This window comes from Cibotium barometz, chromosome 32 (assembly GCF_041138505.1).
Source record: "Cibotium barometz isolate CiBa-2024 chromosome 32, ASM4113850v1, whole genome shotgun sequence".
Classification (NCBI taxonomy): Eukaryota; Viridiplantae; Streptophyta; class Polypodiopsida; order Cyatheales; family Cibotiaceae; genus Cibotium; species Cibotium barometz.
The window spans coordinates 27,400,692-27,471,751 of NC_141077.1; the positions used below are offsets into that span (position 1 = coordinate 27,400,692).

Below are 71,060 nucleotides of genomic sequence, written 5' to 3' on the forward strand. Positions count from 1 at the left end.
AATGTGCTTGACGCTTGGAGGGGGGTCATCTCATGGCCATGTGTGCTTGGTGCCTGGGAGTAGGTTAGCAGTTTGCAAGCTAGCTGTGGGGTGATAGTTCACAAGCGAGCTGGGGCAAGGGAGGCCATCCGTCTAAAGCTTTTGGCCATGGGGCGAAAGGGGGCAACGCAAGGCGCAAGCAAGAATTGCATCAAGCCCTCTACTGTTCCTTGCTTGTTGTTAGCCTAATAGCCTTTCTTTCCTAGTTGAACCAAAAGCCTAGTGATGCGTCGATTGCCATAGCCAAGGATATCTTGAATGATGTTCTCAGCTATGCTACATATGGGGCTTGAGGGATGCAAAGAAGCATTTCATCCACACCATCAACGGCTCCATATACATTGCCCCGGCTCCCTTGTAGTCCGATTTTTGTGCTACCAAACCTGGTTGCCTGCACTATCAACCACCCACCATTGAGGCCTTGCACGATTCTAGAATCCCACTCCTTTTTCTACTATTTTTTTATTCAAGTTTTGCCAGTCACTTCTCTTTTCCTGTCTGGTGGATTCTAGAATCCATGATTAACTTTTAGCCATGGTTGTTTCTTTTTTGCAGGTCATGGCTTCTCAATCTCAAGTTTTTCATGCAATCAAGAAGTCTAAAACTTCAAGGCAAGCTTATGTGCAACTTCAACCCGATTCAAGCTCGTAGGGGACACGCGGGTGCATTGATGTCTTCTCAGTTGGTTCCCGTTGGTTCCTACATCATAGAGTCCAGGTTTTAAAGTAACGAGGCTTTTTGAAAGTCTATCTTATTCTTCTCGTCAAGAGCACTTGTTGTGCTAAACAATTCCCTCTTGCGAGCCAGTGAGTCAACACACCAAAGAGCATTGCCAAAAGGTTAGAAAGGAGAAAAGTCAAGACCTTGCAGTTGTGAGAGAGGCAGAAACCCTTCAAAGCTCTCAAGCAGCAAAAGACATATAGGATAAAGTTCCTACCAAAAGCAAGTATGAGCATGCTTGGACACTTAGCTTTGGGCATCATGGGGAGCGTAGAAAATTAATTGATTCAACAACCCCTTTTTTTATTGTCACAAAACACAAAGGACCTTCAAGTTATTCTAACAAGTACTCTTTTATTGGACGCATCGAGAAAGTGCAAGAGCACAAAGGTAAAAATAAGGTATATTTTCTTATTGAGTGTGATGACTCCACTCGCTTTGTTGTTCTTGTTTTATTGAACGACTTTGATATGGATGAAATAAATCCTCTGAGCATAAAAAACTTGATTATTGATGCAATGAAAACTCGAGGCTTGGTAGTAAGAACTAAACTTTTCTCATATTCTTTTCAACTTTTATCTTCTTCTTTTTTTGAAACATGTCATTGATTTCATTGTTTTTGGTTGTAGAAATTTGGGAGTGTGTATAGTGAGGTGATAGAGGGTTTTTTTTTAGCTTAGATAAGAACTCTTCAAGTGACTACATCGAAGAGGAAGGAGAGAAAGAATAAGAGTCAATTTCTTTGATGTAGTCACTCTTCAAGTGACTACATCAAAGAGGAAGGAGAGAAAGAATAAGAGTCAATTTCTTTGATGTGGTCACTCTTCAAGTGACCACATCAATTTCTTTGATGTAGTCACTCGTCAAGTGACTACATTGAAGAGAAAGGAGAGGAAGAAGAAGATTCAATTTCTTCAAGTGATGAGGAGGTTGAGAAAGAACACCCCCCTCTCCACTGATGCAAATCCCTATCATAGGCAAGAAACAAAGAAAAAATTCAGGTAAATCAAAGTACTCTACATTTCTTCTTGAATGAGAGATTGTTTCATCTGGTCCTACTGCCCCCTTACCTGACACAAGAGATTCAAGCTCTTTCAATGTTTTAAGAGAGAGGGTCAAGCAAAATAACATGTTGGATCCTTTGCCTATATTTTCACCCATAAGTGTGATTGAGCATCCACTAGTGGATCCCCAAACAGGAAGAAGACCCTTAGAGGTTCGCAGTGTTGTTGATCATCATGTTCATAATCTAAAGTACAAAACGAAAAACAAGCCGAATGCCATTGTGTTACCCTTTCTTGTTTTAGTGGATGGACAATAGTGTCCTAATAATAAGTACACTGTTGTTGATTATCATGTTCATAATCTAAAGTACAAAATGACAAACAAGCCGAATGCCATTGTGTTACCCTTACTTGTTTTAGTGGGTAGACAACAGTGTCCTAATAAAGAATCTTGGGTGAAGGCCAATGCTGAGTCTTACAGGATATTGGGTTCTTTGGGGCACTCATTATTTGCTTTGCTAAGAAAGATCTTGTTACCGAATATGAGCATGTTGACACTTACAAAATGGCTATGTGTTGGGTGTATGCTAGTTTAACAAATGAAAGAGGCAAAGGTACTTGCTCTTGACCATAATATTGACTCAGACTTTCGAACAGAAATGACTTTCATTCAAAAGATAAGGTTCTTTCATAATGAATGGATTGATTCCTTGAAGTGTGGACCGTGAGAAAATTGATGAGAAGTTTCGAGTTGCACTTCGAGTTGCACTTTGTGAAAAGTGTGGTCTTGAATTGACAAAGAAAGGTGGCCGTGGAGCAAGTTAGAAGCCCAATGTGAAAAAATATGATAACTATTTTCAACTTTCCTTTCATGATGGAGAAATTTGGGATCTACAAGAAGATATTTTTAAGCTACATGAGCAGGGAAAGTTAAAAGGTGAAAAGTTAAGCAAGTCGCTCTGCAACTTCGAAAGGCAAAGGTGCCTCAAGTGATGACACACCAAAGCTTATTCCCGAAGAAATAAAGATAATAGTGTGAAGACATTTCCAAGGAATTCATGAGAAATAATTGATCATTATAGTTCTCTCATGCATGAAGGGTGGAAGCATCTCTCTAGAGCAAATGGGAGAAGAATTTGAAAGGTTTGTTTGTTAAATTGACTCTTTTGTTTTTTGAAGTTTTACTTGTTTCATCAGCTCTAATTTCTTTAGTTGTCTATTAGGCAAAAAACCATGTTTCACATGCAGAGAATAATGATTGAAAAGTTCAATTGCTATCGTTGGGTTGAGGTAGTGCTCTACCATCTAGACTCAGGAAAACCCCAAGTGTTGGAGAAGCACATGTCACTGAGTTGTTCATCTTGCCTTCTCTTTCTCTTTTCTAGTAGCATGTCTGAAATTCAAGTGCATCCACCATGGTCTTTGAGGAAAAATGACTTGATGTCTTTTGGGTTGTGTCTTTAGCTTCTAGAACCCCACCATAACATTTTTTTTATTGTTTTCATGTGGCTTTGGTTTCTAGAATCCCAAGGGATGTTTTATTTATGGATTTAGTTTATAGAATCTTTAAAATGACCCCCCTTTTTTGAAGAATTAGGATTTTAATAACCAAATATCGGCTTGGTTTCTAGAACTTCTTTTTTTTTTTTGCTTTGGATTCTAGAATCCACTGATACCTTACTTTTTGAGATCTAACTGTGCTTAAGCTTTCATCTTTGTCTAATAAAACTTTTTTTTCACCTCTCACATCTTGCTTGGTTTTTTCAGAGATCCACGGGTTGCCATCAAGAAAATCCCTCTTGACTTTGAGCAATTTCTTTCCCGTTGTCATCTAGAAAGGAGGAGGAGACAACAGCCCCAAAGCATTGAAATCACTCATGGTCTCACATTTCATTCCTGATAATGTAGATGAGTCTCCAACTGATTGGTGTGTTCATGAAGGCAGAGTTAAAGACGAACACTTTTTTCACAACACATCCTTTTACTTTGGCCATTGCAGATGCTCCTTATGATTTTTGTGCTCCAAACTCAATCAATGAGACGATGTGAAGTACATAGTATCTGCCTACAAAAAAGTCATAGAGGCTTTTAGCAAGGTCGCTACTTGTCTCTTGGGCACTAGTATTTTTTCATGTCCATGATCAAATTACTGAAGCGCAAAAAGCCTTCAACTCAAACATGGCGTGTCAAATGATGACATTGTAAGTAAAACCTTTGAAAATTTTGATACTAGCATTAAGGCGTTATTATGTGTTTCTCTTTTCTTAGATGTTAACTTTTGTTTTGTAGGACAGAGCCAAGGCAGCATGGGTGTCCACGTGGCAGTCTGTGTGGACTGTACACTAGGACAGTCGGCCTTTGGTCGTTGCATGGGAATTGTACGGGCACTCATGTGTACGATATCTTTTTGGGGTGGGGACCCCTAATTTGGGGCACCATCCTCGATATGCGTGTCGAAGCGCCTAACAGTGTGATTTTTTTTTTACGAAAATGTTTGGGGTGTCTCCCCAGTCATAGGGGTGCTGACCGTTTGTTAATTGGACACCCGATCGTGCATTTATTAAGGTTTAAGTTTACTGTATTTTAATTGAGAATAACTAAAAATTTACATATTTTAATTGAGAATAACTTAAAATTTACGTATAGGCTTGATCCGGTGTCCGTTTTGGATGTTGTAAAATCCTATATTAGGGTAAAATTACGTGCAGATTCTGAATTTGGACTCATAATTCTAAGATTCTAAGTAGAAGCAGCCTGTTTATTAAAATTATTGATTTTTACATCACAAGAGACCATAAATTCATGGGCATGTAGTATATTAAACATGGGAATGTTACACCCAAAGATGAGTAAAAACCAATGGTATCAAACTCACAAGCCCAAGAACTATGATCAAGTTTATAACCATGCCTATACTTTTCTCATTCTGCCAGCGCTCGTACCGACAGGCTGCACCCGGCACTCTTTGCGGTACTGTACCCGACAGCCTTCTAGCAGGCAAGCCATTTTTTCCCATCTCCAAGTAAGCCCTTTGCAGAATATTTCTTGCCTCCTCTCACCCTTGAGGGTATAGTGTCCTTAGCCCCTCTCTCTCTCTCTCTCTCTCTCTCTCTCTCTCTCTCTCTCTCTCTCTCTCTCTCTCTCTCTCTCCCCCCCTGCGCGTGTGAATAGACTTAAGGGAGGACTCCCCCTCCTCTCCCTATAGGGAGAGGACTCCCCCTCCTCTCCCTAGAGCTGCAACCTTCTCCTTACAAATCCAATTTAAGGACACATTTTTCCTCCCCCCCATTAGCACAGTGACTTTAGTAAGGGCTTTTGCCTCTTAGAGGTAATTCAACCTAGGGATTTTTTGCTCATAACTTGAGCAAAGGAGCTCCAAATTGTGATCCGAGACTGAAGCATTGGATTCATGGCATCGCGGAGGACTACAAGACGGCGGGCAGAATGGGTCCTTCACAAAAGCACCAAAATATCGCCCCAAGAGACGCGCACATCAATGAGTCTCGAGCGACGAGAGATTGCTCTAGATGCCGCCCCATCTCTCCCCTTGGGAGCCCCATAAAGAAATAATGACCAGGTTAGCTTGGTCATCGTTTAAAACGAGATTTTTATTTATTTATTAATCTTTAATGTTAACTTTAAAGACATTAAGAAAGAGATGCTATTTTCTTTATACCAAAATTCTTGGTGAAATTGTTGTTTCCTCAAGGAAAGTGATGAAATCTGTCATATTCTAAAATTCAGTTTGTAAAGTGTTATCTTGATTGAGTTAAAAAGTATAGGTATATCTTCTCCATGCCTCGATGCTAACCCCATTTCCGTGCTTGTGTAGCCGGGCAGCTACACAAACGAGGACCGGAGTCTAGACCCAAGGTATCGCTCATACCATTGGCAGGATAAGATTTCGCCAATGGAGGCGAATAAGATGCATAAGAGAAATTCTTTTATTCTAAAAGTGTAATTCCTACTATCCAAAAAAATGCTTAAAGATATGGAGGAATAGACCAAGGCGATCCAAAAAAAATTTAAAGCTGCTAAAGATCGGCAAAAGCATTATGCTTATGCAAGGAGGTCTGAAAGGATCTTCTACAAGTGCGATGTTGAGATATCGAGCTCGTCTAGTGAGGCGGTGGACACTGATGACCCGCCTGGGGGATAGGCCCCACACTTACACCACTGGCATGGTTGGTGAGATCATGGGAGATATGCGGCCAGTGGGATGACAGGCTGTGTGACAGCCATTCTAGAGACTGGCATAGTTATAGCGCCAGCTCATTTAGTCGGGTTCACACTATAGAGAACCCGTGTATGTATTTGGTTGAGTACCTTTCATATTGTGTGTACTCTTATCTTGTATATGGTGTGTTGAGTGTTGAGTAGAGAAGAAGAAGATTTCAGCCTCTCACCTTGTGTGTTCTCTATTAGGGTTTTGTGAGTGAGTGTGTGTGTGCTTGCAAGAGCTCAAGCTCTCTTCCCCCCTACATCTTTTCATGGTATCAGAGCCTGGTTCGTGCTAAGGGCTGAGCTGCAAGCAAGAGAACCACAGGAAGCGATACGAGGGTAAGAGCTTCAACTACTCTTCCCTATTTGTATTGGTGACTACACCCTTGTCGGGAGCTCTACGGGAGGCACCGGCAACGATCTCTAATTGAGGAGCTTTCTTCGCGGGAGTAAAGCTATAGGGCAACTATATTGTCCTATCGGACTAAATTTCTGGGCCGAAAACGCATTTCGGGCGCGTCTGGACCTCCGTTTTTCAGAAAGCAGGCGATTTCGAGCACTGCGGGTAAGTCATCGATTCTCTGCAGAACTCTGTTTTAAGAACTGCAGGAAGACATATTGACTGTGCAGACACTGTGGGTGCTGCAAAGAGGTCTACAGTTGCCATTGGGTGTATGTATGCACATTGAGGTCACTGGTTGTGACATTTGAGTGGACTGCAGAATACAGCAGTTGTGCAAGATGTCTAATGATGGCATAACACAGATTGTGGCTGAGAAGCTGGATAAGAATAACTTCCATGCTTGGAGGTTCAGGTTGACGAATTTCTTGATGGGAAAAGGCTATTGGGACTACATAGAAGGTGAGCATGAAGAGGCACCAGAGATACCGGACATAAATCCGACTGCTCTGCAGATGTGAAAGAGTTTAAGGACTGGAACCAAGGAGCCAGGAAAGTAATGTATTGGCTTTCCATTAGTATACAGGACACCATGATTGGGCACATTCAGGATGCCAAGTCCCCCAAGGAGGCATGGGACACCTTGGTAAAGCTCTATGAAACAAATACCAAGGCACATAAGATACAGTTGAAGAATGAACTTCATACTGTGGAGAAAAAGAGCATGTCTGTGAATGACTATGCGCTGAAGATAAAGGGTATTGTGGAATCCCTTGCATCTATTGGTGTGTCAGTAGATGATGATGACAAGATGGAAGTCTATCTACGTGGTCTCGAGCCACAATACAAGGCGTTCAAGACGTCTATTCAGACTCAGGAAAACATTCCCAACTTTACAGATTTGGTATCTATGCTGATTATAGAAGAGAAGAGCTTGGGTGAAGACCAACAGTCTTCACAAACCAAAAACAGTTCAGAGCAACAGGCCTTCTACACAGGTTCAGGAAGAGGACGAGGTAGAGGAGGCCGTGGACGCGGTCAAGGAGGTGGCCGAACAGGTAATCAGAATTATGGCCAGCAGAGCAGCAACAACAACAGTCCCAGAATACACAACAACAACAACAACAACACACAGGTGGAAGAGGCAGATTCAGAGGCAGAGGGAGTCAAAGAGGGCGTGGAAATTGGCAAAGGCAATACAATGATGCACGTGAATGCTATTATTGTGGTAAGCCTGGACATGTGCAGGCAGAATGTTATAAGAAGCACGCTGACATGCAAAATGGGAAAGTGCAGCAAAACAACTATGCATCCTCAAGCAGAAATAATGAGGATAATGAAAGGTTGTTTGTTATGCAGCATGTAGTGAATGCCATGTCTGAAAATGTTGATGCAGCACAAAAAGATAATGTATGGTATGTGGATTCAGGCGCTTCGAACCACATGACGAGTCATGGGGAGTGGTTCAAGGAGATGAAAAACCCGGAAAGACCAGGTTTTGTGGAAACAGGGGATGACACTGCTCATCCAATTGCCCACGTAGGAGATGTGCCATTGTCTATGCAGGATAGCAAAGTGAAGTACCTTGCAGATGTACTTCATGTACCGAACATAACAAAGAATCTGGTTTCAGTTGGCCAGATGATTGAGCAGGGTTTGCAGGTTCAGTTTAACCCTGATGGGTGTTATGTTGAAGATTTCAAAGACAAGTGCAGGTTGGTTGCAAAAGGCAACAGAGTGGGCAAAATGTTTACGTTGAATGTAGACATGCCTGAAATGAGTGCTGCGATGTTTGCAAATGGTTGCAAACACAGACATTTGGCATAAAAGGATTGGACATGTAAATGTGCAGAGATTGAAGTCTATGCAAACAAAAGGAATTGTGACAGGGCTACCAAAATTCAAAGTGGAAGGTATGCAGAAAATATGTGAAGCATGCCAATTTGGGAAGCAAACAAAGCATGTGTTTCCACGTAACAAATATGTGAGCAGAAATGCACTAAATGTTGTGCATTCAGATGTATGGGGTCCTACAAAGACCATATCTATGGGAGGCTGCAGGTATTATGTGACTTTCATTGATGACCACACAAGGAAGTGTGGGTATATTTCATGAAAGAGAAGAGTGAGGTGTTCACTCACTTTCAAAATTTCAGAGTTTTGGTTGAAAAGCAAACAGGGAAATATGTCAAGTGCCTAAGGTCAAATGGAGGGAGAGAGTACTTCTCCAATGAGTTCTCTGAATTTTTGAAAAAGAATGGTATTCGGAGACAGTTCACATGCAGATACACTCCGCAGCAAAATGGAGTTGCTGAGCGGAAAAATAGGCACATTGCTGAGATTGCGCGAGCATTGATGGAAGAGAAGAATATGCTGCATTGCTATTGGGCTGAGGCTGTTTCTACAGTAGTATACATCATGAACAGGACTCCAACTGCAGCCATACATGATGTAACTCCAGAGGAGAGGTTTACTGGCAGAAAACCAGATTTGTCTCATCTGAAAGTCTTTGGATGCATTGCATATGTGCATGTGCCAGATGAGCTGAGAACTAAGCTGGATCCGAAAGCTGAAAAATGTGTGTTTATTGGATATTCCCTTGAGCAAAAGGGATACAGGTGTTATAACCCTGCTACACGTGAGTTGAGGGTAAGCAGGGATGTTGTCTTTGATGAGATGAGCAGCTGGTATGCTGCTGAAAAAGAAGCTATTGGGGCTGATGTGAGTGGAAGTGTGGTTGCACAGAATGCAGGTCAGCAATCACAGTCTTTGAGTGGACCAGGAGAGTCCTCATCTAGTGGGTCTGTTGATAGACCATGGAGTGGCACGCTGCGTCATAATACCAGTCCTGCAAATGTGATTAGTATATCACGTAAAGGAAAAGAGAAAGTGGTTGAGCCCCTTGGTATGCCTGACATTTCTGCAGGACATTCTCATGTTGATGGAGAATCTAGTGGCTCAGATATGAGCCTTGATAAGGAGCTTGGGATCCCAGCTATGAGAACACCTGGTGTAAAGAAGGCTATGGAAGCCATGAATGAGAAGCTGCGAAGATCTGGGAGAGTGAAAAATCATGTGCAGAGATTTACCTATGATGGTTATGTGGCACATCACTATGCATATATGGCAAAGGTTGTGCAAGTTGTTGAGCCCACATGCATTGATGAGGCTGTTGGAAATGTGTATTGGGAGAAAGCTATGGACGAGGAGATGGATGCACTATATGGAAATGAGACTTGGGATTTAGTGCAATTGCCTGAAGGCAAGAAAGCCATTGGATGCAAGTGGGTGTACAAAGTTAAACATAACAGTGATGGAAGCATAAACAGGTACAAGGCTAGATTAGTAGCCAAAGGATATGCGTAGACATATGGGATTGATTATGAGGAAACTTTCAGCCCAGTTGCCAAGATGGCAACGGTGAGAGTTGTGATAGCAGTGGCTGCGTCAAAGCAATGGTCTTTACATCAGATGGATGTAAAGAATGCATTCTTGCATGGGGATTTGCAAGAAGAGGTGTATATGTTGCAGCCACCTGCTGGTTATGAGGATGTGGGTCACCCCGAGCATGTTTGGAGGTTGAAGAAAGCCTTGTATGGCTTAAAGCAAGCACCAAGAGCATGGTCTGACAAGATTTCTGAATATCTTGTCACTATTGGCTTTCATGTAGCCAATGCAGATTTCTCGCTGTATATGTGAGACATGGTGATAGAGGGGTTGTGCTTGTTGTCATCTATGTAGATGACTTGATCATTACGGGGGATCATGATGTTGAGATCTTTGATGTAAAGATCTTACTTAGACAGAAGTTCGAGATGAAGGATCTGGGGGAGCTCAGATATTTCTTGGGCATTGAGGTGATTAGGTCGCCACATGGTATTGGATTACTGCAGAGATAGTATGGCTTGGACATGTTGTCCAAGTATGGTATGACAGGCTGTAAGCCTATTTCTGTGCCATTGGATCAGAATGGCAAGTTGAGTGCAGATTCAGGAGAGATCTTGGAGGATCCTACTATGTACAGGAGCATAGTAGGAAGTTTGATCTACATGACGATCACCAGACCAGATTTGAGCTATGCTGTTGGGTTGGTGAGTCAGTTTATGCAGGTTCCACGGAAACCGCATTTGGATGCAGTGAGACGCATACTGAGGTATGTGAAGTCTACTTTGCATTGTGGACTATTCTATGAGACTGGGACAGAGATATGTGTACATGGGTACACAGATGCTGATTGGGCTGATAGTATCTCAGATAGAAGATCTACCAGTGGATTCATGTTTTCTTTGGGGAGTGCTGCTGTGACTTGGAGCAGCAAGAAGCAGCCTACGGTTGCTCTATCGAGTACAGAGGCCGAGTACAGAGGAGATGCTATGGCAGCATGTGAGGTAGCTTGGTTGAGAAAGCTACTTGCAGATTTGGGTCTATCAGTGGATAGACAAGTTGTCATTTTCTGTGACAACATTAGCAATATACAGTTGGCCAGGAACCCAGTCTTTCATGCTCCTATGAAGCACATAGAGGTCCACTACCACTTCGTCAGAGAGAAGGTCTTAGCAGGAGACCTTGACCTTGTTTATGTCAGCACAGAGGATCAGGTAGCTGACATCTTCACCAAAGCATTGGGTACAGAGAAGCTCCGCAGATTCAGGGCTTCGCTTGGTGTACATGAGATGGAGTTGAGCTCGAGGGGGAGTGTTGAGATATCGAGCTCGTCTAGTGAGGCGGTGGACACTGATGACCCGCCTGGGGGATAGGCCCCACACTTACACCACTGGCATGGTTGGTGAGATCATGGGAGATATGTGGCCAGTGGGATGACAGGCTGTGTGACAGCCATTCTAGAGACTGGCATAGTTATAGCGCCAGCTCATTTAGTCGGGTTCACACTATAGAGAACCCGTGTATGTATTTGGTTGAGTACCTTTCATATTGTGTGTACTCTTATCTTGTATATGGTGTGTTGAGTATTGAGTAGAGAAGAAGAAGATTTCAGCCTCTCACCTTGTGTGTTCTCTATTAGGGTTTTGTGAGTGTGTGTGTGTGTGTGCTTGCAAGAGCTCAAGCTCTCTTCCCCCCTACATCTTTTCATGCGACCCAAGCATAGTTCTCTGTCACTTGGGAAATATAAGAAACTCAACCCAAGATATTGTGGAACCTATACAGTTTTCAATTGTTTGGGTAAAAGTGCCTAGAAGCTCCAACTCCTAGCCCATATCAAGGTCAACAATGTATTTCATGTAAGTTTGTTCCTAGCTATAGAAACATCAAAACCATGAAAGCTATTTTGCTAGAGTCACAAATTTGATTGAGGTTGAAAAGGCTCATTTTTTTGCTAAGTTTTGGAAACAGAGCTTTGTAGGTGGTGTCTATGTTGTTCTTTTGTTAGAAAAATAGCTTGTTTGTCAAGACAGAGAAACCATCAAGTAATGCTATAAAATTTTACTTGAAAAAATTAGCCTTTTTTAAAACAAAACTGCAACTCTTTGTTACAAATGGGTTTACATGTTCGAAAAAGTGGCCATTTTCTAAGTTGTTGATGAAATTTTGGTGGATGAGCCCTTGCAAATGACACGACTCGTGCTAATTTTTTATGACTTGGTGTTTGAGGAAAGCAAAAGGGGTGTCATAAAGAAGAGGATAAAACTCTACAAGGAGGAAACTCCATCCATCATCATTCCACAATTCTTAGAGCACCTTAAGACTTTCATAGCCCATAATTTTTGCACTTTCTGGTAGCGCTCTCAATTCAAAGAGTGCATCAATAACTTTCCTAATGATGTGGTGCTATGAGTTGTGGACTTTACTAAAAATTATACATTTAAAGTATAGAATGAAATCCAATCAATGCATTGGCATAATGACTAATGCAACATCTTGGCTTATATAAGCTACTGGAAGTAGATGATTACATCATTAATGATAGGACACATGACACCTTATTCATGCAACACTGTATTTTTCTCCATGACTAATGATTGGAGTCTCAAGGCTTGAAGTTTAAATGCCATTGGGTTTGGTTTAAAGGAGCAGTATCTCAATTCAAGGAAACACGCTTGTTTTACTTTGTTGCAAGGTATGGCTTTTTACTGATTTAAATTCTTGTGTTTCATCCATTCATGCACTTTTTTGTGACATGATGTATTTAAGTAATACTTATATTGGTAATCTCAACTTTTTGGGCAATGCCAGATACTACTCCCTTACCGACCTTGGGATTCTTTGGCTCCAATCATGGCAAAGGAGAACATGATGGTGTAGGCACTGCCATAAAGTGTGCTTTGACTGTTAAGCAACTGGATGTAAATGGTGCAAAGCTACAAAATGATCATGATGTCATAGAGTGGTTGAATTGGAAAATGGAGGAAGATTTAGTGAAGCCGAGGTGCTTTGTGGAGGTAAACGTGGGTGATGTTGACCGTTTAAAGGCCTGGGAACTGCCAAGCTATCAAGGGTACTCGTTCCTTGCACTCTGTCTTGGGTTTTAGTAAGAAAGGTCCTACACGTATTCTTAAGAAGCTTGTCATGTTTCTGTTCATTATGCATGGATAAAGAGTGGGTTTGTGGTCCTTGACCAAGTTAGAACCCATTAGTGGCCAAGATGGCACACCCATTGACCAAGATGATGTAATGTACTGGGAGGATAAGGAGTAACTCGTTGACATGGTTGAGATGGGGGACCACTTTGCTATTATCATTGCACCCACAAATGCACCTAATGGAGATTATTATGTGGTAATCTGCAAGAAACCAAAAACAGACCTATCAAAGGAGGTGAAAGATGGTTGGGGGTAATGTGTTCAACATTGGTAATGAAGTGCTATATGATGTCTATTATGAAAAACTCCTTTCAAGCACAAGAAGTTATGTCCTTTTAAAGGATGCACCAACTTCTATAGTGCATGATGATGCAATTGTGGCGATAAAATTTCCAATGCTACATGTAAAACACAAGGTGGAGGGCTACAAAACTATGTACCTTGTCCCCCCCCCCCCCCCCCCCCCCCCCCCCCGCGGAGGTGCACAATAGGATTTTGTAAAGAATTTACTTGTAAGTTTTGTGGTTGAGGATCTTGGAGGACATTTCATTTGCCCATTCAATCCCATGCTCAATAGCATGATTGCTTACTTAGATTTGAAGAAAGGAGAGAGTAAGGTTTTGAATATTGTTGCTAATATGATCAAGAAAGACATAGCTTTATGCTGATTTTGACTCACTAGTCGTAAATCTTTCACTTTTATGAATGTAACTTCTCTTCTTCATGTTTAAAAAACTTTAAAGAAATGTTCCTTTGCACAATGTTCCTTTTGAATAATAGATTACAAGCTTCCAAGCTTCATGGGGCTATTCAATTGAAGATTTACTCAAAGAAATTCTACTACTATTGTTTCTAAGAAGATAAACATAGTAACAAACAAAATTGCTTGATTGTATGGTCCAATGTAAAAACATGCCAACTATATATTTACCAACATAGCATACATATTGTTTACTGATGTCCCCCAGTACAATGTGCTTGTAACAATAATTTCAGATCTTCATATTTACATTCCAATTGTAACACTCATAAACATGGTACATATAAACATTATATTAAACACCTTTAATTGAATAAATAACATTTAAAAAAATAAAGCTGGTACAAAGATACATATTTAAACTTTGAGCAAAGGATATATCCTTCATTACAAATGGAACATGTACAACGCTTGATTATTACATCAGAGACTATATACTGGACACTTGAGATACCTATTGTGAAAATCCTTCAAGGCCTATGCCGCTAGGGATTAAGCTATGGATAGTTCTTGGCCTCAGGAATAGCTTTCATCATGAAGTTCTCCTTAATATTGGATGGTAGTGCTTGAAGTCTTGCAGAGACCTCTGCCCAGATGGTTAGCTTTGGACCTACAAAAACACGATTCATAGCATCTTGTAGATCTTGATGCTGGTACTCTAGGCTGCCCATCAAAGTTTCACCAAACAAATCAAATGGATACTTACTAGAATTTGCAGTAGCAACTTCAACCACATGCCACTCGTAGGTGAACATCTCAACAAAACTGGGCACAATGCCGTTGAAGTCTCCTAATGCCATCAAGTATGGCAGCAAAAAATCAACCAACTCTCTACCATCTGGATCTCCTTCATAAGAGGAAGGAGATATATGAGTGTTTGTGGCGGGTTCAAGACCACCTTCAAAGGAGCATCATCAACGGACGATCAGTGTTGTGTACATAGGACTGAAATCAATCCCATTACTAGCAAGTGAGTTATATGGCTTCAGAGATAGACTCTCATTTGGTTGCTTTGGGTGGTGGTAAATCTCCCTTTCACAACATTTTGACTGTGAAAAGTTAAATTTGAAATCTACACGTAGTTTTCCTGCCCATGCCATTCGATCCTCAAAGAACTTGATAAGATACCACAAGTTCTTCTCAGTGACACTTCTCCACAAAGCTGACTTGAAGCATTGATTCAAAGCACTCAAAAACTGTATTAGGCCAGCTCTCAAACAATGACACAACATGCTATCCTACTTTGATGCACTTTTCCTTTATGGAAATGTGGTGCCAACTTGTACTGGCGCTTCAACAACATGCCATTTAAGTCAAGGATTATTTACTTCTTCCTGGGCCTCCCCAGTTGTACAAGACTATAGACAAGGTCATACACAAGAATGTATTTGGTTACACACACAAGAATTTATTTGTACAAAATTAAAAAATGAACCACCAACGTATAAAGCAATTGTTTAAATGTGTGGGTGAGTATGGGGAGATTCCGAGTTCAAGCCTAGGTATGGGCTTGGGCGGGGCATTGCATGGTACCTTAAAACCCTTTACATTAAATTTTTTAAACAAAGTATAATATCAAAAAGGACCATCAAATTCTATTAATTTTGATATACCGGTCTGATATTTCAGAAAGTACAAGGTAAAATAAATCATTTTGCTTTAGGTGTGGGGTTTTTACAAGTCTCAGATATTGCGAAGCTAGCCGTGGTGGGGAAAAAATTACAAAATGAAATATCAAAAAAGGGTCACCAAATTCTATTAATTTTGAGATACTAGTATGATATTTCAGAAAGTATAAGGTGCAAGAAATGATAATGCTTTGGATCTTGTCCTCCATGCAGGTGTGGGAGTTTTACAAGTCTCAGATAATGTGGAGCTAGCCGAGGATGCTTTTATTGTGGTAAGCCTGGACATGTGCAGAGGCAGATTGTTATAAGAAGCAGGCTGACATGCAAAATGAAAAATTGCAGCAAAACAACTATGCATCCTCGAGCAGAAACAATGAGGATAATGAAAGGTTGTTTGTTATGCAGCATGTTGTTAATGCCATGTCTGAAAATGTTGAAGCAGCACATAAAGATAATGTATGGTGCATTGATTCCAGGTGCTTCGAACCACATGACAAGTCATGGGGAGTGGTTCAAGGAGATGAAAAACCTTGAAAGACCAGGTTTTGTAGAAACACGGGATGACATTGCTCATCCAATTGCCCATGTTGGAGACGTGCCATTATCTATGCAGGATGGCAAAGTGAAGTACCTTGCAGATGTACTTTATGTTCCAAACATAACAAAGAATCTGGTTTTAGTTGGCCAGATGATTGAGCAGGGTTTGCACGTTCGGTTTAACCCTGATGGTTGTTATGTTGAAGATTTTAAAGACAAGTGCAGGTTGGTTGCAAAAGGCAACAGAGTGGGCAGAATGTTTACTTTGAATGTAAACATGCCTGAAGTGAGTGCTGCGATGTTTGCAAATGGTTTAGGAATTGTTGCAGACACAGACATTTGGCATAAAAGAATTGGACATGTGAATGTGCAGAGAATAAAGTCTATGTAGACTAAAGAAATTGTGACAGGACTGCCAAAGTTTAAAGTTGAAGATATGCATAAAATATGTGAAGCATGCCAATTTGGAAAGCAAACAAAGCATGTATTTCCACGTAACAGAAATGTGAGCAGAAATGCACTAGATGTTGTGCATTCAGATGTATGGGGTCCTACGAAGGCCATGTCTATGGAAGGCTGCAAGTACTATGTGACATTTATTGATGAAAGTGTGGGTATATTTCATGAAGGAGAAGGGTGAGGTGTTCACTCACTTTTAGAATTTCAGAGTTATGGTTAAAAAGCAAACATGGAAATATGTAAAGTGCCTAAGGTCAGATGGAGGGGGAGAGTACTTCTCCAATGAGTTCTCAGAATTTTTGAAGAAGAATATGGTATTCGGAGACAGTTTACATGCAGATACACTCCGCAGCAAAATGGAGTTGCTGAGCAGAAAAACAGGCACATTGCTGAGATTGCGCGAGCATTGATGGAAGAGAAGAATATGCTGCATAGCTATTGGGCTGAGACTGTTTCTACAGTAGTTTACATCATGAACAAGACTCCAACTGTGCAGCCATACATGATGTAACTCCAGAGGAGAGGTTTACTGGCATAAAACCTGATTTGTCCCATCTGAAAGTCTTTGGATGCATTGCATATGTGCATGTGCTAGATGAGCTGAGAACTAAGCTGGATCCAAAAGCTGAAAAATGTGTGTTTATTGGATATTCCCTTGAGCAAAAGGGATACAGGTGTTATAACCCTGCTACACGTGAGTTGAGGGTAATCAAGGATGTTGTTTTTTATGAGATGAGAAGTTGGTATGCTGCTGAAAAAGAAGCTGTTGGGGCTGATGTGAGTGGAAATGTGGTTGCACAGAATGCAAGTCAACAATCACAGTCTTTGAGTGGACCAAGAGAGTCCTCATCTAGTGGTTCAGTAGACCATGGAGTGGCAAGCTGCGTCATAATACCACTCTTGCAAATGTGATTAGTACATCACATAAAGGTAAAGAGAAAGTGGTTGAGCCCCTTAGTATGCCTGACATTTCTGCAGGGCATTCTCATGTTGATGGAGAGTCTAGTGGCTCAGAGATGAGCCTTGATAAGGAGCTTGGAATACCAGCTATTATGAGAACACCTGGTGTAAAGAAGGCTATGGAAGCCATGAATGCAAAGCTGCGAAGATCTAGGAGAGTAAAGAATCTTGTGCAGAGGTTTACCTATGATGGTTATGTGATGGTTATGTGGCACATCACTATGCATACATGGCAAAAGTTGTGCAGGTTGCAGAGCCCACATGCATTGATGAGGCTATTAGAAATGTGTGGTGGGAGAAAGCTATGGGATGAGGAGATGGATGCACTATATGGAAATGAGACTTGGGATTTAGTGCAATTTCCTGAAGGCAAGAAAGCCATTGGATGCAAGTGGGTGTACAAAGTAAAACATAACAGTGATGGAAGCATAAGCAGGTACAAGGCTAAATTGGTAGCTAAAGGATATGCACAGACATATGGCATTGATTATGAGAAAACTTTCAGCCCAGTTGCCAAGATGGCAACAGCGAGAGTTGTGATAGCAGTGGCTGCGTCAAAGAAATGGTCTTTACATCAGATGGATGCAAAGAATGCATTCTTGCATGGGGATTTGCAGGAAGAGGTGTATATGTTGCAGCCACCTAGTTATGAGGATTTGAGCCACCCGAGCATGTTTGTAGGTTGAAGAAGGCCTTGTATGGCTTAAAACAAGCACCAAGAGCATGGTTTGACAAGATTTCTGAATATCTTGTCACTAATGGCTTTCATGTAGCTAATGCAGATTTCTCGCTATATGTGAGACACAGTGATAGAGGGGTTGTGCTTGTTGTCATCTATGTAGATGACTTGATCATTACGGGGGATCATGATGCAGAGATCTTTGATGTAAAGATCTTGCTTAGATAGAAGTTTGAGATGAAGGATCTGGGGAGCTCAGATATTTCTTGGGCATTGAGGTGATTAGGTCACCACATGATATTGGATTACTGCAAAGACAGTATGGCTTGGACATGTTGTCCAAATCTGGTATGACAGGCTGTAAGCCTATCTTAGTGTCATTGGATCAGAATGGCAAGTTGAGTGCAGATTCAGGAGAGATTTTGGAGGATCCTACTATGTATAGGCACATAGTAGGAAGCTTGATCTACATGACGATCACTTGGCCACATTTGAGCTATGCTGTTGGGTTGGTGAGTCAGTTTATGCAGGTTCCACGGAAGCCTCATTTGGATGCATTGAGATGCATATTGAGGTATGTGAGGTCTACTTTGCATTGTGGACTATTTTATGAAACTGGGACAAAGATATGTGTACAAGGGTACACAGATGCTGATTGGGCTGGTAGTATCTCAGATAGAAGATCTACTAGTGGATTCATGTTTTCTTTGGGGAGTGCTGCTGTGACTTGGAGCAGCAAGAAGCAGCCTACGGTTGCTCTATCCAGTACTACAGAGGCCGAGTCTTGGTTGAGATGGTTTGTAAGAATTGCAGGTTCACTAGATGAAGCTCTCTTTTCTTTCCATCTTCTCTTTTCTCCTCTAATGAACATGTATTGATTGTATCAAATAACTTTGTACCTTAATAAATCATCGAAAATACTCATATGTGAGACTGCGGGTCTCACATATGGGGGGCATATTGGACCCAATGCTTTGTCTTGTGTTGATAAATAATTTTTCGTTTAAGTTTTTTGTTTAATTCTTCTTCTAAAAGCAATTATAAAATTTGTTGAAAGTTTGTACTTGGAGAAACGGACCTTTAATAGTGGTATCAGAACTACAGGCCAAGTACAATATCATTTCACATACTTGGGGAAAGAAAATCAAAGATGTGGGTTATGGACTAACCTATTAATATTTGGACTTTAGTGCTTTTGCTATTTTGCAGAAACATATTAAAGTAGTTACGATTTTTAAATTCCCCTCCTTTTATCTACTCTTTTAATGGATAACAATTGTTTTCTCCCGAGGCACTGATCTAGTGTGTTTGATCACCCTCTGGGGTCATTGGGGACACCCATGGCTTAGAGAAAACTAGACTTGAGTATGGGTTAATACTCATGATTGTTGTCAGATGTTAGTAGTAGCTGTGAGCTGCTAACTGTGTGATGGTGGACAATTGGTATAGTTGGAGAGAGTGTGAGCATGTGTTGCTCATTAGCTAGGCTGAATATGGCATGAATATAAGTCAATGGATCGAGATGGTTGATATTTCAAAAACAATATCAGGCTTTTGGTATGACGAGTATGTTCTTACCAACTCTTTTTTTTTTTAAATTCACAACATGCATACCTTGTTGATGGTTTTGGTAGGACTTGCCAACCACATTTTATTGATAATTTTATATTCAATATCTCATTTTCCAATGTACCATGTGCACAACCCTGCTGGTTTGATGGACTTTTCTTTTGTCAAATTTCAAGACCAAGTTTGCAAGCTACGTAATTGAGGACAATTGCTTTCTCAATCAGGAGGATTGTTATGTGAGTGAACTTTCTTGAGAATTTAATTATATTTATTCAATAAAAGTTAAATTTAGAGATGAGAGTATATGAATATCTCTAAACAATTAGAAAAATTTAAAGAAAATAAATATGTGATAAAAATAGCATCTTAATGATAGAGATCCCCAAACATAGGTCGGCTTTTACATACGACCGAATTTAGCAAAACGACCTACTTAAAGTTGTAGACCAAACCTATTCCCATAATTTTAAGTACCAACTTAAATATATTCTGGCGAAAAACTAGAGAGTTACAGAGGCTTTAAGTTGTAGGCCTCTACCTGCATATACTGAAACAGACAAACCTCTACATAGAGTATGAGTTTCTCTTATTGTTTTCCTTATATGGTTTAATTATTTCATGAGTGTGTGTGAGAGAGAGATATATTAAACATGGTTTAATTATTTCATGAGTGTGTGTGTGTGAGAGAGATATATTAAACATGATTTGTAAGATTTGCAGGTTCCTTGGATGAAGCTCTCTTTTCTTTCCATCTTCTCTTTTCTCCTCTTGATGAGAAGATGTATTGATTGTATCAAATTACTTCATACCTTAATAAATCATCAAAATACTCATATGTGAGACCGCAGTTCTCACATATGAGGAGGCAGATTGGACCCAATGCTTTTATCTTGTGTTGATAAATGTTTTTCCATTTAAGTTTTTCGTTTAATTCTTCTTCTAAGGTTGATGTGTTATCTTGTAGTTAACTTATCTAAAGCAATTGTAAAATTTGTTAAAATCTTGTACTTGGAGAAAAGGTCATGTAATACTTTAACTAAATAAATATTGGCAACCTTTGAAATAAAATCAAATATCCATAAGATAACTTTCATATGTCTAAATAAAATCAAATGTCCATGAAAGAACTTTCATATGTCTAAATATATATATGTGCCAATAATATGGGTGTCGCCCAAAATGGAATAAATAGCAAGCATCTACAATGAATTAATAATTTACTGACACACAAAGTCAAGCATCTCAAAATCTTTTTGACTACCACAAGCTCATGTCCACATTATTTAACCTAAGGATCTACACTTACATCAACTATGCCAATCAATTAATAAGTTAATTGATTAATTTTCAATACAAATAGCCACATAGAATCCAACTAATTTGAGATGATGCAACCAATAGTAGCGTGTATATACAAAGTCACCCACATACATTCAAAGTAGGCTACAACTGCCCAAATTTAGAAAGGTGTCCCAATTTAAAACCATCTAGGAGAATTCATGATCAACGTGGGAATATAAATTCCATGATATAATCCTCATAACATGCCAGTAGCAATTATCCTAAGTTGTCTCACAAAAGAATTTGAATACCTTTTTATTTGAAATTAATTCTAAATCCTATAATAAAGTAATCCAACAATGATTACAAAGTATAGAATCATACTTAAAAATTATAAAATTTGGAAATCCATAGTGTGCAAATAATTTCTATTCATAATTTTCATTAGTTAGGGCCTTATCCTTTCTTCGTTGTTGCAACTTGACAATCCTACCATAGGCTTTCAGAGTTAAGAATTCTCTATATATGTCTTGGGTCTTCTCTCTCTAGATACATGTATTTTCTTTTTCTAGAAAACTAATTTCTAGCTCATATATTGATCAAAAATGACTTTAAATTTCTAACTTAACCTTGGTCATATTATGAACACATGTAACCCATGTAAGCAACTTTTCTCTTTATATTATTTCTTGAATAAATCTCTCTTCAATCATAATATTTTGTCCTTATTTCTCCTCTAAATTTGTGGGCTCTAATCTTACAATATCTATTTTATGACCTTAGCCTATCACTTAAGTGTATGCAATTTGTGCATATTGATGCACATATGTCTTTTCCTTCGAAATTTCCTAGAGAGAGAAAAATGTTTTTTTTTCTAAAAAAGAGACTTCTACTAAGTATGAAAAAGTTCACAAGAAGGGATATTTCAAATCAAGTACGGGGGAAATCTCAACCAATCTGGTGCCTTGTGTTGCCAACAAGGTCCCATACGAGAGAGGATGAAAAAGATGCCATGATCCCATTCTCTCATGATTTGGCCATGTTTTGTCTCTACAACACTCAAAGAATAGCAAAACGCTCGACAACCACTTAATAAAATTCATTGATGTGCTCTGCCTCTAGAAGAAGCAAGTCCTCCACATCAGATTAAGCATTAATTGGAAATGCCATTGGATAATCACACAAGAGTGAGAAAAAAGGCTTGAGCATAGAAAATGGAAGTTGTTCTAGGAGACCCAAAGAGGAACAACCACAAAATGTGACTACTTTGACTTGATGCCACAAATAGGCTAACAAGACAGATACGTGTGTGTAGGCAAAACCATGTCACACAGGGAAAATACATTGGCATGTAAGATGGAATGACACATGACATGAGGGTCTAATTGGTAACAAACAAGAACGGAAAAACTAAAGGATGACCTAGGAGGCAGTGAACAATCCACCCATGAAAGATGATCCACCCAAGACAAGTCCATGCAAAAGACTACATAATTCTCATAACATTAACCAGAGGATCTTCTTGAGTAATTAATCACAACAGGATCGCCAAAAAGTGTTGGTAAATAAACCAACATAGAGATTATGGATTAAACATTAAACATAATTTTATTTATTCAGACATTCAAGATTATGGATTAACCATTAAACATAATTGTATTTATTCAGATATAATCTATGTGTTGGTAAATAAACCTACACATAGATTATGGATTAAACATTAAACATAATTTTATTTATTCATACATTCAAGATTATGGATTAAACATTAAACATAATTGTATTTATTCAGACATTCAAGATTATGGATTAAACATTAAACATAATTTTATTTATTCATACATTCAAGATTATGGATTAAACCTACACATAGATTATGGATTAAACATTAAACATAATTTTATTTATTCATACATTCAAGATTATGGATTAAACATTAAACATAATTGTATTTATTTAGACATTCAAGATTATGTGATACACAGATTACTGAACATTACAACACTTACTATACAAGACTATATAGAATTGTGAAGATGAATCGCACATAGATTTGTATTTCTAGATATTCCTTCCTTCACTCTCTTTTTATCTTTTTTATCAACTCTTAGCACATTACATAGTAGCATGAATTGAGGAACAAAGCATCACCTTCCATTCATCATGACCATTTGAGTCCTATTCCTAAGCTACCCCTAAGCTAAAGTATAAATAAATAAGGTATACGTGACTAATAAGACTAAAAGTGATTTCCTAATTTATATGTGTGTGTGTGTGTGTGTGTGTGTGTGTGTGTGTACGCGCGCGCATGCGTGAGAGAGAGAGAGAGAGAGAGAGAGAGAGAGAGAGAGAGAGAGAGAGAGAGAGGAGACCAAAGGTGCTAGTGTTATAGGGAAACCATGAAGTAACAATATAAAAAAAACTAGCTTCCTTTCCCATATATTGTGATTGTGATAGCTTGGTCGATTGAGCATTGCATGTGCCCATCCCATATGGCATCATCACATGAAGAATTAATTCATTCACTTAAAAGTTTAGTATTTGTGTTTTTCCTCGATTGTTATGGTTCTAATAGTAACATACTTACCATGATTTTAAGGACTATCAACATTATGTTAATTTAATAACTTATTAAAAACCAACTTATTTTTGGAGTCTCCAACATATTAGATGAGTTGCTTATAGTGTGAGTAACTAAGCACAAACTTGGCATATTTTTTCAACTTAATGCTACACTGGCTAAGACATTAGATCCCTTGCTTATAGCTGTGAATAATTAGTACATAGTTGACATACTTTTTTAACATTATTAGTGTCATTGAGTGATCACAAACAATTGAGGGGCTGATTTGAAAAACCATGCTCCGAAACTACCAATGGGATTGATGAACAAGTTAGAGGAAAAATGGCAATGTTTCAATAGATGTTGGGTATGTCACAATCAAATAAAACCTTGTTCTATATTAGGAAGAAACTAGGCTTTTATTCCTCATATTTTCCACCAAATTCACCTTCTTTTTGGGGATGAGGATAGAGGCTAGGGAAGTGGTTTGCTAGTTTCCCCATTTTGCAAGAAGAGAGACGGGCCACCCACCATAGATCTCAACACCACTTCCTGGTGTGAGGTATAGTTTTTTCTCCTTTATTATTGGGGTTTTAATGATAATTTCCAACCTTAAATTTTTACCTTTTTCTTTACCAGTGTATTTTTTTATTTTAAAAATAAATGTTAGTTTTTAAATATTTTCTTACAAAAATATGTCACACTTTATTTAAATTTTCTTGTTGTTTTTCATAGATTTAAAATTGAATTGGAAACACTTCCTTGTAAATTTACATAAATAGATTACATTAAGTTAATCCCCTCTTGCATATATATGGCATGTAAGTCCCTTAATTGTGCACTTAGGTGCTATGTTACATATGTATAAAGTGACTCCCATTTTGAGAAACTTTTTTTCTTTATAACAATTCATATGTTGATATTGATGAAAATATGATGGAAAGATCTTTGTTCAGAGACATGAAAGTCAATTAGGTCAAGTACAAAATGGCTAATATAAACTCACATCCAAATGTGAGTAGCCAATGGCAATGGGACGAGAAGACCTAGCTCTTACAAAAAGTCTTAGTTTGTTGTTTCAAAAATGTAAACATGGATTAAACATGAAGAATGAGGCTATAAGGGTAAAGAAAGTGGAGAGAAGAAAGTCACAAGATGGGAGAAGTGAGAAGAAAGTCACAAGATGGGAGAAGTAAGCCATTCAACTTGCTCAACCAAGACCATGATTAACCTTTAGCAGTTTCTAAAGTAGATCAACAAAGGGTGCACATGGAAATAGATTTGATATCTATTAATCATACAATGACCTAGATTTCTAAACAATCCATCCAAGTAGGAGAAAAGACCAGACAAGGCGCACATGGAACTATTTAAAGGTTTGACTATAAAACACTTTAGGCTTTCACTCCTCAATCAAGATCTTGATCAACATTTAGCAGTTGTTAAAGTAGATCAACAAAGGCGCACATGGAACTATTTAAAGGATTGACTATAAAACACTTTAGCCTTTCACTCCTCAACCAAGACCCTTATCAACCTTTAGTAGTTTCTAAAGTAGATCAACAAAGGGCGGACATGAAAATAGCTTTGATACCTATTAATTATACAATGACTTAGATTTCAAACAAAGATCGTGGATTTAAGCATGATCAAGAGCGGAGGACCATAAGCTGAAGTGACCAATCAGAAGATGAATTAATAGAGTGCTGGATATCTAGCGGTTACAACCAATGATGGAACAATCCAAGGATTGTCTACCAGGACAAATGGGTTGATGCCACATGTCACTGTTAATAATATAAAGGTGTGGCCCAATGTGTAACAAGGAGGACACATAGTGAATCTCTATCAGAGTTATTTTGTGTTTTATGAAGCATTTGCACTTGATCATTCATATTAATACACCATATTGTGTGTATTAAGTAGCAAGTAGTGACTAGGATAGTTATTCTTTATATGAGGTAGTCTAGGAGTGGCATCCTCAATGAAGACAACCTCAAGCCTTTGAAGATCTTGGACTTAAATACCCCATCTCGCTAACCATGTTAATGAGTAGAAAGGTAGATAGTTAACATCAAAGGTGAATCTTGGACTTGAGTGCCCTATCTTGCTAACCTTGTTAGTGAGTAGGAAGGTGGAGAGTTAACTCTGATTCATCAAAGGTCATTTTAGCAAGGCCCTTTGCTAGTTACCTAGAGTCAAGTAGCTCGAGATGCAATCCGGAAGAAATCTTAGTGCATAAGGCAAGACCAAATCACCCCCTCCCCACACTCTGCCTTGTCAACCCAATCCTGCAGGGTTCTAAGTGTGTAGGCTACATTTTGTGATGTAACAATGTAATTAAGAAACTTGCCTTCTTCATTTTTTAACATAATGAAAAATACATGATTATTTTGTATTTTATGTTTTCTCAATGTACTATGGTGGCTTACCATAGCAAAACAATATAAAAGCGCATAAGATCTTGATAAGGATGTGGAGACGTGTGAGTGTGGGAGCTTAAAAGAGAGGTTTGGGGAGTGAAGGATTCACTGGGGGTAGAATTGAAGTGAATACGGATTTTGAGGAGAACACATTTAAAGTTACAATAAAAGATGCAAAATTAAGATAGAATTGCATTTTGGTCTATGTTGGTAGGACTAAGCACCAGTGTTCTCCCTTAGTCAACTGGGAGGTCTCAAGACTTTGAATGTCTATTTAGAGAGTAAGTAAAGTATAGATAACGAAGTGATATTTAGAGAGTAAGTAAAGTATAGATAACGAAGTGATATTTCTTAGCCAATCACTTTATTGCATGTAAGTTAACTAAAGCCAATGAAAGTATGGGTGCTAAAAAGTGAGGGGTTGCACATGCTCACTAAGGCAAAAATGTTTATTTTGCCAACATACTAATGCAAAATAAAGTCAATCACTTCATGTTTAACACTTGTCAAAACAAGTTGCAAATTATCATCCATTTGCAAATTATCATCCATTTGCAAAATGGTGTCCTACCACTTCTCATATTTTTATCGTTCATTCACATAATTGCTACAATTGACAAACCACACGATTTGCCTTGCATGCTTATCCATTTTTGCAAGCATTTCTTTCCACCTCATTCAAAGCCCTTTCCAATTTTTTTTTTGGAAAAATGGGAGGGACCTTGGGCCTTAAACCTTTTTTTCACCCTTTCTATTTTCACCCTTTTTTTCACCCTTTCTATTTTCTAAAACATGCATGTGAAGGGCTCCCCCCTAGGTATAGATGCCTACACGATTGGCTCTACGATCAAAAGGTGGGTGATGCATTAAGCATTTCTTTTCCACTTCCATTTAAATCACTTTCCAAGTTTTTTCAAGAAAAATGGGTAGGTTTTTTTCATCCTTTTTAAAGCATGCAATATAATGGTGTGAAGGGATCCCCTCCTTGTGGTACAATTACCTATGAAAGACTATGAACATGAACTCAATACTTACACAAAGTGATTTACAATCAATTTCAATAATCATCACTTTAAAACAAAAAACACATTAAATAAACGAGATGATTACAAAAAAGCTCAACTTTAGAAAATTTCCACAATCAACAAGTTTTAAAACTCAAGAAATTTTTAGCCCTTGGATGAGTGACACACTCGACCAAGAGTGCTTTGACTGAGCAGCCAACCCCACCAAAGTCCCTTAATAAGGCAGGACCAATAAAGCTTCCATTAGGGCTCTAAGAAAGGGTTGTGCTTTTGATCTCCATTAGCATGTTTCTCACCAACATGCTTACCACTCAAAATAATAGGAGACCTTGAGGGTAAACATGCTAGTACAACATCACTGTAGCCTTTTACAAAGACATGTGCTTTGACTAAGGCCTCCAAATTTTTTTAAAAATGGCAATAAGCATATATTTGCTTTTGTAGACTTGAGCAAATGTTTTTCCTAGCATCAAATTTGAAAATGTAGGGCTAAAATTTTAGATTCTTAAAGAGTTGGAAGTTGGGAGCATCATGGGGTAGAAGAAGAGCATCCCATCTATGTTGTGTGTGCATCAATTGAACAAAGCACAAATTAGTGTGTTAGCATTTTTTTGGGCTCCTAGGAGTAATAGATATCTGTATTTGGTGAGGTAGTGGCGCATGTCGAATTATAACTAGCTCCTAGGTGTAACAGATACTGCGCATGTCGATTGGTTGCCCTACCCTTACCTCTTTACATCAATAGGGGCAGAAAGATGTTTGTGAAAAATGTATATTTAATACATTAGGAAAGAAGACTTGGGCGCCCATGATTCCCATGAAGAAGATAGTGTGTTTGTACCGACCATCATATCATCACATTAAAAAAAAGGTGGCGTGCCGTGTGAACTCACCCCAGGCAACAATATGACACGTGGGTACTCGAGGTAAGGTATAAATTACGATTAATTTGTAGAATTACTCTTACCTCCCGCAGGGTCAAATGGAGGGAGAGAGGCAGACAGAGATCACAACGGTTCCGTCGTAGCCCCTCGTGCCGGATCCACGAAACTTGACCGGCAAAAAAGTTCCGTCTCCACCTCCGACAAGGCGCCCATCCCTACGGTCGCAGGCAACTGAGGTAAGAGGCCCTGCCCTTTGTGTTTGCCCTACAGATCGCGATGCCAAGGTCTCAAAATTGTAGTACTATGATCTATCGCCGCCATCGGGCATGTTGGTGACAGTCTCTCCATCGTAGCATTGTATTGGTTTTGAAGAGAGCTTTTCGTTTGCGATTTCATCCATCACGGTCGCTGATCTTTGTCCTTCCACGCCAGCCGGTGAAATTTTACTGGCTAATAACCTGCACATGAGATTTCGAAACTTGATTTGTCAATCATGCATCGTATCTCAGAAGTTCCAGCTCCCATTGCTCACGGTCAACTGCAGCATATTTTCGCTGCCTAAGTGTCAGAAGTGCCCATTCCCGCATTGCCCTCCTGACTGCGCCCGGTCTGCCACCTGTGATAATGGATCCCCCAGCATCCATTGCTCTGAGCCGTGTCATTGGCAAGCATCTAATTTATTGTAGATCCATACACATCACACTTTCCTAGGGCATTGACATGGCAGAGCTAGAGTGCAGTCACATCAACCAGTTGTTGCTTGTCCTTGTGTCAAAGCATTGCTGTCCTCCCCACTCCCTGACATCATGATGGAAGGGAAAGGCCTGGGGTTGGCCTTTCTGTATTAGGGCCTTTCCCTAATACTGTGATATACCACATGATGGCTAGAAGAACGTGGTTGACTGCCTGGCCATGGTTCTCCTTCAGGCTGGAAACCATGGATAATGAGCTTCCCAAGCAAATTGTGGATCTGAGTGGCGGGATCAATGGCCTCCCTTGTGGGGAGGCTGTATGATGACTCTCGTAGCCACCTTGGCGCGAGCAGCCCGCCCATCACTAGTGGGCAGATGACGAAGGCAGAAAAAGGGGGGGACACAGCCGCGAATGGGGGCAGGGGGCAGCTGGCAGGTGAAGAGGGAGGGCAAAGGTTTGAAGGGAGAGACCGAAGCGAGAAGGGAGAGTGGCGGCACAGGTATGGAGAGGGGGGCTGTTGTTACACGTGCAAGGGGAGCTTCACATTTGTGGCTCCTCATCGTTGCCTTGAACTTTGCTTGCCTTAATGGTCTCCTTGATATGAATAAAATGTGCCTACTTGCTAAACGCATCAACATAAGTTCATATGGCATCATTCTCGAAAGGTTTTCTTAGCAAATCCATAATAAAAAACATTGCAGTACTTTCCCATGGTTGGTTTGGAATAGGAAAGGGCTGAAGTAATCCAGGTGTTTTATGTGTGTCAAATTTGACCTTTTGACACATCACATATCCACGAACATAAGCTTCTTTGTTCTTTATCATTCCTAGCCAAAATAATTATTTTTCAAGCACATGTGTAGAAGCAAGAATACTCCTATGTCTTGCATCAGCAGTGCATGACATTCATCCTTGACTTTCTGGTAAACATTCGGTAACCACCGAAAATTGGTATAACATGCTAACTAACAACTGAAGACTTCGGATTGGATGAATGCAATTATTCATAGATTAGTGCAAAGAGGCTTGACAAACACAATAGACAAGAGAGAAACTTGTCCTAATCTACTATGCATTGATATGAACGTAAAGGGAAGTTAATAAGAATATGCCAAGTACTATGAGAATTTATTTATTTATTTTTTCTAGGAAAAAGATCCTTCAATTAATTAAAGAAAAAAAAAACAGCCACAAAGGGCTAAGTACAAATCACGATGGGCTAGATATAAACTTGCCTCATATAAGGGTGGGAAACAAGTGATCAGAAGGGAAAGAGATGCTTCTCATCTGGCTCGCCGCTCTATGAGAAGGCTATCTTATATAGGGGGAAGGCGAGGGGGGACAACCATACAGGTGGTCTGTAATGCCAAATGGGGTCACCGCCTCTATCTGTGAGAAAGGGCCAGGCCTCTAAAGTCTCCCCACCGCTTTCGCATGTGGTTAGAACCTCCCTGCATCATCTCCCATTGACTGTAGAGGGTGTGAATGATATCCAGCCATATGCACCTGATGGTCTCAGTCGGCGGAGTGTGTGTACCCTCGATGGCCTCACTGCATCTAGCATAGCTGAGTCAATGTCGATGCTGAGCCTATCTCGACCCTGGATATGAGAATTTATTTTTTCATGGAAAGAATGCTAAAAATGTCAAATTTATTATGTTGCAATGATGTCTTGATACAGTTGTTATGTTAAAGAAGGTGAAATAAAACTAATAATAAAGACTGGAACTAGGCATTTCGGCCTCGAATAGTTTGTAGGCATTTCGGCCACCAACTCACACTACCCTCTCAAGTGCCCATGTTCCCTTATGGTAGAAACAATCTTCAAGAGAGTATGTAGGACAAGAGAACACTACACACGGTATGTTGTGCTCTACACTACCCTCTGAAGTGCCCATGTTCCCTTCCAATTGCTCTCTATTGTTCCATCCACACATGGTAGAAACAATCTTCAAGAGAGCACGTAGGACAAGAGACTACACAGGGTATGTGAACCATGAGTTTCATAAGTCCAATGCATCCCAAATAAAGGGAGCCAAAAAGAATAATCCATAAACCTGAGGATAGATCCAAATCCCTAGAAAAGAAGTCCAGGAATCCATAGACGTGTATACCATAATCCTTGTATACCATAACTCTTACCACATACTCCGTGCTAACCACACACCTTGGAGTACAGGTGGACTTTATCCATAAAAGCATCGTATCCATGAGATATCCAAAGATTTCTTCTCTATAAACTCAGACAGATTCGTCCATAGAAATTGCTTGTGAAGCCCAATATCTATATAAATCTCGTCCAAGAAAGAAATCTCCATAGATATAATCCATCCCAATAAAGAGAGCCATAAACAATGTTTCCTTGAAACCATCTCAAGGCAAACAACACCACCTTTCTCCTTGCATGGCTATACAAGGGTTAGTGAACATAAAAAATGCTTCATAGAAATAGCAAAAGCACCAACTCTGCAAACTCAAAGTATACTTAGCTTTTCTTTGCCAAGTTGGTCATGAAGCCAAAACAAGTATCTCCTCACCATATCCTTAAGATATCCCGAGATATATCTCCATATAGCTTGCCTGTAAACTTGATAATACAATCCACAATATGTATATGGAAAGAGTGCTAAACGTGTGCACATAAAGCCAACTCCATACTGCCAAGATAAATTTTGTGAATTCATAAATCCTTAGATCAAGCTGTCTATTGCTCATGCTCTTGCTTCATAGGCTATGAAGTGGCTGGCCATGCTTAATAGCAATGATGGTAAGTGTGAGATCTTTTCTCTTCCTCATTGATAGAAGGAAGCCTCCGCTTCCAAGGAAGCCTATGCTCTGATACCAACGAATCTCGCGGGTGCCCAGGGGACTAGGGCCTTTGACACACTTGTTGATACCATCAATGCATATTAAAACATTTAAACATGGCCACAACCTTAACACATATCCATCATCACTTTGCATAAGACATAAAAGCTGGACAAAACATCCACAAATGTTGAAAATGGAGCTTGCACATGTGACACCGCATAGAGGCCGTAATGGCCCACCCCCCCCGGAGTATTTTATTACCCAAGGAGAATAATATCATGTAAAAGCTTTGAGGGCCTTACTCTTTCCACAGGAGATGCCGGATTATCCATATACAAATGCCATGGCCCATAACACAGCCCAACATGAGGCTACCAAGCCGGAACACAGGATGTAGAAATGCCAAGCCAACAATATAATCCATATACCTCCGTGTGGGTACTGATTCTTCCCCAAAAACCACGGGTCTTCATGCAATAGAGCGGATACAACAGGTTCAGCTCTCCATTCAGCTAGTACAATAGGTACAGTGGCTGGTACAGTAGGTATAGTGGCTGGTACAACGGGTACAAGGGTTGGTACAGCCAAAACAGTGGCTGGTACAATAAGTACAAGGGCTTGTACAGCCAGTAGTGGCTGGTACAGCAAGTACAAGGGTTGGTACAACAAGTACAATGGCTAGAAATCATAATAAATGATTAAATACCCTTGCCTTTAGTATTTCTTCGCGATGGAAGCCTCCAAAACAGTCCCCTACAGCCGGTATTCTTCATGGGCAGCCTTTAAGAGAGAGAGAGAGAAAGAGAGTAGCCATCATTAGGGTAGCCTGTAACGGTGGTAGAGGCTAGTGTGCAGCAAGAGAGCCTCTATTAATGAAGAGAGAGGGTTCCAATTTATAGATTTGGGGCTCCCATGAGTGAAAATGGAAAGAGAAGGCTATGATGACAAGTGGAGAGCCACACAATAGCTGGAGTGACAAGTGTGAGGCCACTTGTCTCACTTTGATCCACTTTCTTGGCACATGTTCCAATCTAAGAGATGGGTTCTCCCATAATCTTTACCTCTAAAAATATCCCCACTAGTAGACATTTTGTCATAGGCACTTTGCCAACTCTTGGTATTTGCTTAATTCCAAATGTAATGACGTGAACATAATTTCCATTGGAGTTGGGCCAAAAATAGCAACACTCCTTAATTTTAGGAGTGTGGTCCTTTGTATTCTAGGATAATCCCCCATTCCCAAAGCTTGTAATTTCCAACTATTTAGACATCCTGGAGTCCACCAGACCCCTTTCATACCTGGAAATGTCCAGGTTGGTGACAGAGGATCTCTTTGCTCGAGATTCATCAATGAGGGCAGTTACCTTGCAACGGCAGCTCTACGGTTTGTTATTCCCTGAAGGCAGTTCCATGCAGTCTTTTCTCATGAAGGCCAAGGTTATCCATGACCAATTACTGGCTATGGGTGTTGCTTTGTCCTCTTCTCAGCTGGTTGCTCTTATCCTCACCAAGCTTTCTCCGGACTATGATGTGATTTCTCGATCTTTGCGTTGCCAGGTCACATCCACTCAATTGGATTTTGATGATCTTAGCTCCCTACTTTTGGAGGAGTCCGTTCTCATCTCATAGGGTAAATTTAAGGTGTCAGTCAACAGTTTTGACCAGGCACTTTCCTCAGTTCAAAAGAAAGGTCGGAGTCACTGCTTTACTTGTGAAAAAGAGGCCATCTGTCCGAAGATTATTTGTCCAAGAAGAAGGACAAGACCAGGGGCAAGGCTTCATCTCAAAGAAAAGGCAAAGACACGACATAGGATAGTGATACAGATTCTAGTACCACTTCTAGGACTCCCAAGGCGCTCCCAAGGCGCTTCTTGCTCAGGAGAACCCAGATGGTGTACTTCTCTAGTATACATGCAGATGCTCCCCATGTGCTTCCAGCTAGAGGAGGCTTGTGGGTGAGAGAGGGGGCTGATTGCAGCTCCACTTACTGGTGCATGGGGACTGTGATTTGGAGTCCCAAGCATTAGACATCTGGCAGAACATGGTTATCTTTGGTACAACAGAGATTATGAAGTGGATCTATTCCAAGTTCATTATTCGAGGCTTTTGGACGTGATGTGTTCCATCCATTGTTGGGGATTATGGGGGTGGTGTGTCGAGGAGCTCATCATCTATTCTTGGAGTTCATTGCACACTTGTGTAGGAATTCGTGGCCGAGCAAAGTTCCTTGCTGCTTGTGGTGGCATTTTGTTTCGAGGAAACATGTTGGTGGATGCTCTCTCCGAGGTGATTCCAGTATTCGCGGTGCTGGAGGGTCCATGGTTGCATCTTCATCAACTTATCTTCTTCCGACTCGTGCACATTTATTCAGGAACAATCCATGGGCATGTTGGTCAGGATCAATACAATCTAATGAATACAAAGCAAACTGATATGCCGATGTAGGATATCCAAGTTGATGTCAATGTCGAGGCACGAGATCTTTGATGCCGAGCACACCACGGGGATGACCCACAAGTATCTCTCACCGGTCTAGTACCAAATCTAATATCCAAATCCAAATTCAATGAATCAAAGTCCAGATCCAAGTCCAAGTCCAGATCCAAGTCCAAGTCCAAGTCCAAATCCAAGTCCAAGTCCAAGTTGAAGTCAAGATCTAAGTCCAGATCCAAGTCCAAGTCCAACATCTAAGTTTCATGTTTCATACCTAAACTTCATGCCCAAGCTATATATCCAAGTTCCATGTGTAAGTTCCATGCTTCATGCCCAAGCTTTATGCCCAAGCTATATATCCAAGTTCCATGTGTAAGTTCCATGCTTCATGCCCAAGCTTTATGCCCAAGCTATATACCCAAGTTCCATGTACATGTCCAAGCTTCATGCCCAAGTTCAAGCTTCCAAAGCTGGGCGGCGGTGGTGGCTTTGGAGTGGCTGATTTGAACGGTGGCGGCTCTGAGGTGGCTGAGCAGGGCGCCGGTCGGGCTAAGCTGAGCGGCAACGGCGGGTGGATGAAGATGAGGGTCTCCTTGCTCTCCACAAGCTCGATGCCCAAAACAAGAGAGCTCTAGCTTCTTTTATACTAGGGGAGGGCCTGCTTTTTGCCAACAAGCCATCATTCTTTTGCTTTGCTTTTCTCTTTTTGCCTTTGCTTTTACTCTTTTTACTTTTATTAATAAAACATTACTCAACCTTTGGTGCTTAGCTTTTCTGGCTTTAAGGCCTTGCTTTTTTGGCCTTAGAGTTGCTTTTTGAGAAAGCGCCTTTTAGCTTTTTGGTCCGGCTCAGTCTCCTCTTTCCAATGGTGCCATTGGCTCGCGGTCAACCTTTTTGCTTTTTGACCAAGACTAGTGCTTTTTCCAATCGCAACTTTAGGAACACTGTTCCCATGTGTCCATCAACTTGTCCATGTGTTCGGGCATGAGTTCTATCATGTGAAAAGAGCTAGGAGGGCCAAATAGTTATAGCTGGGCCATGGTCATGACCTTGTTGGAATAGGTCAAAATAGGGGAACCACCCTGAGTGAGTTTGTAAAACTCGTTCTCAAGATTGGTCATATACTGCAATGGAAGAAAACAGGCTTTGAGGTTAGCCACGAAAGTAGCCCAATCAAACTGGAATTGGCTGGTGAGGGACCAATGTTGCCACCAAGTAACATCTTTCCCACTGAGTTGGGGTGTTGCCACATGGACTTTGTTGAATCTGTAATTTTAGCTAATGGAAAATGTGCTTTCAATTGATGAATGAATTGAGTAACAACAGCACGATTACACTTACCATCATACTTAACTAAAATTTGGAGAGATTCGTATGATAGTGGTGGTAGGGGTAGTGGAGGATGAGGTATTTGGAGCCATCTTGGGGAGGGATGCTAGAATCTGTGCCATCATTTGCTGATACTAGATTTGCATAGCCTCCCAGTTGAGTCTTTGCTGAAACTCTTGGTCGGCGGCTTCTCGACGGCACTAGTCTTCCTCATACATGCGTGTGGCTTCCTTATCCCTTTGTTCCTCCGCACATCTCTGTTCTTCTTTGTTTTTTTTCTTCTTCAACTTTTCTTCTTGCTTCGTCACGTCTTTCGTCGTCTTTTTTACTTTGTTCCGCCAGATTGAAGAACATTTGTGCCAGATCTGAGAGGCCTTCTTTGGGCTTCTCTTTTTCTATGGCAAGCCGCATCTTCACTGAATGTATTTGCTCCATCATTATTCTCAGGAGTTCTTCTGTGCTTGGCAGAAGCGTACTTTCTTTTGGTGTCCCGCTTTGGAAGCTTTGTGCCTCCATAACTTCCTGTTGGCTTTCTTGATGCGACGTCTCTCCCAACATGGTGGAGGCCTGGGTATTTTTTCTGGACCGTAGTGTTACCATCCACCGGATGCTCTCACTTCTTTAGGTAGCCAAGTCGGGTCACGAACCTGATGGCTCTGATACCAATGTTACATGCATTGAGGTTGACTGTGGTAACACACAACAGGGCCTTCTTTATACCTTTATGTGGTGATACCTTTAGCATCCATTTGTACAGTAGAGAGAGAGAAGAGAATAGAAGAGAAGTAGACGACACAATATTGGGTCCCAATTTACCCACTGAAGCGCCCTCCCTCCCCCTCCCCCTCCCCCCTGCAAGCTGGAGTATTTGCTTATATTAATTCTTTGGAGAATGTTGTACAATGCTTGAGAACAAGCGATATGACTGCCCAACGCAAGGACGAGGAAGACCGTACGTTGGCTGAGTATCCACCAATCCAAGGCATTGCAAAAGACTCTTCGGGCCACTTATGCAGGTGATAGCTATAGGGCTGCACATGCTGGCTGATAATGCTGAAGAGGAGCTCCAATTAATGCCTGGAGAAGATAGGATGCTGTGGGCTGATTTACTGCTTGAGACTTTGCTGAATACTGAATGATGAATGCTGAATTGTTTTGCTTACTTATATATGCCTTTAGGCTGCTGGTCGGCCAGTTCTTATGCTGCCGGCCAGTTCATCTGGACAAATAATACTCAAACTAAGCATTGAATGCTAGTGCTAACATAAAATGTTGGGCTTCACTTTTAATGCTGGCCGATTGAACCCATTTTACCCGACCTGCTGCCTTTTGTGCTGGCAATTGCTGCTGGCCCATAGGCATGCAATGCTTTTTTAATGCATCCCTACTGCTGGTTATTTTTGTGGAGTCAGTTGTGCAGTGCACTTCTGATGGTTCTGTGCTTGGACTAGAGTTTCTACTCCTGCCGTGGACACGGTAGATCATAGATAGTCTTGCCGAGGGCCCTATGGGCAGGCATTGGCGGTATGGGACGCCAGTGCTGATTGACATGTATTTGTGGAATGGAACCTTAGCCCTGGCTTGTGGGTGGATCGAAGTATTGATCCTATGGTTGGGTGGTGAGCTTGCTTGCACACCTTTTATTTGGTTTCTCTAATGTGTTCAGGAGATCTTGGTTAGTCAAGCCAAGGAGGCCTCTTAACACTAGGTATCAGAGCCACCTTAAGGCGGAATATACAGAGGTTTACGTGTCATTCATGGTTTATTTTGCGTCAGGATTCCCAGGTAGGTTTACGTGTCATTCATGGTTTATTTTGCATCGGGATTCCCAGGTAGGTTTACGTGTCATTCATGGTTTATTTTGCGTCAGGATTCCTAGGTATTTCTCTCAGCACCACAGCTGTTTTTGTCTCGTAAGAAGTATGCTTTCTAGGGTTACTGCAAGGCGGTTGCATGTGGATTCTGAGACGGGGGGGAACATGGAGACTCCTGTGTGTAGGAGATGTGCAGAAAGCCTTTATTCTCTCTCTGGTTTAAACTCTCTGCAAGGCTACAATATTTATGACACACCCTTGACATGTTGGGAAAGCATGTGGGCAAGGGCGTGAGTTGTAGAGCCCTGAATTTGCAGCAAGAGGCTGGTTGCAGCCTGTGCGCAGAGCTTCATGTGGGCAGCATATGGGTTACCATGCGCAGAAAAGCATGAGGCAACTCACTTCCTATAGAACAGCAGTGGCTGCTTGGTGCAGCAGAGAAGGGAGTCAAGGACCAGGACAGCCAGCAGGGACAAAGTCAGAGCAGGGCAGCGTATTGTGTATGTGCAAGCATGCGGGTATAGATTGGTGCTGTACACTGGCAGAGCAGGCCGCCAGGGGGAGGAGAAAGCGGCAGTCGTAAAAGCAGCAGATGATAGTTTTGGAGTTTTTCTAAAAAACCATCAAAAGTATACGGGGGGTTGTTTTTTTTTAAAAGACATCTTGGGGGTGCCTAGTTTTTAAAAAGAAAAAGCAGTAAGCTTTAAAAAAAATTTAAAAGCTAGGGGTAGCCTATATAATAGAGCACATCTTACCTTAAACCATCAAAAAGAGATTCTTCCTTACGTTTGGTGTGGGACAAAACAGCAAGGGGTCGAGTTCGCACCTCTATACGTGGTTTTACGCGACCATCTCAGATTTTATCTACGCACCTCTCCTTGTACATGGGGCTTGGGAAGGCTTGGGTAAGTGGTTTTACACGACCCTCTCAGATTTTATCTACAGTTCTTGTAGTTTTTTTTCCTCGCTTTTCTGAAAATTCAGAATCATATCAATCTTCTTGTCTTTTTGCAGTAACAGAGATACGCCCTTTCTTGTTTCTCTCTTCCATCTCTCATATCCATGGCGACACCCCAACCCCTCTCCTTTATTGGAATGAGAAGATATAGGGGCAGATGTGTTAGCAGTCATCTCCTGTCTGTACCATATCACTCAGTGAGGACCTCTATTGTGGGTGTGCCCGCCCAGGAGTTCTCTCCAATTTTTCCTCATTTTTTTTGTGTTGTTTTCCTTGGTTTTTAGTCGTGGGTGTTGACTGTTTCTGGCCGATTGGTCCTATGCTGTTGGCCGACTTTGTCAAGTACTAGCTGACTGCATGCCCTAGATAGTATATATGCTAGCTGCCCCCCCACCAGTTTTTTGTACCGGATCTTGTGTATATAGTAGAGTTTATCTAGCTTCTCTCTCTCTACACTTTTGCGTTTTCTTTCTCACAGCAGTTGTCTCATTTTTCGCTATGCATTTTGACATAGTATCAGAGCCTTGGGTGGCTTGAAGCTTGGAGACAGTGAGAGCTTGAGGGTTTGCTGTTTTTTGGTGCTAATTGGAGATTTCTTGGGCTGTTCGGGACTTGGAGAACAGGTAGAAGGCGGCCATCACCGTTGGACAACCACCTTGCATAGTGTTTGCAGCTCCATCTTCATTTTTTTCCCACCCAGTCTCCCTTCACAAGACCTTGTGAACTCTTGAGATGGCAGATTTGCTTGAGATGGCTGAGAAGCATGTGAAGCTCCCCACTCTCCCCACATTACCGGTGGATCGACAGTTGGACGGGACCAACTATGGCATCTGGAAGGTAATGATAGAGTCTGTCTTGGAGTCTTATGACTTGGCTGATTTCATTGTGGTTGGTGTTCCACGGTCAGAGTTGGAGGATGGGGAGCTTTTACCCTCTACTAGGAAAGAACGCAGGCACAGTTATGGGATCGTGTCAATGCCCGTGTGCGTTCTTTCATCTTCCTTAATTGCACACCCCAGGTGATTAATCATATCAAACACATGGCGTTGGCCCGCGGGATTTGGCAGCACTTGGCTTACCTATATAACAGGGTATTATCCATGAAGAGGATTTCCTTGGAAGTGCAGATGCGAGGGATGAATCGTGCAAAGTCTTCGACGATGTGGGAGCACATCAACAAACTCTAGGCTCTTCAGCAGGAGGTTCTTCAGGCTTGGAAGGAGATATCTTCAGAGGATATGGGCATCACTTTGTTGTTTCATCTGACCTCGTAGTATTCAGCTTTCTATTTCTCTTTGATCACCAGCAGGAGGCTTAGCACGATCACATGGGAGGAGCTTGTGCTTATGGTCTTAGACCAGGAAGAGCGGTTTATGAACCTTCCACAGGGCGGGGGTTTTGAGGCCTTGACTGGCCAACGGTCGAAAGGCCGCAATAAGGGCAAAGGGAAGTCTTCACAGGCGAAGTCTTCTGAGCAGGAGCCCGACTCGGATCATGACGCCTTGAAGGCAGAGCAGACCTGTAACCATTGTGGCGAGAAAGGCTACTATTGGAGGAAATGTCCTTAGCGGAGCACCCAGAAAGGTGCAGGTTCCTTAGTAGTAACCGTGTAGACTCCATGGAGATTATGGACACCGGAGTTTCATCTTCTTCGAGTAGGGAGGCGGTTGGACTCACCGCTAGGGATACTCGGGAGTGGATTCTAGATAGTGATGCTTCCATGCACATGACTCCTTCTCTTGAGAGTTATTACAGGATCTTAAAAGGCACACAGGTCACATTCTTATTGGTGACAAGTCCACTATTCCTATTCACAACGAGGGTAGGTTGGAGATCGTTCCCGATGGTAGAGGAGCGAAGCATTCCTCTCAGGTTCTTTATGTCCCAACTCTTGGTTTTCTTCTTTTGTTAGTGCATGAGGTTGACTGGCATATGGGTGAAATTTGATGAGCATTTTGTTGCTCTCTAGGACAAAGCAACAGGCCAGGTTGTTTGGGAAGGCAGAGTGAAGAATGGGATCTACAAACTCTCAGCACACTCTCTTACAGGTTCTCAGTTAGGTGATTTGTGGAAGTATCGTCATGACCACTTGAATGTGGATACGTTGTGGCTGGTTTTTCGGGACCCGATGGTGGATGGCTTGCCAGATGTTGGCAGCAAGCAAGGACATTCCAGTTCTTGCGTTCATTAGTGAGAGGAGCCTTTATAGGTGAACTATGCTTGTCTCGTATCATTTGGGACAAAGAGCCCACTTCCGTTAAGGAAGCTCTTTCTCAGGAGACTTGGAGGAAAGCCATGCAAGTGGAACTTAAAGCCATTCAGAAGAATAACACTTGGGAGTTGGTTCTGAGGCCGTCAAAACAGTCAGTCATTGGTGTCAAGTGGGTCTATAAGACCAAGTATATGTCTGACGAGTCGATGGACAAGCACAAGGACAGACTTGTGGCTAAGGGCTATGCTCAGTAGCTTGGCATCGACTATGAGGATACCTTTGCACACAACAAAGATGACCACGATTCGGGCCGTTCTTACCCTTGCTTTTTCTCATCAGCGGTGCCTCGTATTTTAGATGGATGTTAAATCTGCGTTCCTTAATGGTGACCTGCAGGAGGAGGTGTATGTTGAGCAGCCTCTAGGCTTGAGATTCCAGGATCAAAGGGGATGGTTTACAAGTTGCGGAAGGCCTTGTATGGTCTTAAGCAGGCTCCCAGGGCTTGGAATCAGAAGATTGATTCCTTCTTTCTTCGGACTGGATTTCAGAGATTGGTTGCAGATCCCAACCTATATCTCTTTCGGGAACGCACTATGGTCACATTAATCATCCTTTGTGGATGACCTCATTCTCACCGGCGGTCATATGGAGCACATTGCAGTGACGAAGGCTGCCTTGTCAAAGGAGTTTGAGATGACTGATTTAGGCTTACTCCACTTCTTCTTGGGATTGGAGATTTGGCAAACCCAGAGGGGGTTCTTTGTCTCTCAACAGCAGTATGTTTATGAGTTGCATGAGGCCTTTGGGATGGAGAACTGCAAGCCTATCACGTCACCGATGGACCCGAACACAAAACTTACAATGAATGATCCTTGTGAGTCAGTTGATGCCTCTCTGTACTAGAAGCTGGTTGGTTCATTGATCTAGTTGCTGAACACCAGATTGGACTTGAGCTTTCCCGTGGGGTTGTTGAGCTCAGTCATGTAGACACCTTTGAAGACTCATTGGGATGCAAGATTGCGGATCTTGCGGTATTTGTAGGGTACAAAGAATCTTGGACTCTTCTATGACACTAGAGAGGGAACAACGGAACAAGTTAGACTCCAAGGTTGGAGTGACTCAGATTGGGGAGGAAATCCAGACACGAGGAGATCTACATCAGGCTACGGATTTATCCTTGGCTCAGGAGCTATTTCTTGGAGCAGCAAGAGGCAGCCAACTATTGCCTTGTCTTCTATAGAGGCAAAGTACCGGGTTGCTTGTGGTGCTGCTTGCGAGGTTGTGTGGCTGCGGAGGTTACTTGGCGAGATTGGGTTTCCTCAGAAGGAACCCACGGTCATCCAGTGCGATAACCAAAGATGTATAGCTATTACTCGGAACCCGGTCTTCCATGCCCGGACCAAGCACATAGAGATACAATAGCACTTTGTTGGTGAGAAGATTTTGGTTGGTGACATCTTACTTGTTTATTGTTCAACAAAGGAATATGTGACGACCTCTTCGCTAAGTCTCTACCTCAGGCTATGCTCCATCAGCACTCCAGCTCATTGGAGTTGGTTCCATGTCCAGGAGCCGAGAGGGGGTGTTAGCAGTCATCTCCTATCTGTACCATATCACTTGGTGAGTGCCTGTGTTGTGGGTGTGCCCCCCACACCAGTTTTTGTATCGGATCTTTTGTATATAGCAAAGTTTATACAGCTTCTCTCTCTCTACACTTCTGCGTTTTCTTTCTCATAGCAGTTGTCTCATTTTCCGCTATGCATTCCGACAAGATGTTGGGGAACCTAGCCATGATACTGAGCTTGGCCACCGTACCATAGTGATGGAAGAGGAGGAGATAGTTGTGGTGGAGAAGGCTTATTTTGATAGCGAGATGCAAGAACTCCAACCAGAGATCTCTACCCTAAGGAACCGGGGCAGTGGGGTGACTAATCACCCCCAAGGAGATCACTTTATTGCATCAACACAGCGCTATTTTGTAGAAGGCGGTGGCGAATACTTCCACACTTGCAGGGCATATTTCAATAGCTCCATTCTTCACGTTAGAGGTCTTTCAAAGGGAGAGGAAGGAGAGAACCCAGGAAGTGGTTGATGGATAACTGAATAGGTGGAATGTTCATTTTGCATTCCATCCTCTAGGACACTCCAAAGATTCAGATGGTACAGGGCCTCAAGCCTTGTCATGGTGGAGAGAGCTTCGGGACAAGCCTGTTGCTTGGGCTAGTTTCGAGCATATGTTTAGGGATGAGTTCCTCTAGGCGGAGGATGAGTATGACATGGTATCCAAATTTGCAGAGCTAGATATTTGCACAAGCTTAGAGAGTTGCAAGCAAAGGCGACGTCTATGGATGCGGTCACCTTGCTTGGATTTTTTATGCGGAGATTGTTCCCAGATCATAAGCTTCAACATTGGAGGATGCTATCTGTTTCGCAAAGATTTATGAAGAGATAGTTGTTGGGAAAGAGTAAGAAGAATGTTCATCAGAAGCAGAAAAGCTCAGGCAACTCTGAACAAGATTCCAAATGTAAAGGAAAGTTTAGGTTTGTGAAGGCCTTCACAACCTAGAATCAGACTCAGACTTCGGGTCAATCCAATTCCAATAAGACTCAGAGGACCGAGTAGAGCATTCGGGAGGGCTGGTGCTTTACTTGTGGTCAGACAAGCCATTGGAAAGGGAGATGGACTAATCCCCGCAAGGAGATCACTTTATTGCATTAGCAGAGCACTATTCTGCAGAAGGCAGTGGCGAGTACTTCCGCACTTGTAGGGCATATTTCAGCAGTTCCGTTCTTCACCTTGGAGGTCTTTTCGGGGGAGAGAAAGGAGAGAAACCAAGAAGTGGTTGATCCATGGTTGAATATGTCACATGCACAGCAGTGCCATGGCATAATCTCAGCATGAACAGCGTAATACCTGTTTAGGAGGCTTAGCTTAGGGCATCAAAAGCAGTCAGCAGCCACATGGGCTCCTAGGCAGGGAGTCAGCCAGCAGATGGGGCAAGCATTTGTTGGGGTAAAGGCATAATGCCCACCCTTATAGTGTGTACAAGCCCATAAGTTATAGTACATAGTACACTTAGTACTTTTAATGTACTAAGTGCACTATGTGTACTAGTGCAATATACATGTGTGACTCCCCTATCACACATGTATATTGCACTAGTACACATAGTGCACTTAGTACATTAAAAGTACTAAGTGTACTATGTACTATAACTTATGGGCTTGTACACACTATAAGGGTGGGCATAATGGAGTCACACATGTATATTGCACTAGTACACATAGTGCACTTAGTACATTAAAAGTACTAAGTGTACTATGTACTATAACTTATGGGCTTGTACACACTATAAGGGTGGGCATTATGCCTTTACCCCAACAACCTCCCACTTAAAGGCAAAGTGCCTTTAAGTAAAGGAAAAGAAAAATCAGCATGTACATGATAATATACAAGGCCATATCAAGGCTGAAAATGAATCTTAACAAGCTGAATTTGCTTGTTCTCTATCACCTCTCTGATGAAGTGATACTTCACATCCACATGCTTCGTCTTTGCATGAAAGACAGGGTTCTTTGCCAACTGGATGGCACTCTGACTGTCACAATGCAACAATGGAATATCCCCTGTATAACCCAAATCAACCACTAACCGAGATAGCCATAATGCCTCCTTGCAAGCCTCTGTGGCTGCAATATACTCGGCCTCTGTAGTAGATAAGGCAGTGCACTTCTGCATCCTGTATATCCATGACACAGCACCTCCTGTGAATGTAAATACATAACCGGTAGTAGACTTCCGGTTATCTGGATGACCGGCATAATCCGAATCCGTGTAACCATGCACTAATGCATCCTGTTTGCCAAAACAAATGCACATATCCTGTGTGCCCTTCAGGTATCTCATGACACCTTTCACTGCTTCCCAATGCTTCTTGCCAGGGTTGGCCATGTATCTAGAAACCACTCCCACTGCAAATGCAATGTCCGGCCTAGTAGCAACCATGGCATACATGAGACTGCCACAAGCTGAAGCATACGGAATCTTGGCCATATCAGCCCTGTCTCTATCTGACTGTGGGCTGTCCATAGCACTGAGTTTCACATACGGAGGCAAAGGAGTACTAGTCTTCTTCCCCCCGTCCATATTGAACCTCTGCAAGACTTTGCCAATGTATTCCTTCTGAGACAAATACAACACATGCTGATTTCTGTCCCGAAGTATCCGCATACCCAAGATGTGATTTGCATCACCCAAATCCTTCATATCAAAGGTTTGATGCAACCTCTGCTTCAAGGCATCCATCTCTTTACGAGATTTCCCGGCAATCAACATATCATCAACATACAAGATGAGGATCAATAGACTGCCATCCAAAGCTTTCTTGGTGTACAAGCAGTGATCTATGTCACTTCTCCTGAATTTCTGGGATTTCATGAATGTATCAAATTTATGATACCATTCCCTTGGTGCCTGTTTGAGCCCATAAAGACTCTTTTTCAGCTTGCATACAAGCTTCTCCTTTCCACTCACTGCATAACCCTCTGGCTGCTGCATATATATCTCCTCATGGAGATCACCGTGAAGAAAAGCAGTTTTCACATCCATCTGAATCAAGTCCAGATCATCATGCGCAACCAAAGCCAACACAGCTCTAAGTGTGGTCATTTTGACCACTGGAGAGAAGATCTCATCAAAGTCCACACCATATTCCTGCTTGAAGCCCTTAGCCACTAACCTGGCTTTGTATCTTGGCTTTGCATCTGGTGCAACTTTGAGCCTGTATACCCACTTGCATGGCAAAACCTTCTTGCCTGCAGGCAAATGCACCAACTTCCATGTTCCATTTTTATGCAGAGAATCCATCTCTGACTTCATGGCACGCTCCCAAAGAGCCTTGTTTGCCCTCTGTAAAGCCTCCTTATAACATGAGGGCTCCCCACAGTCAGTAAGCATCAAGTAGTCAACCCCTGGAACAAACCTGTCAGGGGCTCTGGGGCTCTGGAGGGTCTAGTGGACCTCCGTACCCAATGACCATCATTTGCAGGTTGCTGTCCAGCCTGCATATCACCTATTGGTGGCTCCTGTTCCATGCCATAAGGCTGAAATATAATGCCCGGTATCTCCTCTAACTGTGGTATATCCATAGGGATATCTTCTGCCATCTCTGGCTGTCCATTTGGACCATTTTCAGCACCATTTAAGGGCTGGTTTTCCTGCTGTAATGGCTGATTTACAGCCCTTTGTTGTTGTCCATGATGTCCATCATCATCAAAGATGACTCTGCCAGGCTCCTGTTGCCTTGCAGGCTCCTTATACATGCATGTTTCATCAAAAATGACATCATTGCTGCGTATGATCTTTCTATTCATGGGATTCCAAAGTCTATACCCCATTTCACCTCTGTCACCATATCCTAGGAATATGCATTTGTGAGACTTAGGATCAAGTTTGGTGCGCATTTCCCTGCGTATGTGCACGTACGCAACGCAACCAAACACTCTCAAGTGCTTGTATGACGGAGGCTTCCCTGTCCATACTTCTTCTGGCACTTTCCCACCAAGCCTCGTGTTAGGTGACCTGTTTATAAGGTGAACGGCTGTCATAACAGCTTCAGCCCAAAAACCATGAGGTAATGCAGCATGTGACAACATAGAACGGACCTTTTCCTGAATGGTCCTGTTCATCCTCTCTGCTGTCCCGTTTTGTGGAGGATCATAAGGAGTAGAGAGCTCCCTCTTGATGCCTTTAGCATCACAAAAGTCCTGAAACTGTTTGGACATATACTCTCCACCATTGTCGGAACGCAAAGCCTTCAGTGTTTTGCCAGTTTGATTCTCAACAAGAGCAACAAACTTCTCAAACACTGAGAATGTATCACTCTTCAAACGAAGAGGATAAACCCACACCTTGCGTGTGGCATCATCAATAAAAGACACAAAATATTTTGCCCCTCCCAAAGAAAGCTGAGGCATCTCAAATACATCTGTATGCACAAGCTCTAACTGAGCATCTTTCTGTCCAAGAGCTTTCTTGTGGGGGCACTGGAGTTGCTTGCCATATATACAATGCTCACAAAATTGAAAACTTGAAAACTTTAGAGAAGGCAAGTAACCCAAACGAGACAATTGCTCCATTCCTTTGACACTCATGTGTCCCAACCGGCTATGCCACATAGAAATTTCCGGCAGCTCGGTTGCATTTACATTAGCATGGTGACAAACACCTGCATGCATAAAATAAAGAGTGTCCACCTTAGAGCCTCTGGCAACAACCAGTGAGCCCTTACTAATTTTCCACTTTCCACTACCAAATGTGGTAACATAATCAGCATCATCAAGCTGTCCAGTAGAAAGCAGATTCTTCTTGATCTCAGGCACATGCCTGACATCATGGAGCATAAGCTGTGAGCCATCTGAAAACACAAGCCTCACATCACCTCTGCCAAGAATCTTGCATGCATGGTTATCACCCAAATAAACCACTCCTTCATTGCCAGCAGTATACCTGACAAACAAGTCTCTGCAACCTGTGACATGAAAGGAGGCACCTGAATCAATGATCCATGAGTGCATACCATGACCACCTGTAAGAAGTGAATGGGCATCAAGTGAAGACGTAAATAGGACCTCATCCTCACTGCCACCTGCATGTGACACATTGATTTCTTCAATCTTGACTCCACTTTTGCCCTTTGGCTTTACATCTTTGGCTTCATCTTTCTCTTTGTCTTTGCCTTTTCCCTTTTCCTTTTGATCATTTTTCCATTTGTAGCATTGCTTTTTAATGTGTCCCTTCTTGCCACAATAATGGCATTCCAAATCCTTTTTGGAGCGAGACTTGCTCCTTCCCCTTTCTTGGCTTTTCCCCCTTTGCTGGGATCTCCCACGTGCATTCATTGCATTGGACTTTCCAACAGAGTTGTTTTTCCTGTTCATCTCTTCTTGAAGAAGAGCACCCTCAACATCTGCATATGACAGCATAGCATGCGAATTGCTAGTGGCTGTCCTGAATGTGTCCCAACTCTCTGGCAAAGTGCATAACAGAAAAGTGGCTTTGAACTCATCGTCCATTGCCAACTTTTGATTAATGACATGGCTGACAATACCATTAAACTCATTTAGATGGGCTGTCATAGATGCCCCTTCCTTCATCTGAAGACCTATGAGTTTCTTCAACCAATACACTTTGCTTGAGGCACTTTGTTGGGCATACAAGTCCTGCAATCTCTGCCACATTCCCCAAGCTGTCTTCTCTTCACGAATGCTGAAAAGTAATGAGTCTGACACAGACAACATGATAGTAGATCTTGCCAGCTCATCCATATCTTCCCACTCTTCAGCAGTAAGAGAAGCGGGCATCACACCCCTTTCTTTGATAGGCTTGTGCTGCTTTTTCTGGAGCAAACATTGTAGCACTGGGTTTGCCAAATATCATAATTATGCGAGCCTTCAAGCTTCTTGATGTGAAGCAATGAAGAGCTCTCACCTGTGGTTGCCATAGCAATATGCAACCTGTCAATGCCTGACTCCCTGCAAAATGTGCAAACACTGCACCAAAAGCACACAAAGTGCTCACTGTTGTTCTCCCAAGCTTTATCTCCCACTGCGGAAGCAAGAATGCAACTTTTCTCCCACTTTATGTGATGAAAGCAACAAAATCTGGTTGCTGCAGATTTTGGACAGCACCTTAAATGTGCTCTGTTGCCCTTCCAAAGTACTGTACAGCAGTACCAAGTGCTCACCTGTGATGTACCAAATCTGTACCGGCAAGTACAGCAGCTGAAATTGAACCTTTTTCTCACTCAAATCAGTGTACAGCCATGCCAAAACTTGCACAAAGCTGTGCCAAATCTGTACCAGCAGGTACAGTAGCAATAAATGCTCTCCTGGTTGTCCAAATGAGTGAAAATCGGACTTTTACAGTCCCGTACACTGCATAAAACAGTCCCGAACAGAATTTGGGCAAAAGCCCCTTGACTGCAAGCTGATTTTTGAGGATTCAAGGCATAAATGTCTTGCCTGCTGCTTTGCCAAGCTCAACAAGCATACAAACTTGAAAAGCCCCTTGATTTAAGATCAATTTCTGATCATACATGGTACATTGACGCACATGAAGGCATCCAGAGTGTTCACGATGCTTCCCCCTGGCCACAATTACATCAAATACATGAAACCCCCTTGATTTACAGGCACATTGAGTGCTTGTAAGGAATCAACACATTATCCACAGCATCAAATGCGATTGCCTGCATGCAAATCAACCAAATCGGCACAAAAGCCCCTTGATTTGCACTGCAATTTGCTGCAATTTTGCCCAAATGTGCGATTTTTCACATCACACAGCATGTATGAGTGCTTAATTGCACAATTACATCAAAAGCCCCAAATTTCAACATCCAATTTCTTGCAAATTGATCCTGATTGTGACCAATGTCTTGCAAATTGATCCTGATTGTGACCAATGTCACCCAATTTTGCCAATTTTGCTCAAAATTGAGCAATTCGACACGTGTATCTGCTCAATTGTTGATTGTACTTGCTCAATTGCAAATCCCAAAAAAAAATTGAGGAAAATACCTTGTAATTTTCTGATTTTTCTCCAATTTGCAGGCTGAATTTTGTTGTTGCAGGAAAAGAGAGTGATGATGATGCTGTTGTTCTGTGCAGGTGAGGCCGTAAATCTGCCACCGTACGTGGAGGCAGGCGCGAAACAAGGGACGGTGATGTGGCACTCGCCTAATGGGGAAGCCACGATAACGCGAACGGCGCCCACTAATGAGGCAAGGCTTGAGATTTCAGGCCTTGTGATGGTGTCGCTTGGGGTGGTGCCCATCACTGCTGAGGACTCGCGCGTGCATGGCTACGATGTGGGCCCGGACAACTGCTTCGCCCACCTCGAGATCAGCTTCGACTCTCTGGGACTCTCGGATACCGCAACAGGTGTTCTCGGCGAGACTTACACACCCGGCTTCATTAACCCCGTTAAACGTGACGTTCCCATGCCCATCTTGGGAGGCGCCGACCGCTACATCACCTCCTCGCTCTTCTCTACCGATTGCCTAGTCTCCCGCTTCACCAGCTCCACGCCCACCATCGCCACCGCCAGCCTCACCCTCTCCTACATCGACAACACTAACATCCTCTGTAGTTCTGATGGTGCCAAAGGCTTGGGTTTTGGCTGTCGCAAATGAACCACCTTGATCGCTCTGATACCAGTTGTGTGGGAGAAGGAAGAATTAGGGTTAGGTTAATTCATGTGTGGGAGACATACACAGAGAAGAACAAGGGAGAGAGATAGTTGTGGGGATAAGTCAAGAAAGGGGAAGGAGCAAGTCTCGCTCCAAAAAGGATTTGGAATGCCATTATTGTGGCAAGAAGGGACACAGCATTGAAGTAAGCGCAGCATTTAAAGGATATTTTGTGCAATATTACGTGTCCACAGCAAGCTGACAGCAGCACATTGGGCCAACCAACACCTTTTTGCCATATATAAGTAGAGGCCATCATTTGCATTGCATAATTCACCTTTTGAAGAAGTTAGAAGTTAGTAGAAGCATGTAGAAGGCGAGAGGTCACCCCTTTGGGATAGATCAAGGTCCTAGAAGATGTACAGCCTTTCAAGTCACCTTTTTGTACTATAATACAAAGAAAACCCTTGGTCTACCCCAAAGGGGTGACCTCTAGCCTTCTACATGCTTCTACTAACTTCTTACTTCTTTAAAAGGTGAATTATGCAATGCAAATGATGGTTTCTACTGTGCACCTCAAGGAAAATATGGCACAACGGCCCATCCTCTCCATGTTGACAACAATAAGTTATCCACGGTCATAGAGAAAGCTCATCAGTGTAATCTTCTCAACAAAAGACAAGACATGCTTTCCTCGTGAGTCCAACTCATTAGAAAATGACTCCCCACATGAAGCTACACTGAATCCCTAGCTTAAAACCGGAAACTCTTTGTGAAAAGATGACTGAATAAAGCATCCCTGAGATCTTGTGCACTGCATCCAATGTGCTCGATCAAATACATGATCTAAGGTTACTGTTGGTAACTCACAATAGGCTAGATCATGTTATGTTGCTCTTGTGAAGGTCGTTTTGCCATGGCTTGTGTGACTGCCCTCCACTAGATCAGCAATGGGGATAGGACTGTGCCATGTGCCCCATGTGGCGACATACAAAGCACTGGTAGTTATATTGTTCAAGCACATCATTAAGTTTCACTCTTGTTCTGCACTAGATGGATGAGAAATATGGAGAAAGGTTAGGCCTTATGAGACCTTTCTCCAGACTCCAACCATTCATTCACTTGCCATGATTTCCTTTTGTTGACTTGTGCCTGCCTTATATAGTGGCTGATTTAGAGGTGAACTTTGTTGCACCACATCAATACAACAATCTTTCTATCTCTATGGTGGTAACTGCTATGGTAAAATACTAACCATATTGCCTCAAGAAAGCCTATTGTTTGTCAAGGCATCTGTAGTTATCTCCTTTATTTGTCTCACATACTTAAGTCAAGAAAGACTCTCAATACTTAGTCAAGAAAGACAACACAAAATTTAAGCTCTTGAATAATGCTACATATCATATGCCCATGGATTTATGAAGATGAAGCATCAACTTATGAATCCAATGATCTCATAGCCAGAACTTTGTAAGTACAGCTATGGAACAGAATGTCTAGTACTGTACAGAATAGGGGGTTTAAGTACGAGTATTTTATGCAACTATGATATTCTGCATCTCTTTGTACGAATGGTTGGTTGCTGGTGATTTTAGTTTAGCTATATTATTTTTATCAAAGCCCAAAGCTTGTCAAGCTTATGTAAGCTAGCAGGGATCAAACCTGGGTTCATATGTCAAGAGTCGAATGCCTCCACCATTAGCTACATGCGCACGGACCATCAAGTTGTTATTTTAACCACTTTTTGTTCCAAAAAAGGGTTTGAAGAGCCGCACTTGGTGCTGCTACTAGTAAATCGGGATGCTATTGGGGCAAGACCCTCTTAATTTCCTTTAAATGTCCTAACCATACATGGTTCTATCCATATGCACAATCTTTCATGCATTTATGATTATGCTTAAATCTAGGCTTGGTCTAGGGATCTTGGGCTTGCTTTGAGTGGTGATGTATATACTTTGAAAGGTTTGTCTTGTGATGGTTTGATACTAAATTAAAATATATTTTGCAGACAAAGCAGAAATCTATTGTTTAATGTGCTTGTGCATCAGATCTACCTGTGCAGGAGGAACGTGCTGCCTGGACAATTTCAGGCGATGTGGTTAAAATGGGCACCCAGGCCCTATGGTGTACTCAATGTCCTTCCAACTGTTTTGCTGCTGAGCACAGTGGAGCTGGTTCGCTAAGCCATACAGCAAGTTCTGTTGAGGAGTTTGAATATGAAGGGCAAGCTTCATTAGGGACTCCTCAAAAGAGGGTTCCAATAGGACCTGACTTCCAAGCTGAGCTGCCTAGACTAATTCTTTCAAACAGCAAAACAGGTTGTAACTCTGACTGTGAAGTGGATAGCCTCAGATGGGTTGGGGAACGTGTTTGGCTACAGCAGGAAGATGAAATGAGTGCCTGTGAAGAGTGCTCTAGAGCTTGGCCTAGTGCATGCGCTTGTGCAATTCAGGATACTTTGGAGTGTGTAAGACTGCACATCAAAGAGAAAAGGGAGGCTTTAAAAAATGAACTAGGTGACGCCTTCTTTGCGTGGAGCTTTGATGAGATGGGAGAGACTGTGGCAGAGCAGTGGACTCATGAGGAGGAGCTCGCTTTTCAGGAGCTTGTTCGAAGGAATCCCGAATCTTTCTGGCATTATCTCTTTGAAGCATTTCCCTCTAAATGCATGACAGACTTTGTGAGTTATTACTTTAATGTGTTTGTGCTGCGGAGAAGGGCTATTCAGAATAGAGTAACTCCAGACAATATCGACAGTGATGATGATGAGATGGTGCTGGACAGTGACGAAAAGGGCAGTGAGAGTATGCTCGAGTCTGATGAAGAGGACGATGAATCCCAGGTGGATGATGCTGTTTGTGAGGATGAGGAAGAGAATGACTCCATGGGTTGGCCTGTGAAAGACTCCTCAGGGTTTGAAAAGGTTCAAGATAAATCTGGCTTTGATGAAAACTTGTGTGTGGTGGATACAACTAGACAAGAGGAAGTATCTGCAGAGTCATCCTCGAGGGCAGGTGATATGCAGGAGCGGATGAAGTCAGTCCCAAAAGAATCATCTACTGATTGCTGCCGTGATGCAAGCAATCAAGGGGACACAGGTCAAGCAATCAAGTCTTGGGAATTGCTTTCTTGGGACCAAACAAATCACGTCAGCTCAAATCAATGTGTTATTGAGCAATGTGAGAGAGAGGTTTGGAATTCCCCTACTCTTCTTTCCACTCAGGAGGACGTCGACAAACTCATTTCCACAAAGGGGATGATGGAAGAGTTTTTTGGATCTGACATTTGGGAAGGCAGGAAATAAAGCTTCTCTACATGGCTAAGCATGATCCGTTGGCCCCAAGCTCTGTAGTGGGATTGGCTACCATAAAATGGAGCTTGGACGATGAAAAAGGCAGGAAATAGAGCATCTCTTCTCATGGCAAGCGCAATCCATTGGCCCCAAGCTCTGTAGTGGGATTGGCTGCCCTAAAATGGAGCTTGGACGATTAAAATGTTTCTCATTTTCAGCAAAGTGCTGTTCTCCGGTGTAAGAGCGGGGGGAGTACGCACCTTCGGTGGGCAAGTCCAGACTTTTGAGGCTGGCCTTGTCACCAATTTGTTCTTGGACTGATTGTGATTCAGTGCATGGTGTACATTAGCTCGTTATCTAAAGTGGTTCACCATTGCAGTGCTTAGTTTTCCCAGCTTGCATACTCTTTCTATGATGGGGTCAGAGCATACCAATCTTGAACTGTAAGCAACAGATCCATTGATGTAGAGTACATGCAAAACTTATATTGAGATTGTGTACACTAATTTTAAAGCTATGGAACCTACAAGGATTTTGAAAAACTAATTGAAAAGCCAAGGAAGCAACAAGAAGTACAGACATGGTGTACAAGCTTGAGTGTTAGTTGCCTCAAGTGATATTAGTATCTGGTTTGGAGAGAGAGAGAGAGAAAGAGAGGCCTGTCCTTTATGACTGTTGTATGATTTGTACTCAAAGATTGTCGAGCTCCTGAGTGCCAGTTGCTTTTCTCCTGAGTGAGAGAGAGAGGTCATCTTCTGACGCTGAATATGCCCAATCTTGCAATCACATCTTTACAAGGAATTTAAAAAAAGGTAAATAAAACTGTGTGGTAGTACTTGAGGCAATGTAACACTTGATAAAAGGAGCAATGGAGAAGTTCTTCATTTATGAAAGAATGTGTGGATGTCAACACATCCCTCAAACTTGAGTGAAGCATGCATGAATAGTAGCAAGAGCTGGGCATTTTAGAAAAGTATGGTGCTCAGTCTCCTGTACCCCATGGAGCATACCTCGCATGCCCTCTTAGATTTGGATCTACCACGCTATTGCCCAGTCTAACATGTCAAATGATGAGAGTTTGATCGCATGGCAACTAGCATGTGGATTGCATAGTGTGGGGAGATCTATCAAGAGGATTTGTGTGATGGGGCTTACGTGTGTAGTGCTGATGCTTGAATCCATTTCACCTTTCCCACAGTCAAAACTATCGGTTAAAAAATACTTCGATGACAAGTAGGTGTTACGCATCCCATCTAATAAACCACCATTGGCTATACATCATTCACGCCCAGTTTAAGAGGTTGCTTTAGTGTCTTTGGAACCTTGCACAAGCTCTTAGTTTCTTCAGAACCTTGCGGTTGGCTTCTCATACAAACTTGCATAGTTAACATATTTGAGCTTGATGATGTGTTCACTCAGCCTTTGTATTCCAAGGACCTCAACAGACAGGCTCCCCATTTTAAGGAGGTAGATTGAAGAGGGACTCTGTTGTCTTGAGAAATTTATGAGAAATCTCTTCTAAATCTTTCTGCTCCATCCAAGTAGACATTCCTCCCACTCCATACAGTACTACAGGTAAAACCATGGTATCGAAAAGGTACTTAGGAAGCCAATGTTTGGTCTCTTAGCCGTATGCACCTTTAGTCTGGCCACACAGTACTATCACCTATGATTTGAGGGTACTTCTAGGCCTAGATATTTGTATGCGTGCAGTACTTTGGTCCTTTCAATGTTTTTTTTTTTGCCACATTGCATACGTAAGTGTTCCAAGACATCCATGTAAGCTTCTAGGCATCCTTCATAGAGTGAGTTATGAGAACCACATAATCCACATAAAGAAGAAGAATATAGTAGTTGTCCCAATGTCTAGCTTGAGCATGTTCTCTTGTTTAGCATGGTCAAACATCAGCTGAGTGGGTGAAAGAGGGCATCCCTGTTTCACACTAATGTCACTTGCTAAAAATCTCTCAAATTCTGTCTCATGCTTATGTTGGCATTTAACTTGTGCATATATATTCATGCACTAGCAAGCATTAGTTTGTGTGGAATCCCCAATTTAACCATGCTTCTCCACAAGCTCACTTGTGGAACCATGTCAAAAGGCTTTTTTGAGGTCTATAAAGGGGCAATGTAGTCCATTAGCTTTGAGTCTGCTCTCTTGCATGAGTATCCTTAGAGTTGTCAAATGGTGGATAATGCTATGCTCCGTTATTGCTTTTGCTAACTCACCTGCTAATTTTGCACTCCGTGATGGTCCCAAAAGCTTGGCCATAATTGAGGTGACCATGATAGTGATTCTTTGTCCCCTCCTTTGTGAAGTGGTTTTATCCAATTCATGAACCATTCAGGTGCATCTCAACCCTCAAATCGTGTAAGTTAGTTACCTTGTGGTTTGAAAGTTTTTTTAGAGAGAAAGAGGGAGGGAGGCTCTTGTCTATGCTGTTTCTTACCCATACTCCACGTTCAGGAACATTCTAGCTCTTGACACCTAGTACCAAATTTATCATAATGTGTGTGTGTGTGTGAGAGAGAGAGAGAGAGAGAGAGAGAGAGAGAGAGAGAGAGTTTGTTTTTTGGTAGAAGACCAAATCAGTGTATAAGACCAAAAAGTACATTGTTAAAAATATATGTGGCAGATGCCTAGAGTTTTCCCTAAATGCTCTTGTAACAAAGAAATGATATATGAAATGACTTCTAGCCTAGTAAATGTCAAAAGATCACTTTGGTCTACTAGTAAGTTTCGAATTTACATGCTCATCTGCAAGCTCAGTTCTTCTTGTTAAAGGAGTAGGATTTTAGGCAAACTAGTATTGGAGGTTTTAAAGCCAGAGAAGAAACTCATCTTTTGAGTGCCTAGAGATTGAACCCTCCATGTGTCCCCAAAACATATTGACAATGCTTATATAACCTGGCTGAGTTCTGGTTGTTGTTGCTTTGTGATCTTTTTGGGTTATAGATGTGGCTCTATCTTAGGTTTACAGGTTGTTACAAGTCTCTGAGATGTGGTTCGCACCAAGCTTTGATTGGGTGGGTATGTGGGCAAGTTTCATTGAACACATTGACCAATCCTTGAAAGAAACAAGGAAGTTTTTGGTTGTTATCTTTCGTTGTGTAATTATATTTTCCTAAGGGTCCATGAGGTCAAGAATGAAAAATTGAGAAGGAAAAAAAAGACTAGCTATCTATGCAATTGGGAGAACAAGTACATCATAAACTCATGTGGGTAAACTGGGAGACAATAGTAGATAGGCATAATCATAATTCATACAAAATGTCCAAATGGGTTAATCTAGGACCTCAAAGAGCAGTGCCTACAGGGGCATCCCTAGAGAATTTCTTTAATGTGAAGTTGTTGCATGGAGGTCCACCTTAGGATAGAGGGCGGCGCTGCAAGTGAGGGCTCTGTCTAAGGTGACTCCTAGGAGTCATGATTGGTGTGACTACTGGTTGTAGATGTTGGCTGGATATGTCATCTTGGGAGGATCCTCGGACTCAGAGGTGCTTGTGACCAGCGCGTGATGGATGGCTATGAGGTAACATGGACCGCTCAAATCTCTTGTAGAAGGTCTTTCTATTTGTAGATAGCATGCGACATGCCTGTGAGTGTGTGACTTATGTAAACGGCACCATTAGGGTTATCCCCAGAGACACACGAAAAATATGCACCAAAATCTTTTTTTTTTCAATTACTTAATTAGTTTGGGCTTGAGGTGATGCTGTAACATTGTTGTTTCCAAAGGTTTTGATTCGTAAATTAAATTCATTTTGTTGAATTACCCGTTTTAGCATGTAATCCTTTGTGATCTTCCTTTTTTAGCATGCGATTCTTGATAGTCTTTGGGATGTATGCCTTTGCTTACATGCCTTCTTCCAAAGGTTTCGATTTAGTAGAGGCTCTCTATCACTTCGTGCACACATGCCGTGTGTATTGAGATCGAATGCTTCTCTCTCTCTCTCTCTCTCTCTCTCTCTCTCTCTCTCTATATATATATATATATATATATATATATATTATACATGGCTATAGGGGGCAACTCCTTCTCTGTCATTATTTAGAACAAACCACGGTTGCAAGGAGAGCAGACTGAGCAGACTAGCATGCATATACCTTGTTGGGGGAAGGACACACTTGTTTGTTGAAGCTCCGCTTCTCTCGGCTCCTACGCGAGTATGAGAGGTGGGCCCTTTGCAAGAAGAGAGGGAGGTTGATTTAGAGACAAGGGTCTCACAAGGACGTGAGAGGGACTTGCCGTACAACAAGATAGAGAGAGGGGTCGTGATGGTTTGACAGGATTTTGAGTAATGCCATGCAACTCTATAGGTTGCTTTTGCACCACTCCCATATCCTATAGAATCCTCCTCATCCACAATGCCTCACATCATAGGCTGCTTTTGCACCACTCTCATTTCTTATAGAATCCTCCTTGGCCACAATGCCTCACATTGAAATGGCCATGCAGCTATGGTTATCGCATTGTAGCATTGTAGAGGTTGCTTTTGCACCACTCCCATATTCTGTAGAATCCTCCTTAGGTGCAATGCCTCACATGATGCAAAGCATGCAAATTTGTACTCAACCTTTGTAAAGGTTTTGCAAAAGTTGAAGGTTTTGACTTTTAGGAAACTTTTGCTCCTGCAACCAAGTTAACCCCACAATCCACACCATTCTTGCATTGGCATTGCAAGGGGGGTGGCGTGTTCTCCAAATGGATGTAAAGTCGCAGCAATGAGAACCTCGAGGAGGAGGTATATGTGGACAACCACTTGGGTTTGTGGCTCTCGATTTTGAAAGAAAAAATTTCAAGTTACGAAAGGCACTCTACGGGTAGAAACAGGCCCACGAGCATGGTACGAGAGGATTGATGCTTACTTTGTGAGTACTAGTCTCTTACATAGCCCTTTAGTTGTAAATTTATGTCTTTTGTGAGCAAAGAAAGCATATGTTCTCTATGTAGATGACCTCATCTTCACAAGGGATCACTACAAAAAGAACTCACAAACACAACAAATGTTTAATGCAAAGTTTGAGATGACAGATCTTGGGCTCATGCATTATTGTTTTGAGGTCTGGTAGAAGCAAGGTAGAAGTTTTCTCTCTCTACAAAAATATGCAGGTGAGATACTCAAGGCATTTGGCATGACTAAATGCAAGGTAGTTGGTACCGCGTGGAGGTTGATTTGAAGTTATCTGTCGAAGATACCTCGATGAGACCTTATACAGGAAACTGGTTGGTAGTCTTATCTTCCTATGTAATACTAGACTAGACCTCAGTTTGGTTGTAATACTAGACTAGACTGAAGAATCATTGTGGAAAGCACGTATGCAGGTGTTGCGATACATCCAAGTTACTCACAAGTACAATATCACCTATGCTGTGTGGGCAAGATCCTAAGTGGCTTCTCCAACAAGCCCTGGAAGAATCATTGTGGAAAGCATGTAAGTGGGTGTTGCGATATATCCAAGGTACTCATGAGAGTATGACATCACCTATGTAGGCAAGGTCCTAAGTGGCTTTTATGACTTAGGTTGGGTGGGTGATTCAAACACCAGGAGCTTAGTAGTAGGATATTGTTTTTCTCTTAGTTTGAGATGCTATTTTTGGATCATCAAGGAATAGCCTGTTGCACTCTTGTCAGGCAAACAATGCCTTGTGTTTTTCAAAAATATCATCAGATATGTATTTTTCTTTATAAACCCACTTTCTAACAATTACCTTACATCTTGAAAATGATCTACAAGGTCCCAAATGTGGTATTTTAGGATGGAGTCTTATTTTGCTTGCATGGCTTGCTATCCACTTCAGATCCCTTTGTACTTCAACAAAGGTGCTAAATCCCATGCCTCTACAACTGTGGAGACACACTAAACCATGGTCAACATGCTATCTTAGGATGGAGTCTTATTTTGCTTGCATGGCTTGCTATCCACTTCAGATCCCTTTGTACTTCAACAAAGGTGCTAAATCCCATGCCTCTACAACTGTGGAGACACACTAAACCATGGTCAACATGCTATCTTCCACGTTGTGATGATGGAAGAAAGAGCGTTTGAATCCCTTCGTCTCCAAGTTGGACACGATTGGCAGTGGGTGGTACAGGTTGCTGTCTACATCCTTTGTTGTTGGCAGGTGAACATCAACACTAATGATGGTATCCCAGAGCTCATAGGAGGAAAGAATTGCCTTAAGCTTGAACTTCTAGAGTTGCATAAGATGCCATTTCTCTAAGGGACTACTAGACATCAATCAGCAAAAAAGTTTTGAATGAGATAGTGCTCTGATACCATGTAAAAGATGCTATTTCTCCAAGGGATTGCTAGACATCAATTAGTAAAGAAGTTTTGTAATGAGATAGTGATTTAATATTATGTAGGAGGATACAACGTGCGGTGTATACAAGAGAACACTAACAAGAAGTAGGACCTTTCACTACACAAAACTTTAGAAGTCAAATTGCACAATAACAAAGATACATAAGAATATTGTATTACTAAAGTAATATAATAGATGGCAAAGCCCCACAACCGTGTGATATTGTGAAGGGAGCTTTGATGGTGGGGCTAGTCTAGAACTACTAAGATGGAGGTTGTATGATGCCAGTAGAAGCTAGGGAGTAAACTCATGACTAATGAACTATGTGGAGAAGGGACTTTTCGTGTATCTTTATAGGCTTGTATACATAGGGCAGCCATGACATGACCACGTAGGTCCATGATCATCATAGCCAATGGCCCATGACATGACCATGTAGATTTGCGATCATAGTAAATGCCACCGTCCGTGGTGCAAACTTGGCCCTTAAAGTTATACTAGAAATTGCATTACAATTCTCCCACCTCTCATGGTGGCTCAGCTTGGGTCCCCTTCGGGTCTCGTGATGTCACCATAATGTCAGGACAGGGTGTCCAAGAGTAAAGTCTACCTACTCCATGTGTGGACTATTATAAGATAATAGTCCAGTGTTAACATCCACCCTATTTGATAGTGTGCCAAATCTAATCCAAGCCATCACTAAACCAATTGGTCTCTTAGGATGCCGAGTACTTAGGCCGCTCAACCGTGGCTACTGCTCATAATAGGGGCCGTACAAACATGAGCTAGCCGGAATGCTTGGACAATACAATATAAAAGTAGAGCATTGATATCTAACATATGGTGCATAGCGGGTCTTAGGAAATCTTGGATAACTCTATGCATGTTTTAGGGTTCTAGTAGGTCTTAGGCCCAGGGTGGGGAGTATCCCATTTATAGTCTTCCAATCTCTTTAAGTATTGGTGGTGTTCAGAATTTGTCACGTCCACTTGATGAGGTCTGAAGAAGTTAGTGATAGATGACTGAGTGTGGTATCTTGTGCCCTATTTGTTGCCTCAATAAGAAGCTCTAGTAAATAAAGGACTAAGCATTTGTGGTCTCTATAGTGTACCACGTATGTGGGGGGACCAAACCCTCCTTGAAGAGATAGTTAAACATTCCCTAAATCTCATCATACATGAGGCATCTAAGAAAATGTTGCTCCTCTATCGTAACCTTCCTTGGCATGTATTTTTTATATAGTTGTGCCTCTCATCGTATAGGATATGCTATCCTAGTCTCTATTTTAAGGTGGTGTGAAGATACCCTTAGCTGACCAATGACAATCTTCCTAGCATATGACTTGTGTCTGTATAAGGGTGGAAGCATGCTAAGGTGGCCTAGTTTTTATCTTTTTTAGCACATTTGAGATAACAATTACAAAGTAATTTTTAGGTCTTAAGATAATTTATATAAATTGAAAAATATAGCACTTATTGTAATATATGCACTACATATTGAATGCCGCCTCCCCTAAAAGTATGAAAATTTTAAAATTACATTTTTAGTCTACTCCATTTCTTTGCATGTATACTTATGTAGTGTGTACATATTTTCTTATGGTTCTCCTACCTTGAGTAATCCCCTTGCCCTTCTCTTACTTGCCCTTATCCCTTACCCCTCTCATATGTAGTGAAATATGTTAAGGAAATTATTTATCAATAGGTGAGGGACTTATATTGTTCTAATGGCTTATCTGAACCAGTGTTGAAATTCAGCCTTTGCAGGTGCAAAATCAGCCTGCAAATCAGCCTTTTGATGAGGCAATTATTGAGGATATAGTGGATGAGGTGAGAGAAGCCATAGAAGAATCTAGGCGTATGCCAAAATGGCTTGTGCAGACATTGAGGGATAGCAAGTTGGCAGCTCCTTTACCTAGCAGAACTCCTGCAAGTTCTCATCATGCAGATTATTCTCATGTGGATCATGTTCTCATTTCTACTTTATGTAATGAGGAGGAACATGTTTCCTTTGAGGAAGCATAGGATGATGATCATTGGATGCATGCTATGCAAGATGAGTATAACTCTATACTCAAGAATGACACCTAGTATTTGACAGATCTACCTCATGGCAAGAAGGCCATTGGTACTAAGTGGGTTTACAAGTTAAAACGTAAAGAAGATGGTAGCATTGATCGCTACAAGGCCAGACTTGTAAAGGGGTATGCCCAGCAAAAGGGCATTGATTATGATGAGACCTTTGCACCCACATCTCGTATGACTACCATTAGGTGTCTCATTGCTTTGGTAGCACGTGGAATGTACATCAGTTGGACATTAAGACTGCATTCTTGAATGGTGATTTACATGAGGAGGTGTATGTATCATAGCCTCCTGGTTTTGTTGTGTGAAAGGAGAAGAGTCTAAAGTGTGCAAGTTTAACGAGACTCTTTATGTCCTTAATAAATAGGGTCCTAGAGCATGGTATGAGAAGATTCATACATACTTGGTTGCAAATGAGGAGGTGTATGTATCATAGCCTCCTGGTTTTGTTGTGTGAAAGGAGAAGAGTCTAAAGTGTGCAAGTTTAACGAGGCTCTTTATGTCCTTAATAAATAGGGTCCTAGAGCATGGTATGAGAAGATTCATACATACTTGGTTGCAAATGATTTTTGCAACAGTCCAACAGAGAGTACCCTCTATGTGAAGAGGAGTAAGGACATATTTTTGGTCATTGTCCTATACGTTGATGACATGCTACTCACAGGACCCGATATAGATCAGATTTCAGTCTTTAAGGCTGATTTGGGGCCGTTGCATTACTATTTGGGGATTCAGTTTATGCAGCGCAATGATAGCATTGTTATGCTGCAGTCTAAATATATACAGAAGCTATTGAAGAGCTTTAATTTTGAGGACTGTAAACATGTGGCTACACCTATGGAGACAGGTACTCGACTTAGTCTTCGAGATACAGGAGACTCTTTTGATGCTAGTTTGTATCAGCAGGCTATTGGATCCCTTCTTTATGTATGCAACACGAGGCCAAATATACAGTATGTGGTCTCACAGTTGAGCAGATTTATGCATAGCCCAGGTACGAAGCATTGGCAGGCTATTAAGTGGGTTTTTCACTATTTATAGGGTACTCAGTTGGATTGTTTTATCCAAAAGGGGGTGAGTCATAGCTGCGTGCTTTTAGTGATTCAGATTGGGTTGGATGTTACGATACACGAGTGTCCACTAGTGGGTTTTTCTTTCGCCTTGGTGATTCATGTATATCATGGCTCAAAAAGAAGTAGCCTAAAGTGGCCACTTCTAGCTGTGTGAAGCTGAGTACAGGGTAACTTTTACAGCTACAATTGAGTGTGTGTGGCTCAGACGTCTTATGGCTGATTTGGGTATTGGACAGTCGTCTAGCACTATGATTTTCACTAACAGGTAGCTAGAGCGCATTAGCAATTGCGAGGAACCCAGTGTTTCATGCTCGCACTAAGCACATTGAGGTGCATTACCACTATGTCAGGGAAAGACTCTCTGCTCTGCAGAGCAGAGATCAGCTTGGTCTATGTGCCTACACATGACAACATGGCAGATTTATTCACGAAGGCTCTTCCTCGTGAAAAGTTCGAAGCTTTTCGTAAAGCTTTAGGCTTAATGCCTTTTCAGGATTGATCGGCCATACCCTGTACATGTTCACATCATCACTCCAGGGGGGGATTTGTAGCATTATATGGTAGTGATGTGCGTGAACACACTTAGGACCGTCGGGGCACTTTTTTCCTCACTAGGAGGTTTTTTCTCCCGTGCATATGTACACCCTCTTATCTACTCATTTTGGGGTGTGTACTTATCTTTTGTATCTGTCACACATTTGTTTATTCTAATCTAGTGAGTTTGTGTGCTCTCAAGCTTCTCTATCTTTTGTGTGTGCACTGTTGCAACCCTAACCCTAATTCCAACCAAGTAAACTCCCAATGATCCTTGCTCATGTGCACCTTGAATGTGTCGTTAATTGACTTCAAGGCTGCTCAACCCATATTCATCTGAAAATTCACTTATTGAGCATTCAATTGCTCTACATATGGTTGCCCTCCATTCAATTGCTCTACATATGGTTGCCCTCCATTAAACAAAGGTAGGAGTGAATCAAACATGTCCTGTGAGCATACATTCTACTGTTTTTGGCATGAAAGCATAGGCTGAATTGAGTTTTCGATAAAAACAACATCTTTACTTACCAAAATCCACTTTGAGGCCGGATGGTAGAGTCTATATCCCTTGCTTTCTGAACTGTATCTCACAAATATGCATTTAACTGCCTTATCATCAAGCTTATTGCGTTGTTGCTCAAGCACAAGAGCATAAGCAAGACAACCAAAAACACGCATATGAGACACAGAAGGCTTTCTGCCATGCCAAGCTTCATAAGGAGTTTTAGACTGCAAGGCCTTGCTACTAGGACATTTATTCAACACATAGTTTGCGCACATAGTTGCCTCTAACCAAAAACCATGATGTAAATCTTGGACTTTCACCATACATCATGCCATCTACATGAGAGACATGTTCTTTCTCTATTATGGCTCACCCTAACCCTCCTTGAAACACATCCAAAAAGAGATTACCTGGTGAACTGCAACTGTCGTTGAGGATCTTTCCAATGGCCGAGCTCGTAACCCTTGAGGTCTCCAAGCTCCACACTTTCGTGAGAAGCAATTCCACCACGTCTCCCGCGATCGTTGTCACACCGCCGCGTTGCACTACGGATCCTCGTCCCTCCTTTCACCTCACGTCACTCACACACACTCACTAGCATGCATTAGGGAGAGAGATTAGCAAGAGCAAGACTCAATTGCACAATGGGAGAGTATGTTATATTATGAGAGTAATTCACTTATATACATGGCCATAAGTGTTCACACTCACTTAAACTATGGCTGGTCGGGCACTTTAGGCTCATAAGAGGCCTAATGCTATTACAATGACTACTCTCATAATATATCCATGAAGTACATCACTTAGGACTTCATCCTAACTTGCTATACCACATGCTCTTGAAGCGAGAATCGCCATAAATACTCCATCACACCATTACGAGCACCCGTCTCCAAGTTGTAGCTTTGGACACTATTGCTTTATATCTTGAATGTATGACCCTTTGGTGTATCTACCATGACTCCTTGATGTAAGATAATGGTGGTAGCTCTTGTTAATCCTAGAATTGGATTAACATCCTCTCAGCCACACTGTTTTGCGCTGAGGTGTGTATGGCACTGTACATTGATTCCTTATGCCTTTTCCAGCCATATATGCATGAAATTCCTTAGGCATATACTCCCTCCCTCGATCTGAATGAAGGGTGCCAACTTTACATTCACATGAATTTTCAACCATGGATACAAAGTGCCTAAGGCACATAAAAACCTCTGACTTCTGCTTTAATGGATACACCCAACTATATCTGGAGTAATCATCAATAAAAGTGACAAAGTACAGATATCCCCCAATAGATGGTGTCCCCATAGGACCACATACATCACTATGTATAAGCTATAATTTCTTAACAACTCTCATAGATCCATCCTTTAGAAATGATGCCCGATGCATTTTACCAAGAATACACCCCTCACATACATGTCTAGTAGGGGTCTCAAGAGTTGAAAACTCAGACACTATATCATGCCTTTGAAGGCATAACAAACTACCATAATTCAAATGGCCAAATCGTGCATGCCATAATTCTGCATCACTTATAGCACGAGTCATAGAGACTAAGCAAGCATCATGCTACAACTTCTCAAATACATCTATCTTATATAGGCCATGAAACAAGGTACCTAAGGCAATGATAGAATAACCATCATTTCTATCCTGAACTGTACATCTGTCATCCACAAATTTCACCGTCAATCCTGACAAGGCTAAGGCTGAAACTAACAGCAAGTTCTTCTTAATGCCTGGCACATATAAAAGTTTAGAAAGAGTAAAAGCACCCCCATTTGCCAGCAGAGCACAACTCTACCAACTCCTTTGACAGGATATGAGGAACCATTTGCACATGTGACGGTTTCTACACTTGGGACAGATTCCAGAGATGAGAACAAATTTTTTTGTGAAGTAATGTGCTTACTAGCACCACTGTCAAAGTACCACGCATCCAATTCTGCCACACTAACATGCATACATCATGAACAGAAGGGTCATAACTGCAATGTACAGTCCATGCCTAATCATCTTGAACAAAACTTGTAGATTCCTTCTTCTCTGCACTTGGTGCAGATGCATCAGCCACATCCATGCCCGATTCTTTCTTTTCCTCCTTCTCTAGCCTTTTCTTGTACTCATGTATGTAGTGCCCTGGTTTCCTAGTGACACTTGCCCTTCTTTTTAGGCTTATCACCTTCTTTCTCTGCATCCTTACATGAGGATTCTGATTTTGGCTTATAGCCACCATGCGAAGAAGCTTTACCTTTGCCTTTCTGATTTTGGCTTATAGCCACCATGCGAAGAAGCTTTACCTTTGCCTTTCTGATTGGCAACAAAAGCTTGGTCACCAACTCGCATATTAGATCTGTTTTGCCTAGACTTCTCTTCTTGCAAGAGTAATCAAACCAGCTCATCAAATGTAAGGGCATTTGGATTTCCCTTCATCATGAGTCTAAGGGTAGAGGTAAAACTTTGATAAGAATCCGGCAATGCATTGAGAACTGTGGGCACCAATGTACTATCAGGATATATCTCATCCACACTAGCAAGCTGCTCCTTAAAATCTTTTGATCTTGGTCAAGAAGCTGTCCATTGAGGCTCCCTCATTCATGTGCTCCAACTGTTTGCGCAGATATGGAACACATGCTTCATTGCGCACCTGGTATGCATCCCATGCCTGTTTTGAAGTTTTACATGACTGAATATGAGGAATAATACTTCGCTTCACAAAAAGTTCAAGCAATGCATGTGCCTGTACGTCTCTTTCATCCCATCTCGTTTGAGCAGTAATGGGAGGTACTGGTGGTGCATGTGGAGGAGCCACATCTGTATTATCAGATTCTACTTCAGATGTACCTATAGCACCTGGTTGCACTGGTAGTTGTGAAACAAGACAAGTTTCACTACCACTGACCACATTCCAAAGGCCTTTAGCAACCAGTACATGCCTCATCATCATATAGGACCACAATGGGTAGTTAGTCCCATCAAGTTTGTCCTCATTAGTAGACAACATGTTGAATACATCACTACTGCCAGCCATGACTTTTCTACCAAATGCAAAATCTTTCAACACACTGTCAGTATTCACTGAATGCAACCTTGGATGGCTGCCAACTAACTGAATCACCTGCAAAGTGTATAAAAAATAACACAGAGTAGAGAATAGAGTGTTACTGGCAAAAGTATGATGGTCAATGTTGTTGAAGACACTGTAGATGCTGCTGCACACCAAATCTTTGCCAGTACACTGCCCATACACCCAAAATCGAGTAGAACCAATCCAAAATGACGCCTCTCCAGAACGCCTACAAAAACCTTGCGGTGCTTGAAACGCGCCCGAATCGCACCGCCGACCCGAAAATTCTATATACTTCGTATACAACACACTATAGTATATACCTTCTTCTCTTAAGAGGGTATCTTAATCGGAGACAGAAAAACAAGGTCGCGAAAAGAGAGAGACAGACTACTAGATCAAGTGTCAAGGAAGCTAGCTCTGATACCAATTGTTGGAATTAGGGTTAGGGTTGCAACAATGCACACACACAAGATAGAGAAGCTTGAGAGCACACAAACTCACTAGATTAGAATAAACAAATGTGTGCCAGATACAAAAGATAAGTACACACCCCAAAATGAGTAGATAAGAGGGTGTACATATGCACGGGGGAAAAAACCTCCTAGTGAAGGAAAAAGTGCCCCAACGGTCCTAAGTGTGTTCACACACATCACTAATAAGTGCTATATTTGTAGTTATGCCTGCTACATGACTACGACTACATGACTTCTATGTAGAAATCATAACACTCTAAAGCCTACATTCTGATTAAGCAGCCATGCATGCTGCATGACTATTATGTAGAATATAGTAGTTTTGTGCTAGTTATAAAGCAATTATGTTTGTGGATAATTGTTGTTTAGCTATAAAATATAGTTGTTTGTCAAATAGATTTTATAGCAATAAATTATAATAGTCTTATGCATGTTATGCTACTATATAGCTCCCATATAGCTGTCAACAAATATAGATGTCAATAGTCATATTTTAACTACTTTTTATGATTGGTTTATAGGAGTCATGCTTGCTTTATGACTGCTATTAAGTAGTCATAAAAAGCGATCAATGCCTACTAGTAAGAAGTCATGTCTACTTTAAGTTGAGATATCGAGCTTAACTAGTGTTGCGAACATTCATGGCCCGCTTAGGTAATAGCTTCCGCACATACACCACTAGTATGGTTGGTGAGATTATGGGTGATATGGTGCCAATAATTTATAGGCTAGTATGGTTGTTGGTGAGATTATGAGTGATATGGTGCCAGTAGTTTATAGACTATGTGACAGAGCCAATTTGGTGTACTATAGTTATGGGGCATAGTTATAGCACCAACTTATGTAGTCAAGTTCACACTATAGACCAACCTTTATATGCTATAGTAGGAGAGTTTTCCTTATATTGTATCATAATAGTAGAGTACTTTCCCTTACATTATGTACTCTTATTTCTTTAGTTCATGGTTCTAGAGAAGAGAAGAGATATAGAAGAAAACTCAGCCATTCATCTCTCATATGTGCTTTGTCAACTCTTACATGTGTATGTGTGTGTGTGTGTGTGTGTGTGTGTGTGTGTGTGTTTTCTTGAAAGGAGCTTAAGGTCATCTTCTCCCCCACGTTCTTCTCATGGTGGTTCATGTGAAGAGCTCAAGAGGCAAGTAAACAAAGCAATACATGGGTAAAGAAAATGCCATCTCTTTCCCTCTTTGATTTTGGAGAAACACCTTTGGGTAGCTATGAGAGCTATAGGCACATAGGGAAGTCATTGTCATAGATCGAGGCATCTTCTTGGGTGAAGGAAGAAGACCCTATGGCAAGATTTACATGTTGTTGGTGGATGTATGTTTATGTGACTATTCCATATATAGCTGCATTATAACATATTTTTTTACACTACCGCTACATTGGAGATTTGCAGGTCTACTATAATTGCAAAAGCTTTTGGAACAAGCACTATTTGGTAAGTTGTTGTGTAAGTAAAGATGTCTCATAGCTTGTCACAAATTATGAGCAAGAAGTTGAACAAGAAAAACTTCCAAGCATGGAATTTTAGGATGACCAATTTCCTTATGGAAAAAGGATATTAGGAGTTCATCATCATGAGTGATGAAAAGGAACTAGAGATTGCTAAAGAAAATGCCACCACATAGTAGGTAGTGTAAGAATATAAAGCATGGCCTGAAAGAGACAAAAAGGTGCCATAGTGGTTGTATGTCAATGTGATAGACTCTAAAATTATACATATACAGGATGTATAAATGCCTGAGGAGGCTTATGGCACCTTTGTGAAGATGTATAGTAGAAACACTCAAGCTCGGAAGATGCAACTAAAGCAAGAGCTACATAATGTGACCACAAGAAAGTTGAGTATAAATGATTACTCACTGAAGGTTAAGAGGCTTGCAAACTCCCTTGATTCTATTGTATTACCAGTAGATAATATAATGAAATATCGGCGGTGACCTTGAATAGTCTTGGCAAGGAATACAGTCGAGCCTCCATTAGAGTCTAAGAGAACTTTCTAGATTTTCAAGTACTGATTGATCTCCTCATCCATGAGGATATGAATATTGGGGAAGGTTCATCCTTTGGAAATTCATATGAGTAGGCTTTCTACTTAGATACAAGTAGAGGTAGAGGCACATCATCATCTAGAGGTTGAGGTACATGCTATTTTGGAAACAAAAATCATGGACACTAACAATAAGAATCTAATGTGCAAATAGGTGGAAGAGGCCACTCTAGAGGTAGAGGCCAAGGTGGTTGACAAAGAAATCAAAATGCAAATATTGTGGCAAACCAAGGCACATTGTAAATGATTTCTATAAAAAGTAAAATGACATCAAAAGTGGAAAGGTGCAGCTAGGTAACTATGCATTATCAAGTAAACAAGGTAATGATAGAAGTGAGAAGTTGTTTGTGATGCAGCATATGCTCAGTTTCACAATAGGGAATCTATCAAGATCGGGATGGATTTTGTCGGCTCTAACCACATGACCAGCCATGATGAGTGGTTTAGAGACATGCAAAAAATGAAAAAACCAAGGTATGTGGAAACATTTGATGATAATGTGCACCCCATTGTGCATGTTGGTAAAGTGCCATTGTCTATGTAGGATGGCAAAATGAAGTACCTACTTCATGTTGAAATTCATGGATCAAGCTCCCTAATGTGGCAATTAACTATCTAATTAGATCCTAATCCTAATCTAATTAACATATGATTAGTGCTAAGCTAAGTTAGGGTGGGTGATACCTAATAACAAACATAATGAATGAACTAAGCTAATTTAGCTTAACACTCGACCTCAATTTACAAGATTGAGACTTGTACTCATAGAAAGGCTTGAGAGCTTGCTACCATTTTCATTGTTTGAAAATGGTCCTCTTTTATATGAGGAGAGTATAACAAAGCTATGATAGCTCATGTGGGATAACTTGGCTAGGTTACTTGGCACTCTAGCATCACTCATTTCAAAACCCCCCTTGATGCTAGATTGGGTACAATTTTTAGGCTTTCACTCTTCCTCTCTCTCTCTCCTTGTGCTAGGCTACTTTGGCCTTTATGCTACTTTGAAATTATAGCTACTTTGGTTATGAATTTCAGCTTGAGTGCATCAAATGGCCTCAGAGGCTGATTACATCACACTTTTTGTAGAGACAAGAGGGGTGAAAAGTATAATGGTTCTTTCTCTAGAAGAGCACGTCTTTAACTAGGACAGCTTTGGCCTTGATGTAGTTTGCCTGCTTCTTTTTTTATAGAAATCTTCTTCTAGGTGACCAATTTTTCCACAATAGTCACAAAAAAGCTTTGGTTTATCTTTATTGCAACATTCATTCTTGGTATGATCAAGTTTTCCACAGTGATAGTATCTTGGAAGTTGAGATGTTAATTGATTTTTCCTTTGAAATCTCCCACCCTTTGTATATAGTGCTTGCTCACTTGAATGATTCTTTATCTTTGAATTTGGATTCTTGTTCAAGTAGAGATGATTCTACATCTTGAAGTTTAGTGTTGGGCACATTTTTAAGTGTAGCAACAATTGATTCATAAGGTTCTTTGTCAACACTTTTTAGCAATACAGTAATAGATTCATCTTCCTCAATGACTTTCTTTAATGCACTAAGTTGTTGTTTGATACCTTTGAATTTACTAATGTGTTATGCCATGGTCTCGGTTTCCTTCTTATCGAGCTTGTAAAACTGCATGAGAAGGTTGATCTTTGAGCTCTTTGAGTCGGTGCCGAAAATCTTGTTGAGTTCCTGCCATGCCAACTTAGCATCCTTAATGCTAGCAATGTGACTAATCACATCATCATCAAGATTTTGATGAGGCCCAATGCTTTGTTGTTTTGAAGTGGCTCAACCTCCACTTCTTCATCCTCAATAAGGTGCCAAAGCCCCTTACGCATAAGCAAGTACATGGTCTTGCTTTGCCATGTGAAAAAACCATCAGCATTAAATCTTAACACAACTTCAACACGCTCCATACTGAGAAGGTCTTACTAACAAGCTTTTATTTTGCTTTGTTTTAGCAGTGTCTAATCTCATACAAATTTGTAGTGTGAAGGTCGGGAAGGCCTTTGCACGTGATAATGATTCAGGGCCAGTGTCTAGTCCCAGTACAAGGATGATAATGAAACAAATCCTCTTTAATTGAGTAATTAGAGTACCTATCACAAGAAGACCCCAACCAGTAATGGCTTTGAATCCTCCACTTCTCGGTCCCCCAATAAACGCAATGAATTTTGATGTAAAGGATAACTTTTCACAGTGAATTTACACTCCAAGTTTCTAATTTTGGACTGAAATTAGCCCAATTTCTATTGATACAGTACGAATGACAGTGAGATTAGTGCTTAATTTTTATGATTAAGTGAGCTAAATCTTGGAGGATGAAATTGGGCATGTAGAAGCAACCATTTAGAGGGATTTTTGCATGAGGGTGTTACCCTAGATAAGAGCAAGAGCCCTATATAGAAAAGATAGCTCAAATCTTCATAAAACAGGCAAAAATCATCAATTTTATCTGCCCAGTTATTTGCATGCTATGGTCGCATCCGATGATGAATGAGTCA

The 71,060-nt window shown here is 41.4% G+C and overlaps 2 protein-coding genes across 3 annotated transcripts; both read left to right on the plus strand.

The window, feature by feature from the left end:
• The first annotated feature begins 27,769 nt into the window (after window positions 1-27,769).
• LOC147620035 (uncharacterized) lies at window positions 27,770-53,142 on the plus strand. 2 transcript variants are annotated; one of them, XM_086772172.1, is made up of 2 exons: window positions 27,770-27,927; window positions 51,181-53,142. In XM_086772172.1, exon 2 carries the CDS (start codon window positions 51,237-51,239, stop codon window positions 52,434-52,436), a length of 1,200 nt encoding a protein of 399 aa, XP_086628298.1. In that variant the 5' UTR covers window positions 27,770-27,927; window positions 51,181-51,236; the 3' UTR covers window positions 52,437-53,142. The 2 variants fall into 2 exon arrangements, with proteins under 2 accessions (XP_086628298.1, XP_086628299.1); XM_086772173.1 differs by having other exon boundaries at window positions 27,781-27,927; window positions 51,141-53,142.
• Window positions 34,075-49,135, plus strand: LOC147620036 (uncharacterized). Its single transcript, XM_086772581.1, has 2 exons — window positions 34,075-34,189; window positions 48,612-49,135. The coding sequence occupies exons 1-2, from the start codon at window positions 34,075-34,077 to the stop codon at window positions 49,133-49,135; spliced, it is 639 nt and encodes a 212-aa protein (XP_086628707.1).
• Window positions 53,143-71,060: the final 17,918 nt, after the last annotated feature.

Excerpts from the sequence above, each read along its gene's own strand:
- LOC147620036 (XM_086772581.1), top strand. The coding sequence starts at position 34,075 with ATGCCCAAGTTCAAGCTTCCAAAGCTGGGCGGCGGTGGTGGCTTTGGA. Across the intron at positions 34,190-48,611 it reads CGGTCGGGCTAAGCTGAGCG|GTGAGGCCGTAAATCTGCCA; the intron begins GCAACGGCGGGT and ends TGTTCTGTGCAG.
- LOC147620035 (XM_086772172.1), top strand. The coding sequence starts at position 51,237 with ATGGGCACCCAGGCCCTATGGTGTACTCAATGTCCTTCCAACTGTTTT.